Here is a 72089-nt window from a genome sequence, read left to right on the forward strand (position 1 = left end):
CCTCCTGCACCATCCCCTCAGCCATGAATTCAAACCTTCCCTCTCCCTATTCCTCTCTAAACTATCCCGTGGTACAGGCAAGAGTCCAGAGATAACCACTCTGTCAGTCTTGGCCTTTAGTTTCCACCCCAACTCCATAAATCCCTGCCTAATATCCCCTTCCCCTATCCTCCCTATGTCGTGTGTCCCCACATGTACAATAACTTGTGGTTTATCTCCCTCCCCCCTAAGAGTCCTGAATACCCTGTCAGACACATCCCGGACCCCAGCCCCTGGTAGGCAACACACCAACCCTGAGTCCCTACCTTTAGTTCCGACCCTCCTATCTGTCCCCTTAATTGTGGAGTCCCCAATCACAAGGCCCAGTCTTTTACAACCCCTAACCACCTGAGCTTTCTCACTCGGCTCACCCCCAGAGATCTGCTCTCTATGCTCAGTTGATTCCTCCTCAACTGTAGCCTCCAGCACCGAAAACCTATTATGGAGGGGAACCGCCCCAGGGGATTGTCTTCCCGATTGCTTCTTACCCCTCCTCCTGGCATTGACCCAAGCCTCATTTCTAGGAGTTACTATTTCTCTATAACTCCTATCAACTTCCACCTCCGCCTCCCGAATTATGCGGAGTTCCTCTACCTCCCCCTCCAGCTCCTTTACACGCTCCTCCAGAAGCTGCAATCTAATGCACTTCTTACAACTAAAATCTCCTGAAACACTACTGGATTTCCTCACCACATACATCCCACAGGAGATGCAGCATACTGCCTGAACTGCCATCTCTGAAGCCATTACCAGCAAGAAAAAAAAGAAAACAAAAAAAAAACTTCCCCACACTTATAATTAGGTTAGAGGAGGATGGAAGGGTGGGATCCTCTACCAGTGTAGAGGATCGGGTATCTCCTCTGCACCAATTTATAGGGCTAGGGGCCCGAGAGAAAAAAAAAAACTACTACTGAGGGGGAACCACCCAGGTAACTGACTTTTAAAGTTAAAATAAAAACCCTTCCCAGACTCCTTTGCTGCCCACTTCTAGTTTTCACTTTAAACTTGAAAAACTGCTGTTAAAGTAAAGGCCAAAAAAATACACACACTAGCTGACTAATTAAATAAATAAACAATTCAATTAATCCAATTAATCTCTCTTACCAGCACTGCTGCTTTTCAATCACCCCTCTCAGCTTGCTCCAGTGGATCAATGAGCTTTACATGTTGCCTGTATTTTACTTCATGACCAACATGATTTACAAAGCTTAGGTCCCAAGTCTTTCACTTGTCTAAGCAATGTCTGGTTTGATTCCAGGGGAATGGCTGGTCACAAAATCTGTCATAGAATCATAGAATCCCTACAGTGCAGAAGGAGGCCATTCGGCCCATCAAGCCTTCACTGACAACAATCCCACCCAGGCTCTATCCCCACAACCCCACATATTTACCCTGTTTGTCACCCTGATGCTAAGGGCAATTTAGCATGGCCAATCCACCTAACCCGCACATCTTTGGACTGTAGGAGGAAACTGGAGCACTCGGAGGAAACCGACTCAGACATGGGGGAGAACGTGCAGACTCCACACAGAAAGTGATCCAAGGCCAGAATTAAACGTGGGTCCCTGGCGCCGTGAGGCAGCAGTGCTAACTATTGTGCCACCGTGCCACCCATTGTGCTACCGTGTCGCCCCCATATGAGCCATATTTATTGCCCTTCCCTGTTTCCTGTTTTTACACTACTTCTTGGTACAGAATTTTGATACTGTTGATAAGGTAATCCATACACTTTGAAGATGTGCCATACCAAATTTTCATCAGCTCTAGGTCAATTAAATTCAGCATCCACTGACTTACTGCTACTCTTTGCTTTGCTCAATGATATTATGAAAAGTAAATATCTGGTTAATGCAAGATCTGTTCTGGTGAAAATCAGCTTGCTCTTCTAAAAGTCTGTCATCAATGTTGCCTCAAATTCTGATCCTATCTGGTCGATTGCGGACGTCATATTAGTGTTCTGTTCACCTTCTCCCTACACAGTTTGTTGACAAGGAAAGAATGTTTGTTTTTGATGGGATCTTTCCTGTGGCGTTTAAACAATTGGTACTTTCTTAGTGACCTGATAAGAGGGTTCACATTCCTTTTACTAGCTGCAGCAAATTTCTGTCTTGAGATTGTTTATCAACATCATTTCTTGTATCTTAGCTAACATCCCATGGATGACTTTAAAAAATTGTTTAAGTGTGGCCTTATTACAAACAGCAGTTGCACGCCCAAGTATTTGCGCTCAAGCACTTCTCATTTGTGCCTCATTTCATCCAGTAACAAATCAATGCTCTCAATTGAAATGTTCTAAATAGCAGTCCATGCACCTTCCACAGTGTCAAAGATGAAATTATCAGACGATCTGCCTCTATATTGAATTTGTTTGATAGTTTCAGTTTAAATTCTGCCTTGAAAGTGAAGCCTTTCAACCCAGCACTGTTTATTCTCGGGTGTTGCCTTCTTCATTATTCGTCACGTCTTCAGTATAATTCCCACAGTAATAATATACAATTGCTGATCACTGGCATTAGTGTCACGAAAAGCTCAAATATTGCATAACGGGGATATGAACTTTTACCAAGCTTGACGTTTGTGTCTCCCGTCACAATCAAGAGCCGTGGAAATGGACCAATTATGGAATGCAGTGTAGAAACTGTCTTTAACTTCATTACTACAGATTTCTATAGGGGCAGAGCACTGCACAGCAGTCAAATGTGAAGTGTATGGAACCTTGCACATAGTAGCCTGCTGGCGATGGGTTCCTAAAGCAGAAGGGCAAGTTGACCTGCCTCACTGAATGTAAGTGCAATATCTTTCTTGCTGCCTTCTGGCACTCCTGAACACAACATACATCTCTTTTCCTTGACAATCCTCATGGAGCTGGCTCCCCATCAACGATATGAATTGCAACCCAAAGTGTTGATAGAGTAGTTGTCCATCTTGTTGTTAATTGTCTTTCGAGTTGGTAAACTGGCACAAGATTGTGCATTCCGCTAACCAATCTGTAGTCTTAAGGAACCATGAGCAGAGGGTTCTTCACAGCACCAACTTATTGCTGTTGCAGGGTTTGGCTGTTATCCATCATATGATTCTTTAGGGAACTGTCAGCAACTCTGTTTATAATATTAACATCTTCTGATGTCTGTATCTATATCAAACAGGGGATGTATGGCAGGGTTGCTAATCTTGCACACGGTCCTCCTCTCTAGGTTTGGGGTGAGCACTATGGATCAGTGATGGTAGCACACGAGTATAGTTCTGTAACCCACATTCGGGTACATCGCACTTCCAGCATAAATGCAGTCCATCTGTAGCCAATCGAACAGTATGCTAGCATTATAACTGTGGCTGTTTGTCTTTCCTTTTACTGTAGTGTGTCTGTTATATGTTGTTGCTATATAATGGGCAGGATTTTCTCTCCTGCTCACCACGGGAATTGTAGTGGGTGGGACACGGACCATGCAAAGGTTCGTTGACCTTGGGTGGGATTTGCCGGCCTGGGGCGAGGGCAGCCGGAAAATCCCGCTTGTTCATCCGGAAACCATAAAATCCCACCTGAGGTCAATGGACCTTTCCACGGTCCGCCCCTCGCCCGCTTCAATTCCCATGGCAGGCGGGATTGTAAAATTCCAGCCTATGTGTTTGAATGTATGAGAATTAATTAATGGCAGCTTGGTCCAGCGGTAGCACCCTGAATCAAAAGATTGTGGGTTTAAAACTCTGGTCCAGGGATTTGAGCATATCTTCTAAGTTTCCAATACTGCAGGAGTATTGTATTTCATATGAGGTGTTAAACTCAGATGAACATTAAAGATCACATCCCACAATTCAAGGAAGAGCTGAAGTTTTTTAGTTGCCATGGGCAACATTCTCCTTAGAGAGTGTGTAACAATGCACTTCCACAGGATTCATTAGTGAACACAAAAGGTATTTATTAATAAGAATTGTACAGCAGCCTCATGGCTGTAGCTAGCTCCCAAATGTTTCTTTGCCTCAGAGCCTCTCTCGCTATGGGGTGAATCTGATTCCCAATTGGTCACACAGGCCATGTGAGCCTTACTCTGCTGTGTTGCCCTTCAAGGGACAACCACCACAGAATGGCAGTCTCCTCACACGCTGCTTCTAAGAGGAGTGCAAGTATGTTGACCTCAGCCTGTACACACTTTGAGGAAGGTAAGGATCCCTGCAAAACCATCTCTGCTTATTTGTTCTCCCAGGCCTGCAGCTCTGTCTGTTACTTCTACCCATTCTTCTCCACTTGCCCGATTGGACTTGCCCCAGTGATTCCCATGGAACACATTGCTAGAATCCCATTAATTGGTCAAAATATACTATAACCACTGAAAACCATTTTGAAATAGTCTAAAGGAAAACAAATGCATCGTGTAATACAAAAAGAAGTCTTCAGAATTTTCCAGTTTTCCACTTGAGAGCGACGGAGGACCACATTCCATATTACTGGAAATGGCTGCTTCTCAAATTGGATTGAGTCCATGGATTGTGGGTGGGATCAATAATAGTAATAACAATAATAATAGTAATAATAATGCAGGTGGAAATGAAAAATGGCTTCGGTCTTCTAATATTTTAGCTTGGTCTGAATAGAATATAGTCAATAGGCCCCTATCTGTCTGCAGTAGGAGTTCAGGCTTCTGAAATTGAGATTTGTTTGATAAGTAGAAAGGGCAGACAGTTGATACCGGCTGCATTCAGGACAGCCTAATTTTTGCAATGGGTCCTCAAACAGACCTTAGTCTCCCGGTTTGCAAATACAAAATTCCTAAGGCTTGATTTTCAATGGCTCGGGTTAAAGTGTGGCTGCACCAATTTGAACATAGTGCTCCCAGACAGCATGTCAGTTATCCAATGCCTCAGCACTGCTATTTTCAAAGTGAGGGCAGGGGGTGAGGGGAGTCGGCAGCCCGCTCGTCTCCAATTAGCTGCCTGTTAAGCTTCTTAAAGAGCTTGTTAACAGATTTGGGAGGGCCAGAAGGTGATTTTCAAATTGCAGATTGGGAAAAATGAACAGTCTGGTATACATTAGTGTACAGCTGCCAGGAGTAATGCGGACAGCCATTAAATGATGTTTCTGCTGAAATAGAATGGTTGGGAAATAAAAGAGCTATTCACACAGATCAAGTGTAGTATGTTATCATTGACCATTTGGTCACTCACTGTGCCAAGTTGCTGGTCGCTTCAGCTTCTGCCTGCTCTACTCATTAAAATAGTATTCACACCAGGACACACACTCCTGTCGCTTATTGAGTGTGTGTGTCCTACCTGCCATGTTAGACACTTTGGCACCTGTTTTGCACCTGAAAATGAAGACAGAGTCATTCAATTTTGAGTTCTCAGTGTTGGGGCTATGTTGCCCAATTGATTTAACAGGCCTAAATAAAGAAGTGAGGGACTAGGAAATTGCTTAGATCATGGAATCATGAGGCTTTTTCAAATAGGCAGTCAGCATTATCTAGACTGATTGTCATATTGTGCATTAAGATACCTTCTCCCACAGAGAGCCCTAATATAATTTCAATAATTTAATGTACTGTAACTCAGATAAGCTCCATCTCTCCTATAACAGCACAACCCACAATCATGCTGACCTTATGACTGATGGAATACACTAAAGATCCACTGGGATCTTCAAGGCAGGTTAACAAATTGCAAAATCTACTTTGACTTTAAATTTAAGTTTTTGCAACATCATCACAATTAGATTTTTTTAAGTTCAACTTGATTTACTATAAGCTGCATTCATGAAGTCAGTGGTCCATTACACATTGCATGGTGATGAAGAACTGTTCATTTCCCCTTAATTGTTCAGTAAGTAAATGCAATGCTGAGTTAACTGAACTCATGGTTGGGCTGCTACAATTATCTTCATCACCCCTAAGCTAGACAAGAACGATTTAATCAGGCTTCCTGGTGCAGGTTATCATCCAGTGGCTCCTGCGTGAAGTGATGTGGAGTAAAGGGTTAATTTTGATGGTAGCTACTGAGCATGTGCGTAAGAAGCTATGTCACAGGGAGGTCACTCACTGAGAGGAGATGAGTGTGAAGCATCTGTGAAAACAGTTCCACTATGTCTTGGTTTTAATTCATCTTTGTAAATAGTTAGCATGTAAATAAATGTTCATGAACAAAAGACCATCGTCTCCAGCACGATTGCTTCTGGAGTAAGAAGCCAACCAATTCCAAAATAAACCCACAATAACAGATGAGGACGGTAGTGATTGCACCCACAGAGAAATGGTAGAAAATGGAGGGAAAAGCCTCAAGTGAACTCCAGCAAGAGTATGGAGCAGCAGGTGAAGCCAGCTTCAGGGATAAACCCAGTAACCACACCAGGGATGATCAAGTAATGAGGGCAACTCAGCAACTGGCATGACAAGCAGGGTGGGAAAACACAACCTTGAACCAGGGTGAGAAATGGTTACTACGTTGCCCATACCAAAATCATTTCAAAATATAGACGGGCTGATCAATGGCAACATTGTAAAGATGTTTCAACCTGTACTGTAGCACCTCAGGTCTTGCCAGTAAATAGAACAAAATCAAGTTAACACTTTGTTATATTCTGTTGAGAAAATAGCAAATGAAATGCTGGCCAGACAGGGGATGATGAGGAGATAGCCTCCTACCAAGATATCATTAGAACCTTTGACTCATACTTCAGTCTTTGTAAAAATATTGTCATTAAGAAGGTGAAATTTAATCGACACAGTCAAAAACAGGGTGAAGAGATTGGCACATTCATCAATGAATTGTACCACCTAGCTGAAAATTGTGAGTATGGAACACTAAAAGCCAACCTAACCAGAGATAAGATAGGCTTTGGCTTTTTTAGATGAGAATCCCTCTGACTTCTTACAATCTTGGGTAGATTTAAATTTAAGCAAAGCTGTACAATGGCCATACAGGCTGAAGAATTAAGCTTTTGTCAGAGATATAAAGGAAATTTCCTAAGAACAACCTGATGTAGTTGTTTAATTTGTGCGTTATAAAACCGAAAGCATGGCCAGGCAACAACCAGGGAAATGGCCTAAAAAAAAATCACCATTTTCCAATGTTCTTGTGATGTGAAGCATGTCCACAAGTGGGAAAAATGTCCAGCCCAATTGTGCGATGCCATGGCAGTGGCAAGTTAGACCATTTTAAAGTAGTCTGTCATTCCAGGAGATCTATATTTACAAGATAGAAGGAGAAGTCTGCGACAGGAACCTCCATTCAAGTTGACTCAGGATGTTGCAAATCAGTCTTCATATACAAAACTCCATCCCTCCGGCTACAGGAAAACATTATAGATCTTTCATTTCTCTTCAAGGATAGGCTAGATGCAATAGGAGACAGGTGCACCGAAGATAAAGGTGACCGACCACAAGATGACATTCTAGATGTTCATTTACATTTCAGGAAAGAGTGGAAGAGGATGATAATTAAGATGTCTCTGGTATCGACAATTTGCTGCAGGAGAAAGTCATGAATTCTTTACTTTATGCAGACATCATAAATCCTAATGAAGTTCCAGAGATGTCCAGGTCCACTGAAGAGCAAACTCACACCAAAAAGAATGTGCAAGCTGATCCATTGCCTGCAGAAAAAGAAATTCCTGCAGTATTAGCTGGACAATCATCTTCTTTTTCTTCGGAATATACTTCATCCTTCTTTTGGTCTACCTGATTCATTCATAGATGAGGCATCATATAATAATTCTTTTGTTGCAGAACTAAGGAGGTTAATGAGTTCCTGCAGTGCATCTTGCAAATGGTCACACTGCTGCCACTGTTGATCGGTGATGGAGAAGGTGCATTTTTGTGGATGGGATAAGGAAGGAAGGTAGCTGACTTCAACTATATTTATGTATTTACGAAAGAGTGAGGTTTGTATCCTTGACCTTTAGAATATGAGAAAAATTGATGACGGATTGCTCTCTCGTGGAGAAAGAGTACATAAATATAGTTGAAGTCAGCTACCTTCCTGACGGCTGATGTGACCAATACAGTAAATGTCCTAAATTAGCAACTGGAATTTTAAGATAATTTACATCAGATATACTTTTAATGGGTGTGCATTACATTTTCATGTAATGGCAGTATGGGGATAAAGACCTGGGGGAGATGTAAAGAGTTAACTTTAATGATAGCTGCTGAACATGTGCATAAGGAGCTTTGTCACAGTAATGCCACTCACTGAGAGGAGATGAGAGTGAAGCATCCCATAGAGTAACTCCAGCTATGTCTTGGTCTTATTTAACCTTTGAAAATAGTTAGCATGTAAATAAAGGTTTGTAGACACTTACAGCTATACAGACCTTCACAGGAGCTGAATGATCTTCGTTCTTTCAAGCAAGAGTGGCCAGCAGTCTGACCTTTCCCCAAAGTACTAAGAAGAAGGCAAAGAAAAAAAAGAGAAGAAAAAGAAAATCTCCGTTCATCATCTTTAATGTGGACCCAGAAGCAGAAATCACTGTTTGAGAAGGTTGGTGCATTCCAAGGAGAAGATTCTGGACAGCATGGGCGGGATTTTCCAGCTACGCTCACTTCAAAACCAGAAAATCCCACCCGAGGTCAACGGACCTTTCCATGGTTTGCCCTTCGCCCGCTCCGATTCCTGTGGCGGGTGGAACAGTAAAGTTCACCCCCATAAGTCCGATATCTTCTCAAAGAGAGTCAAAGACACAGTCAGTGGTTAATGCCAGAGGCTGTGAGGGGAAGGTACAGGAAAATGTGTGTATAATAGTATGGGGACAACGACTTGGGGGAGATGTAAAGAGTTAACTTTAATGATAGCTGCTGAATATGTGCATAAGGAGCTTTGTCACAGCAATGCCACTCACTGAGAGGAGATGAGAGTGAAGCATCCCATAGAGTAACTCCAGCTGCGTCTTGGTCTTATTTAACCTTTGAAAATAGTTAGCATGTAAATAAATGTTTTTGAACAAACGACTCAGACCTCCCTCAAGATCTCTCCTGGAGTAAGAAGCCACTGAATCCTGAGATAAACCCATGATAACGGAAATGAGAGGTATGAGAATGACAGGGAGCGATCAATCACGATCTGATTTAATGGTGGAGCAAGCTGGAAGGGCTGAATGTGCCTACTTCTGCCTACACTGGTTCAACAGTGCCAATCTTTATTATTTAGACTCATGTATAAACAATGTCCGTCTGGACCCAGCATAGAAAGAGTCAGTGGGATAGATTGTGACTATATGATAAAATTGTAAATCGACAGCCCGTTTTACATCTCTTACCATTTTTATTTCTATTGACTTCAGTGAAAATAAAAATCGAGAGATGTGAAATAGGCTGTTGACTTGCTATTACCCATTTTACACTATTGGACAAAGTCTAAATGCATCCCAATGACTACAGGACGGCAAATTGTTAAAAAATGGTTTCTGATGCAATTAGTTATTACACAATATCTCTCCACCGTGTATATATAACACGTGCAAATACAGAATCTGTAAAGCTTTTGTTTTTGAAAATGTAATGCACACCCATCAAAAGTATATCTGATGTAAATTATCTTAAAATTCCAGTTGCTAATTTAGGACATTTACTGTATTGGTCACATTAGCTGTAAGGAAGGTAGCTGACTTCAACTATATTTATGTACTCTTTCTCCACGAGAGAGCAATCCGTCATCAATTTTTCTCATATTCTAAAAGGTCAAGGATACAAACCTCACAGAAATGCAACAACCCTGTAAGTGTCTTTTCCTATTGTGATTGATGAAGAAGCTTCCATTCGGTTTCAGTTCCGAGTAATTTCATATGAGAGGAAATTTAAAATGGAGCCATAAAATAACAAATGATTTGTTGACCCTGGCAGAAAATGGAATCCTGGGGCCGCATTTTTAAATCCCCGATTGTGTTGGGTGTCTGGTAGCCTGCAGGAAAACCAGAAGTAAGTGTTGTCAGTTACTTTTTCATTCAGTCATTGCATCAGCACATCATTTCCAGCCATAGGAACATTGGAATTAGGAGCAGAAGTAGGCACATTCAGCCCTTCCAGCCTGCTCCACCATTAAATCAGATCATGATTGATCTCTCCCTGGTCTCAAATCCATCTCCCTACCTGTTCCCCATATCCCTTTATCCTGATTTTTGTTATCAGAAATAGATCTACCTCCTTCGTGAAATCTGAGTTCTGAGTTCAGTGAGTGGGCATTATGTGAGTTGAATTCAATGCCAGTTGAAGGGATTTACAGGGACACTCCAAAGAATACAATTTGATGGAATTTGGATTTGGGTGAATCATAGAAACCCTACAGTACAGAAAGAGGCCATTCGGCCCATCGAGTCTACACCGACCACAATCCCACCCAAGCCCTACCCCCATATCCTACCCACTAATCCCTCTAACCTAAACATCTCAGGACACTAAGGGGCAATTTTAGCATGGCCAATCAACCTAACCTGCACATCTTTGGACTGTGGGAGGAAACCGGAGCACTCGGAGGAAACCCACGCAGACACGAGGAGAATGTGCAAACTCCACACAGGCAGTGACCCAAGCCGGAATCGAACCCAGGTCCCTGGAGCTGTGAAGCAGCAGTGCTAACCACTGTGCTACCGTGCCGCCCCGGGTGGACAATAGAAAGAATGGAGTCCTGACCTTCAAAGGTTGCATCTTGTTTTAGTGACATCACATGGCTGTGATGCTAGTGCTGCAAGTGTCGGCAGGGAGATACTTCATCCTATTGAAGGAAGGAAGAAACATAGAACATAGAACATTACAGCGCAGAACAGGCCCTTCGGCCCACGATGTTGCACCGACCAGTTAAAAAAAAAAACTGTGACCCTCCAACCTAAACCAATTTCTTTTCGTCCATGAACCTATCTACGGATCTCTTAAACGCCCCCAAACTAGGCGCATTTACTACTGATGCTGGCAGGGCATTCCAATCCCTCACCACCCTCTGGGTAAAGAACCTACCCCTGACATCGGTTCTATAACTACCCCCCCTCAATTTAAAGCCATGCCCCCTCGTGCTGGATTTCTCCATCAGAGGAAAAAGGCTATCACTATCCACCCTATCTAAACCTCTAATCATCTTATATGTTTCAATAAGATCCCCTCTTAGCCGCCGCCTTTCCAGCGAAAACAATCCCAAATCCCTCAGCCTCTCCTCATAGGATCTCCCCTCCATACCAGGCAACATCCTGGTAAACCTCCTCTGCACCCTCTCCAAAGCCTCCACATCCTTCCTGTAATGTGGGGACCAGAACTGCACACAGTACTCCAAGTGCGGCCGCACCAGAGTTGTGTACAGTTGTAACATAACGCTACGACTCCTAAATTCAATCCCCCTACCAATAAACGCCAAGACACCATATGCCTTCTTAACAACCTTATCTACTTGATTCCCAACTTTCAGGGATCTATGCACACATATACCTAGATCCCTCTGCTCCTCCACACTATTCAAAGTCCTCCCGTTAGCCCTATACTCAACACATCTGTTATTCCTACCAAAGTGAATTACCTCACACTTCTCCGCATTAAACTCCATCCGCCACCTCTCGGCCCAACTTTGCAACCTGTCTAAGTCTTCCTGCAAACTACGACACCCTTCCTCACTGTCTACCACACCACCGACTTTGGTGTCATCAGCAAATTTGCTAATCCACCCAACTATACCCTCATCCAGATCATTAATAAATATTACAAACAGCAGTGGCCCCAAAACAGATCCCTGAGGTACACCACTTGTAACCGCACTCCATGATGAATATTTACTATCAACCACCACCCTCTGTTTCCTATCCGCTAGCCAATTCCTGATCCAATTTCCTAGATCACCCCCAATCCCATACATCTGCATTTTCTGCAGAAGCCTACCATGGTGAACCTTATCAAACGCCTTACTAAAATCCATATATACCACGTCCACTGCCCTGCCCCCATCCACCTCCTTGGTCACTTTCTCAAAAAACTCAATAAGGTTAGTAAGGCACGACCTACCTGCCACAAAACCATGCTGACTATCACCTATCAATTCATTACTCTCCAAATAACTATAAATCCTATCCCTTATAATTTTTTCCAACATCTTGCCGACAACAGAAGTGAGACTCACCGGTCTATAATTCCCGGGGAAGTCTCTGTTCCCCTTCTTAAACAATGGGACAACATTCGCTAACCTCCAATCTTCTGGTACTATACCAGAGGCCAACGACGACCTGAAGATCAGAAACCTGCTTATAAAACAAAGAAGGCATGACTGGAGTTTTCCCGTAAAGGTAGTAGCAGGAGTGCAGTGCACACTCATGGTTCCAATGCTAAAAGCAGTTCTATGTCCTAAACAGGACAGGAAAAGGTAAGTATGGTGACACATTCAAACACATCCTGATGGGCACATCATCTGAACACCCAAAATCTGAGTTCTTAAACCTACTGTAGCACATAACTCCTCACATCAACCTGCTTTGCAGGATCACCCATCCCTCTCTCTATGAAGTCCATGTGATGTAGGTACACCCACAGAGCTGTTAGGGAGGGAGTTCCAGGATTTTGACCCAGTGACAGTGAAGGAACGTCGATATATTTCCGAGTCAGGATGGTGGGTGACTTGAAGGGGAACTTCATGTGTTTGCTGACCTTATCCTTCTAGATGGTAGCAGTCATGGGATTGTAAGGTTCTGTCTAAGGAGGTTAATGAGTTCCTGCAGTGCATCTTGCAAATGGTCACACTGCTGCCACTGTGCATCGGTGGTGGAGAAGGCGCATTTTTGTGGATAGGGTGGCAATCAAGCAGGCTGCTTTGTCTTGAATGATGTTGAGCTTCTTGAGTGTTGTGGAGCTGCACTCATCCAGGCAAGTGTAGAATATTCTATCTCACTCTTTAAGAACATAAAAACAGAAGAACTAGGAGCAGGAATAGACCATCTGACCCCTTGAGCCTGCTCCGCCATTTAATAAGATCATGGCTGATCTTTTTGTGAACTCAGCTCCACTTACCCGCCCGCTCACCATAACCCTTAATTCCTTTCCTGTTCAAAAATTTATCTATCCTTGCCTTAAAAACATTCAATGAGGTAGCCTCAACTGCTTCACTGGGCAGGGAATGCCACAGATTCACAACCTTTTGTGTGAAGAAGTTCCTCCTCAACTTAGTCCTAAATCTGCTTCCCCTTATTTTGAGGCTATGCCCCCTAGTTCTAGTTTCACCCGCCAGTGGAAACAACTTCCCTGCTTCTATCTTATCTATTCCCTTCATAATCTTATATGTTTCTATAAGATCTCCCCTCATTCTTCTGAATTCCAATGAGTATAGCCCCAGACGACTCAGTCTCTCAACTCCGGAATCAACCTAGTGAATCTCCTCTGCACCCTCTTCAGTGCCAGTATATCCTTTCTCAAGTAAGGAGACCAAAACTGTACACAGTACTCCAGGTGTAGCCTCACCAGCACCTTATACAGCTGCAACATAACCTCACTGTTTTTAAACTCCATCCCTCTAGCAATGAAGGACAAAATTCCATTTGCCTTCTTAATTACCTGCAAACCAACTCCTTGAGGTTCCTGCACAAGGACACCCAGGTCCCTCTGCACAGCAGCATGCTGTAATTTTTTACCATTTAAATAATAGTCCATTTTGCTGTTATTCCTACCAAAATGGATGATCTCACATTTACCAACATTGTACTCCATTTGCCAGACCCTCGCCCATTCATTTAGACTATCTATATCCCTTTGCAGACTTTCAGCATCCTCTGCACACTTTGCTTTGCCACCCATCTTAGTGTCATCTGCGAATTTTGACACACTATACTTGGTCCCCAACTCCAAATCATCTATGTAAATCGTAAACAATTGCGGTCCCAACACTGATCCCTGAGGCACACCACTAGTCACTGATCGCCAACCAGAAAAACTCACATTTACCCCCACTCTTTGCTTTCTGTTAGTTAACCAATCCTCTATCCATGCTAATACATTACCTGTAACACCGTGCACCTTTATCTTATGTCACAGTCTTTGGTGAGGCACCTTGCCAAATGCCTTCTGGAAATCCAGATACACCACATCCACAGGTTCCCCATTGTCCACTGCACATGTAATGTTCTCAAAGAATTCCACCAAATTAGTCAAACAGGATCTTCCCTTCATGAATCCATGCTGGTCTTACCAATGGGACAATTTGTATCCAGGTGTCTCGCTATTTCTTCCTTGATGATAGATTCAAGCATTTTCCCTATTACAGAAGTTAAGCTAACTGGCCTATAGTTACCTGCCTTTTGTCAACCTCCTTTTTTAAACAGTGGCGTCACATTTGCTGTGGGCCTTGTAGATGGTGGACAGGCTTTGGGGAGTCAGGAAGTGAGCTACTCGCCAGAGGATTCCTAGCCTCTGACCTGCTCTTCATAGAATCCCTACAGTGCGGAAGGAGGCCATTCGGCCCAAAGAGTCTGCACAAGCTCTCTAGACAAAGCATCAGGCTCCATCCCCATAACCCCACGTATTTACCCTGCTAATCCTCCTAACCCAGACATCTTTGGACACTAAGGGGAAATTTACCATGGCCAATCCACCTAATCTGTGCATCTTTGGACTGTGGGAGGAAGCTGGAACACTCGGAGGAAACCTACATGGACACAGGAAGAATGTGCAAACTCCACACAGCGAGTCACCCACGCCTGGAATCAAACCCGAGTCTCTGGCACTGTGAGGCAGCAATGCTAACCACTGTGCCACTATGCTGCCTATAGCCACAGTATTTACATGGCTGTGCTAGTTGAGTTTCTGGTCAATGGTAACCCCAAGGATGTTGATAGTGGGGGATCCAGCAATAGTAATGCCATTGAATGTCAAGGGACGATGTTAGATCCTCTTTTTTTAGAGATTGTCATTGCCTGGCACTTGTGAGCCGTGGATGTTAGTTACCACTTGTCAGCCTAAGATTGGATATTATCCAGGTCTTACTGCATTTGGACATGGACTGCTTCAGTATCTGAGGAGACGTGAATGGTGCTGAACATTGTGCAATCATCAGCGAACATCCTCACTATGGTGAAGGAAGATCATTGGTAAGGCAGCTAAAGATGGTTGGGCCTGGGGCACTATCCTGAGGACTCCTGCAGCTCCGCACATCCCAGTTGTCTATCCACTACTGTTAAAATGTTAAGGTTTATTATATTTTTGGAATGAAGCTTTAACCCGATGTAAGCTGGGAGCAACAGCGGATTGTTTGCTATAAGGACTACAATTTCTTGGAGAGTGTGATGTGTGATAAGTGTAAAAGGGGAATGTTCTTCTCTAGTTTGAAGTATAAGTCGCTCGCAAAATGAAAATAATGTTAAATCTGTACAGGAGTGCTTTTAGTCATTTGCTACAGTAAAAAGTTTTAAAACATGAAATCTTAAAGTGTCATTCTTTCAGCTGGAAGCTCAAATCTCTTTTTAAAAGTCATAGGTCTCTACAGGGATCATAACACTACTGACAATCACCCTCATAGAATCATAGAATCCCAACAGTGCAGAAGGAGGCCATTCGGCCCATCGAGTCTGCGTGACCACAATCCCACCCAGGCCCTATCCCCATGGATTTACCCTAGCTAATCCCTCTGACACTAAGGTGCAATTTAGCATGACCAATCCACCCAACTGTGGGAGGAACCAGAACACCCGGAGGAAACCCACGCAGACACAGGGAGAACATGCAAACTTCACACAGATAGTGACCCGAGGCCGGAATTGAACCCGGATCCCTGGAGCTGTAAGGCAGCAGTGCTAACCACTGTGCCACCCTGATCAAACAAATGCTCACCATCCATCCATTCAACAAATGACATTATTCTCATTAATTAGTCCCCATGCATGCACACACACATGCTGACCCCAGGAGATGTTCGCCAAGAGCATCTCAGCAGTCAGAGCAGGGATCTGACCAGCCTGCCTCTATTGTGTTCGGTGCAGACTCGATGGGCCGAATGGCCTCTTTCTGTACTGTAGGGTTTCTATGATTTCTATGATTTCTATGATATCTGCTGAAGGCACACTAGTTAAACAAGGGCATATACATGGGTGTGTAGCACAAAGATGATTGTTAAGATTGTTTGATTTTGAAGACACATAGTAATGAATTGATTCCAGCATTTTTCAGTCTTGTTCAGCTTTGATTGTGGCCTTTTTTTTTCCACTCGAGATGAATGGTAAGACAAGAGTTGAAGCCAAGCATTGTGCTGTGTGTAAGGAATTCTTAGTTGTCTTCAGGATTGCTTTTTGTTGGTGATAGGGGACTTTTACTTATGGTTGTCAGATGAGTGATTGATGGAATATAACTGAATCTCAGCCCTGAGGGTCTCCCAGGCATCCAAAACAGCAATGTGCCACTGGTGCATTGGCTGCATTAGGTTCCACCATCTGCTCCCACGATTCCTCCTGCTTCTGTTTCGAATTGTGCTCTGCACCTCGTTTGTCCAGCTTTGCTCCATGGTGTTCCTGGTTGCAGCATTTCCCTTATTGTAAACGCATTGTCCATTTTGTGCTCAGATGATGGAAAGGAATCAAGAGCCAAGTGTCAAGACAGCCCTTGTCATCAAGCAGCCACCCTCTGGCCCATTACATTGGCTCAAGTGTGGCAACTGGTGGAGCATGGAAGCATTGTGGCTGCTGACAGAATAGTGGGCATTTGCCAACATGAACTTTTGTGGATAGTAAGTTTTGTGGACAAATGCATGCTGAGGAAGTGGTGCCTCTTGTGGTTTCGGTACTACGCCCCATTGAGATGTAGCACCTCCAGAGTACATCATTCAGAATTGCATTAGACTGGCAAAGCCATGTGCCAACTCCTCCTGCTTCACTCTGGTTCAAAAGAAAACTATGAAGTCCCTTCTCCTGGTGAACAGGCCTCTGTCACTATGCCGATACAGTAATAGAACATAGAACATAGAACATAGAAAGCCACAGCACAAACAGGCCCTTCGGCCCACAAGTTGCGCCGATCACATCCCCACCTCTAGGCCTATCTATAGCCCTCAATCCCATTAAATCCCATGTACTCATCCAGAAGTCTCTTAAAAGACCCCAACGAGTTTGCCTCCACCACCACCGACGTCAGCCGATTCCACTCACCCACCACCCTCTGAGTGAAAAACTTACCCCTGACATCTCCTCTGTACCTACCCCCCAGCACCTTAAACCTGTGTCCTCTCATAGCAACCATTTCAGCCCTTGGAAATAGCCTCTGAGAGTCTACCCTATCCAGACCTCTCAACATCTTGTAAACCTCTATCAGGTCACCTCTCATCCTTCGTCTCTCCAGGGAGAAGAGACCAAGCTCCCTCAACCGATCCTCATAAGGCATGCCCCCCAATCCAGGCAACATCCTTGTAAATCTCCTCTGCACCCTTTCAATGGCTTCAACATCTTTCCTGTAATGAGGTGACCAGAACTGCGCGCAGTACTCCAAGTGGGGTCTAACCAGGGTCCTATAAAGCTGCAGCATTATCTCCCGACTCCTAAACTCAATCCCTCGATGAATGAAGGCCAGTACGCCGTACGCCTTCTTGACCGCATCCTCCACCTGCGAGGCCGATTTAAGAGTCCTATGGACCCGGACCCCAAGGTCCTTCTGATCCTCTACACTGCTAAGAATGGTACCCTTCATATTATACTGCTGCTTCATCTCATTGGATCTGCCAAAATGGATCACCACACACTTATCCGGGTTGAAGTCCATCTGCCACTTCTCCGCCCAGTCTTGCATTCTATCTATGTCTCGCTACAACTTCTGACATCCCTCCAAACTATCCACAACACCACCTACCTTGGTGTCGTCAGCAAACTTACCAACCCATCCCTCCACTTCCTCATCCAGGTCATTTATGAAAATGACAAACAGCAAGGGTCCCAGAACAGATCCCTGGGGCACTCCACTGGTCACTGACCTCCATGCAGAGAAAGACCCCTCCACAGCCACTCTCTGCCTTCTGCAGGCAAGCCAGTTCTGGATCCACAAGGCAACAGCCCCTTGGATCCCATGCCCTCTCACTTTCTCAAGAAGTCTTGCATGGGGGACCTTATCGAACGCCTTGCTGAAGTCCATATAGACCACATCCACCGCTCTTCCTTCGTCAATGTGTTTGGTCACATTTTCAAAGAACTCAACCAGGCTCGTAAGGCACGACCTGCCCTTGACAAAGCCGTGCTGACTACTTTTGATCATACTAAACTTCTCTAGATGATCATAAATCCTGTCTCTCAGGATCCTCTCCATCAACTTACCAACCACTGAGGTTAGACTCACCGGTCGGTAATTTCCCGGGCTGTCCCTGTTCCCTTTCTTGAATATAGGGACCACATCTGCAATCCTCCAATCCTCCGGAACCTCTCCCGTCTCCATCGACGATGCAAAGATCATCGCCAAAGGCTCCGCAATCTCCTCCCTCGCCTCCCACAGTAACCTGGGGTACATCCCATCCGGTCCCGGCGACTTACCAACCTTGATGCCATTCAATAGTTCCAACACATCCTCTTTCTTTATGTCCACATGCTCGATCCTTTCTGTCCACCGCAAACCAGCAGTACAGCCACCCAGATCCCTTTCCACCGTGAATACCGAGGTAAAGTATTCATTAAGCAGCTCCGCCATTTCTAACGGTTCCGCACAAACCTTTCCCCCTTCACCTTTTAAGGGTCCTATGCCTTCACATCTCATCCTTTTACTCTTGACATATTTGTAGAAAGCCTTGGGATTCTCCTTAATCTTACCCGCCAAGGCCTTCTCATGACCCCTTCTCGCTCTCCTAATTTCCTTCTTAAGCTCCTTCCTACATCCCGTATACTCCTCTAAATCCTTAACACCTCCTAGCTCTCTGAACCTTCTGTACGCCTCTCTTTTCTTATTCACCAGGTTCATCACAACCTTCGTGCACCACGGTTCCCGTGCCCTACCAACACCCCCCTGTCTCATCGGAACGTTGTCATGCAGAGCTCCAGACAAACATTCCTTGAAAATCCTCCACTTTCCTTCGGTACTTTTCCCCAAGAATGCCTCCTTCCAATTTACCCGTCTAATTTCCTCCCTGATGACACTGTATTTCCCTTTACTCCAGAGAAACACTTTCCTAGCCTGCCTGATCCTGTCTCTTTCCAATGCTATCGTGAAGGAGATAGAATTATGATCGCTATCCCCAAGATGCTCACCCACCGAGAGATCCTCCACCTGTCCAGGTTCATTAGCCAGCACCAGATCAAGTACAGCCTCTCCTCTAGTAGGCTTATCCACATACTGTGTCAGGAAACTCTCCTGGACACACCTAACAAACTCCTCTCCATCCAAACCCCTAGCCCTAGGGATATTCCAATCTATGTTTGGGAAATTAAAATCTCCCATCACGACAACTCTGTTATTCCTACATCTCTCCAGGATCTGTTTCCCCATCTGCTCCTCAACATCTCTGTTACTATTGGACGGCCTATAGAAAACACCCAGCAACGTTACCGACCCCTTCCTGTTCCTAACCTCCACCCACAGAGACTCCGTAGTCAATCCCTCCATGGCGTCCACCTTCTCTACAGCCGTGACACTATCCCTGATCAACAGTGCCACTCCCCCCCCTCTCTTGCCTCCCTCCCTGTCCTTCCTGAAACATCTAAAACCCGGCACCTGAAGCACCCAGTCCTGTCCCTGAGACATCCAAGTCTCCGTAATGGCCACCACATCACAATTCGAAGCAGCAATCCACGCTCTAAGCTCATCCACTTTATTCACTACACTCCTGGCATTAAAATAGACACATCTCAGACCTTCAGCCTGAGCACTTCCCTTCTCCATCACTCGTCTAACCTCCCTCTTACCCTGTTTACATTCCTTATCTATTTGCGAGCTAACCTCCTCGCTCTCAGTCCCCTCATTTCGATTCCCTCCCCCCAACCTTTCTAGTTTAAAGTCTCTCCAGTAGCCTTAGCCAACCTTCCCGCCAGGATATTGGTCCCCCTGGGATTCAAGTGCCACCCGTCTTTTTTAAACAGGTCACACCTGCCCCTAAAGAGGTCCCAATGATCCAAGTACCCAAATCCTTGTCCCTTGCTCCAGTCCCTCAGCCACGCATTCATTCTCCACCGATTCCTGTTCTCACTCTCCCGCGGCACAGGCAGCAATCCCAAGATTACTACCTTTGCATTCCTCTTTCTCAGCTGTCTACCTAACTCCCTATATTCTCTTTTCATGACCCCTTCCCTCTTCCTACCTATGTCAGCAGTACCTATGTGCATCACGACCTTCGGCTCCTCTCCCTCCCCCTTCAGGATTTCTGGGACTCGACCAGAGACATCCCGGACCCCTGCACCAGGGAGGCAAACCACCATCCGAGAGTCCCGTCTGTGTCCGCAAAAACGCCTATCTGACCCCCTCACCGTAGAGTCCCCAATTAGCACTACCCTCCTTTCCTTACCCTTTTGCACTACTGGGCCAGGCTCAGCTCCAGAGACACTGCCAATAGATTGTGAACTGAAATATTGGAAATGTTGCTAGCTCTAGCCAGTCAGAATCCACTGGCATAGAAATTGAGGATGAAGGAGATCTTCACAGCCACTGGCAACACCACTCTCATGCTACTGTGTAACTGCAGTTCAGTGATCACCTCCTCATAATGAATCGTTGCTGTCTAGGACATTTCTTCTGTTTGAGGTGAAGGTTAGGTAAGGGCTCTCTGGAGACCCGAGGTGGATCAGGGTTTCTATTCAGAGCTCTCCTACTTCACCCTCTGCTCACAGCTTCTTCTCTCTGCTGCCCATGCTCTGCTATCCTATTGTACTTCAGCCTAAGAGGGGCTGCAAACATTGCTGCCATGATTGACAACAGGCTTTCGGCTGATAGGCCTTCAATCTCCATTGATCTTGCTTGGAAAAGTCAGTTAACACTCCCTCCAACTCCAAGCAACTTTTCAGAACTCCCCAGGCCACACTACACAATACCTACATTAACCCTCCAGCAACAAAAGAAACTCAAAAACATCTCACCTCAAAATCCTGTGCTGATCCCTTTAAATTGCATTAGTAGAGGTTTCCTCCTGCATTAAACAGGATCTGTGAGGTCCAAAATGACAGGCTGATTGCCAAATCAGCACTAGATGCTGAGTGGTGTCATGCTGTGCCCACACTGCATGCTTCCAGTGCATGCAAGGCATGTCTGCACTTGCACCCTGACAAGCATTGCATTCTACTCACTCTGTCATATGTAATAGGAAGCATATTGACACAGTTTTTGGGATGCCAGGCTCCCTTTTCACTACAGAGGCCAATTTTACAGTCAGAATGTGTAATTAAGAGAACACAGGGGGAAGTATATTAAAAGTGCACATCAGACAGAGAAACAATTCCAGCTTCATTCCAGTTTAGAAAAATCTTGCCGCATTTATGTGCTATTAATATACTGAACACAGCTGAGGAAATTCATTTCCTTCACGTAAATGCCCCAAAAGTTAATTCCAGATGTTGAGTTTGAGTTATGAGGAAACTGGAAGAGTATACTTGGTTTCTAAAGTGAATTAAATGCATTTTTAGATGGGGGAATATTTGGAGGGGGACATGGCAAATAGGGTTAGAACATAGAACATAGAACAGTACAGCACAGAACAGGCCCTTCGGCCCACGATGTTGTGCCGAGCTTTATCTGAAACCAAGATCAAGCTATCCCACTCCCTATCATCCTGGTGTGCTCCATGTGCCTATCCAATAACCGCTTAAATGTTCCTAAAGTGTCTGACTCCACTATCACTGCAGGCAGTCCATTCCACACCCCAACCACTCTCTGCGTAAAGAACCTACCTCTGATATCCTTCCTATATCTCCCACCATGAACCCTATAGTTATGCCCCCTTGTAATAGCTCCATCCACCCGAGGAAATAGTCTTTGAACGCTCACTCTATCTAACCCCTTCATCATTTTATAAACCTCTATTAAGTCTCCCCTCGGCCTCCTCCGCTCCAGAGAGAACAGCCCTAGCTCCCTCAACCTTTCCTCATAAGACCTACCCTCCAAACCAGGCAGCATCCTGGTAAATCTCCTCTGCACTCTTTCCAGCGCTTCCACATCCTTCTTATAGTGAGAATATAGTTAATCTAGTAGTAAGGGGCAGGTATGTGTCCTGCTCCTAAAAATCTTTTTGTTCTTACAGAACCTGTCTAGTGATTAGTCAATATCTGCTTGGAAGACAATCCTAAATTAGTGACTTCTGCAATAAAGCCACAACTGTTTTAGCATATCAGCTCAGACATCATTCCTATTGAAATTCGAATTGTTATCAACAAATGTACAAAATTGACTACAATTGAAATATAGCTAACAAAAATCAAAGTATAAAAAATGGATTTAACAGCTGACTAATGCAGTTGTGATGTTACACTAAACTGTGTCGTGGAAAATTTTGTTGGCAATAGGGTTGTCATGGGAACCTTTGGAGGGCAGTTTGCAATTTTTCACCAACTGGACACGGGTTGAAAATGCTATTTTGATTTTTTTTTGAGTTTACATGATGTTCTTACAGACTCACAGAGGAAAAGACAAATAGTTCAAGGAAAAAAATATCTCATGAGAACAATTTGATGCATTGTTCAGCCAGCCTATCAAATTTTGGAAATTCCACTCAAGCTGATAGCCTACGATCTCTGTCTGAGTTTGTCTTGTCAAAAATTAACATATGCAAGTTGAATGTAGTATGATGAAATTTCCTTCCCTGCTATGTTAACAGAGGTACTAATCATTTTATAATAAATAAGCTAATTCACCTGATAATTTAGCAAAGGGGTTTGAATTTGGGCATGCTCAGTATTTGTACATTAATATTCAAAGAGTCTGATTTCAGATGAAAGGGAGAGATAAAATATTGAAACTATTTATTTCTTGAATAGCTTTTATAGCATACAATAGTATAATGTGGCATGATGTTCTTCTGTGAGAAGTTAGTCTTCACATTTTCATGCTGTAACATAAAATATTTTGCCTCATCATATCAGAAATATATCTAAAATATTCTTTAAACATCGATGTAAATGTTTTCAAATTAAAGGTTTCAAAGACAATTGACAAATTTCAACGCGGTTTATTCTTATTGCTATGAGATATGTTGTCGCTCATTTCAAGAAGGTACAATGGAAGTAAAATGCAATGTTATTTTCTGCAGATGTTCTGACCTTTCAAACCAGAGTTTAAATGATATATATCGGGGTAATTTTGAGCCCGCACTCTCCGTCTGCAGGAGTGGCAGTGCATGCTCAAAATCCAGAGGGTTGTAGTCATCCCTTCCTGAGCTTGCAGCTCTGCCTGTGCAGCTCCAGCAGCTTTGGGATGATCAGGCCTAGAGGCATATCAGTGGCAAGGGGCTCAGCAGAGTCCTGGGCTCTGGCATCCCTCCGAGTGCCGGTTCCCTGGGACATCCCTGCCCCTGCCTGCTGTGGATCATCATTTGTGAGCTGCTCACCACTGAGTGACCTAGAGGCCTGCTTACTTACTGCACCCACTGAGGTGTGAGTACCTGTACTGGTGCCGGGTACGGGTGACAGCTGTCACGCATCTTCTACAGTGGGGTCAGTGTCCTCTGTGCTGCTGGAGTCCATTCGTTCCAGGGGCCACAAGAATGGTCTGGCCTGTTCTGGTGGTCGGCCTGCAAAAGAAGGCACATGGCATCAGTGTGTTACAGGGGACACAGAGGAACATTGTTTACTCACTTGAGACTTGAGGAATGACAACATTTGTGTTGAGGATTCTCATGTTTCTTTGCTGCCTCCCCTTCATCAGCAGCGCAGACAAACTCTTCCTCCTCCCCAGCCAGCTCGAGGGCCCACTCCTCGAAGTGTGAGGGTTCTAAGCTCGGGCATGACTCCAGCTGGTTGCACCCACTGATGCCTGTTGTACTTCAGTTTGTACTGCAATGACATGGACAGGGAAAGTGTAGGTGGGAGTGTGGACATTGAAGATGGTGATGAGGTGGGACTTGGGTAGGAGCTGTGTGTGGAGCATGGCAGCTACTGGGGGAACATGGTGATTGTGGGGAGGAGGGAGGGACTTGGTGTCTGGTGTTGGCCAAGGTAGCTAAGTGAGAGAAAGGGTTGGGGGTGCGAGGTGTGTGAGGGGGGTCTAATGGGAGACTGGGGGGGTGGTTCGCTTACTGTGGCTGAGTGAAGAAGATTGTTCAGCTTCTTCCAACACTGCTGCCCTGCCCTTTTCTGGATTGCACTTGTACTGACCAGGGCTGCCACTGCATCCCAGGTGGGGGTAGTCACCCTGGTGGACGGCCGTCTCCTGGAGCATGGGCATTAGGTGCCCTCTGCTCCATTCCATCCAGCAGTCCGCTGAGGGCCCCCTCTATAAAGTGCAGTGCTGGCTTGGTGGCCCCCATTCCCTGCAATTATTGTGAAACAAGTGCTGAGGAGCTGTTTGTATGGAGCTCAGTAAGAAGCCTCACAACACCAGGTTAAAGTCCAACAGGTTTATTTGGTAGCAAATACCATAAGCATTCTAATCAGTATTCTGTAATTTGATTTCTGTGTCTGTTTGCACTGTTTGAGAACAGATATCCACTCCATCTGACGAAGGAGCTGTGCTCTGAAAGCTTATGGTATTTGCTACCAAATAAACCTGTTGGACTTTAACCTGGTGTTGTGAGACTTCTTACTGTGCTTACCCCAGTCCAACGCCGGCATCTCCACATCATGTATGGAGCTCCCCAGTGATTGGAGAAGTAAAGTCATTATGCGGCAGGCGAATCAGAGGGAATGCACCGTAGGGGTGGTGTGAAAGTCATAGGAATAGAAATTAATATTACTGAGCCATAAGATTCAGCCCAAAAACACACTGGCACTGTTGGCATGAAACACTTTGTGTTTCACACCAGAACCAACACTCTGCCATTTTTTAGTAAGATTTTGCCCATATAGCCAATGGAATGTGAGTATTCATCTTCATTTTGTATTCCTTTGACTAATGTATGCGTTATCAAACTTTATCTCCATGTTTGTTTTAGAAGCTGAGCATCGCAGTGAATTCTAATTAAAATGTGTATGGATTTATCAGGGGCTTTGTTCACAGAGTTCTACTTAATCAAACCTGGCATCAATGCACAACATAGTTCTAGACAAGAAATAACTATTGGAGTGAACCTCTCTCATCCATAAAGTGCAACTTCTGTTGGAGGTGAGGAGCAGTACCAACACCACTCATTATAAAATACTGGCTGAACGAGGGTTTGATGGCTGGACTTGCACACAACCAGGAATGTAAAGGTGCCAGGATGATAAGCATTTACCCTTTCAAATAACGTAATCCCTACTGTGAGGTGTTTTTGATCAGGCAAATAGGATAGAATCATTTCCACTGCCTCATGAATTACCAAAAAACAAAGGCAGAGATTGGGAGAGCATTTTTTAACGAGTGAGTTGTTCAAACATGGAATCTCCTCCAAGAAAGAATGAAGGAAGGATGATCTAGAATAAAGGGAAACAGATAAATACTTGAATAGAGTATCAGAAAAGGTTTCCGGGACAATGGACCTATTCGTTTGGAATGCCATCTGGGGAATAAGTTTCAGGTCAGCTTGGAACCCGGAAATGCAACTGAACTTTCATAGCATTCCATAGATTATACAGCACAGCATCAGGCCATTCAGGTCAATTCGTCCATGTTGCCATTTATGTTCCATCCAAACCTCCTCCCATCCTCCCACAGCTAACTCTATCAGCATAAGCCTCTATTCCCTTTCACTTCGTGTGCTTATCTGGTTTCTTCTTCTGGTTGCAAAATCTAAGCAGAAAGGATAATTGTCAGGGAAAGGATGGTGCCTGTAGTTGTGACCTGTAGTTTACTCAAGAGTAAGAGCAGACAGCTTCTCCTGGTGCATTAGAACGAGGTGAGAGAAGGTCTCAAATCATCTATTTACATCATAATGGCACATTGTTTCCTTCTACACAAAAGTTTACCTGTTAAGAATGATTAAGTTAAGTGACGATTAAGTAGCTTATTGGAGAGTAAGTCAACTGCAGTTACTGCATCGTGGAGGCTAGGCAGGAACACATTGCAATGAACAAGATATTTTGAAGCAGCATTCTAAAGTTTCAAAAGGTGTTTACATCAAAATAATACACTAAGACATCGAACAAGCCAATTTGTCAACAACATTGTTCCTTCTCACGCTGAGAGACACCTGCACAATCCTGTGTTTGTTCTTTGGCTAATGTGTAGAATACAATTGGAAACATATGCAAACAAATTATCTTTTACATCTGTCAAACTACGTGGCGGTGTATTATTTTGAAATAGCGTTAAAATGCTGCCATAGACCTCAGGGGTTAAAGCTTCTGAAATAAACTGCCTATTCAACAGGGTCAGAAATGAAAAGATGAAGATGAGGGATTGCTGCCACCAAGCAGAAAATTTGCACATTTTATGTGTGCCAGTTAATTACAGCACTTCAGAGCTGCTCCTGAAAGGATAAGGGAGCTGCATAAATTTAGCTGTAATCCAGGCAGGCAAAACTAATTTGCAGGGGACGGCCTTATCTAGCTGCTGCAGCTTTCTGAGAAAATTAACCTTGGATATTTGGGCCCAATTCAAAAAAGGTTTGATTTTTTTTTCTCTTTACCCTTCTCAGCATATGAGAATTTCTAACTCAATATAATATCTGACTTCTAAGAGGCACTCCTAACACTCCAGGCAGTTTAGAGTTATTACTGGCAAAGCACAAAATGTTGGCCTCCGTGTCTGTACTCGCAGCTCTTTCTATATGCATCAGAAGGCATATCTGGAATGCATTTTGTAACGGGATTTAAGAAGGATGCAAGTCAGTTAATGTACTTCAAAAAAAAATCATCAATGTTCATTATGGAATCAGCCATCCGTACTGACGTGTTCTTTTCATTTAAGAAGAAAAATCACCATCATAAAAATCTGTGAGTTTAATGAAGTGTCATAGTTAACTTCTGTCTGTCACTACAATTACAATTTACACAGAGTGTTCCTTTTTAAATCATTATTAATCGGTTCTACACAACAATTAAAACTTCGTCTTTGATTCACAGCAGTGTCAAATGCTTTGCAAAGTGCACATTACATCTCTTCTGCTGCCACTACAGCTCATTTTGGTTTGGACTCAATTATCCCTTCAGTACATCCAAAGCTTCAAGGCTAAGATACAATGCTGTTTCTAGAACACTGGACTACGACCTAGGAATTAATTTGCACCTATTTGTTTTTCTGGTGAAAAACAGGAATTGAATTGTCAACAAACAACAACTAGTATTTACAGTGTGCAGTGTACACACACTCACGACCTGTGCCACTTGTTGTAATGTTTAGTGCAACGTTTCTGAACCGAGGGTTTGCAGTGCTCCAGGGAATCACAAGAGGTTTTCAACACGTCTATCAAAAATAGATAAGATTGACATGATAATAAACCACTCTGAATTGGAGTCAGGACAAATAGCAACCATGTTAATCAAGGGATGGCCTCCAGTGAAGGTGAATCAGAACTGGTGTCTCACTGTGCTTCGGTTGACCTGTGATGAGAGAGAAAGACAAGGGAGAAAAAAAAGTCAAGCTTGTGTAAGGTAGCCTGGTGTTTGGACACAGCGCTCAGTGATCTTCAGAGGGATACTATACTTTATTGGATAAGGCCTGGTGTATGGTGGAACAGTTTAAAAGTCTAGTCCTACCACAGCAAGGATGTTATGCAGTTTTGGTCACTGTATTACAGGTACAATGTGATCACAGTACAGAGGAGATATATGAGGCTGTTGTCAGGAATGGAATATTTTCGCTAAGAGGAAAGATTGGACAGGTTGAGAACTGCTGGGGTTATTTACATTTGAAATGAAGGAAGCTGGGGGGAGATTTAATTGGAAGTATATAAAGAATGCATAGGAGGGACTTATTGGTCATGACGCCAGCCAGTGGAGAGCTTTTAAGCCAATCTCATTTACTTTAATTTCATGTCATATTTTCCAAATGCTGACAATGCCAAAGGAAGTCCCTCATGTCTCACCTCTGGAAATCAGCACTTTTGTCTATGTTTGGACAAAGGCTATAATGAGGTCAGGGAGTCAAGTGGTTGTTGTGGATCCCAAACTGAGCAACCCTGAGTTGGTTAAGGGTGAGTAAGTGTCACTAATAGCACTGTCGATAACGTCTGTGAAATTTTTGCAACATGGGAAGGAGCTGCATATAAAAAAATAGTTGTGAACCACTGGATTAGAAGATCTGAATATGATCTCAAATTGGGCTGGATCCAATTTCTAGGCCGTAAATACTAGTTGTTGTTGCTTCTTGATAATTCAACGCCTGCTTTTTACCAGAAAAGCAAATGGGTGCAAATTAATTTTTTGACCCTAGTCCAGTGTTCTAGAAATTGCAGCAATTATGTTTTGCATCTTAGCTTTGAAGCTTCGGATGTACTGAAGAGATAATAACTGAGCCCAAATTAAAATTTCAGGCAATTGAGGGGCACTCTTCTTGATCCCCTTCCCTCCCGATGTGGAGACTAAAGATTTTTTTTGAAGTTTATTTATTAGTGTCACAAGTAGGCTTACATTAACACTGCAATGAAGTTACTGTGAAAATCCTCTAGTCGCCACACTCTGGCGCCTGTTCGGGTATACTGAGGGAGAATTTAATACGGCCAGTGCACCTAACCAGCACGTCTTTCAGACTGTGACAGGAAACCGGAGCACCCGGAGGAAACTCACGCAGACACAAGGACAATGTGCAGACTCCGCACCGACAGTGATCCAAACTGGGAATCGAAACCAGATCCCTGGCGCTGTGAGGTAGCAGTGCTAAGCACATGCCACCATGCTGCCCACATCACATGACAGCAAAATCATCAGATGACAGCAAAATAAATTATGTATCTTAAGTTTATCCAAGTCCTAGCCATTGGTTTTCAGTGGCCTGTACGTTTATCCATGTGCTACTTCCAAATGGGGTTACAAATTGTTCTCAACAAGAACAAAAAATGTTGGAAAATCCCAGCAGGTCTGACAGCATCTGTGGAGAGAGAATAGAGCCAATGTTTCAAGTTTGGATGACCCTTCGTCCGAGCTAAGAGTAAAGAGAATTCGAACAGATTTATACTGTGGAGGGTTGTAATGGGACAAAAGGAATATAAATGAGGATGAAGGAGGCCAGGAGAGGTGCTAAAAGTGTCCATCAAGTGATCAGAATGTGTGAATGGCAGAACAGAGGTACAGATGGTAACAGAGGTACAGGTGGTTAGGGCAGTTGCCCTGAAGGAGAGGAGGGGGTTGGGAGAGCAGGAATGGAGAAGTGGAAAAATGGAAGTGAGAAAGAAGGATGATGAAAATGGATGAATGTCACAGATGCTGTCAGACCTGCTCAGATTTTCCAGCATTTTCTGTTTTTTCTTGCAGATTCCAGCATCTGCAGTATTTTGCTTTTATTTTACAAATTGTTCAACTGATTAAAATGGGTCAAAATTAACCAATATTACATGCAAGGCAACAAATGTCCAAAGATGTCAAATTCAAAATTGATCTTGGTGTCAAAATTTATCAGTGGATTAATATTAGAGTAAGGTCCTCCTGACTTTGTGAAGATTTTTTTTGATCAATCAGTTGCTCAACCTGTCCACAAGCCCCACAAATACAGGGATTCCCATGAGAAAACCCAGTGGGGCAAGCAGTAATGCTGGGAGCAGAAAAGAGAAACAATTGTTGCAAAACCTGTAAGGACCAGCAGAAATGGTCCAAAAATAGTTGAAAAAATAATTTTGCTGCCCCTTTAAAATTGCAATATCGTCTTTACTACCCAACAACTCTGTGCCGCTTTAAATAGGTGGCCACTGGAAGTAGAGTACACCTAGCATAAAGAGGAAGACATATTATTACTTTAAATCTGCATCGTTATATATTATCCAACTTCTCCCATCCTCTCGCCCTGACTGCTCCTAGATATGTGCTGCATTGTAGATCTCTGCTGTTTTTTCCTTGCTATTATGCTTCGTGAACTGGTGCACATGGTTCATTAATGACTGGAATGCCATTCCTCCAGGATATCTGAAATATTGATTTTCTTTAATTCCACCACTTGCCTTCTGTTAAAATGAAAGGGATGATGTCTGTGTTATGCTTTTATTTTTCTGTGATGCAGTGATAAGCATCATTATTCAAGATTACTTGACAAAGAAATGTAATGCCTGCTGGCTAGAAATACTGAGTGTTTGGTAATTGTTGTCTTCACATTTATTGAAAACTATCCAAGAGTTTAGAAGGCGTCTGATGCTGTTAGCCTTTCATCTACCTTGGACAATAGAACTGTTGGTCTGTCTCCACCCTTCACCTTAGTGAAAAGAGATTGGATTTTGAAAATCATTGACATTAATTTGTGCATTTATAAACTGGGTAATCTTAGCTCATTGCCATTTGTAGTTTTTGTGGGAATTATTCTTGGCTTGTCTCCCCCTATAAGGCTAGCAGCATTCTGAGCATTGAATGAAAACTGGTGACTGTCGTTATGTGTTGGAAAGCACCTAGGATGCTCAATGATTTTGACAAACTTTCATTGAGAATGCTACTCATTGTTTTGCCTCCTCCATAGAGGTGACGTATTGAACTAAATAGAAACAAACAAGAAACCAATAGTTGATAGAATCTTTGCAATAAATACAGGGATTACTGAGAGTGGAGGGTTGGGAATTTAAATAAGGCTCAAAAGTATGACTTACTTGTTCAGCCTAGTCTTTACCAAATTTTGAGATGCAGTTTTGTAATATACATTTAGTTCCCTTTCAATTAACCAAGACAGGGTAACTATAATGAGTCACGATAGTCGTCACTACTGCTAATCTAATTTTCAAAATAAATCGTAACAAAGTCACGGGGGGCAATTTTGGCTAAGACCAAGAATAAACACAGGGATCGTGAGGCATAATTAATCTGTGCCCATTCATAGAGTGACAGGCAGCACATTAACTTTGCATTCCCTGCAAATTTAAATGTGAGTGGTTAGCAGTCCAGTGCTCAGCACACTGGCTAGAATCAGAGAATCCCTGCAGTGCAGAAGGACGCCATTTGGCCCATCGAGTCTGCACCGACCACAATCCCACACAGGCTGTGGGAGAAAACCAGAGGATCCAGAGGAAACCCACGCAGACACGGGGAGAATGTGCAAACTCCACACCGACAGTGACCCAAGGCCGGAATTGAACCCGGTTCCCTGGTGCTATGAGGCAGCAGTGCTAATCACTGTGCCACCGTGCCTCAGCAACATGCTCAAGTATGTGTGAAACTAGCAGCATTTAAACACAGCCTGCACCTTTTAAAGGTGAGGCAGACAGAGGCTCAGCAGATGTTGGAACAGGTTACAGGAGATTCTCTGAGCTGAAAGAAGAGTGGAAATGATGCAGCAGGACAGAGAGTGTGCTTCCAGGTTCTCCAATGTTAAACTGGAGGCCTAGGTGCAGGACGTTAATAGGGGGAGAGACTTCCCTTTCCATCAGGGCACCAGGAACCCTTCCAGACAGACACCAAGAATGAGCAGTGGCGTACAATAATTATGACCAGTCATAAGTTCAGCTGGTGTCTCTCTGGCCATTTGCAATGTAGATCTTGAACAACAAGCCAACAAATGTAGATTCCTAGGGGCTGCTTGCACATCTCCAAAAATATCAACTTGGCGCTCTTGCCACAGTGTTGTTGATTATCGGGTTGGTTGCAGAGGTGCAGCTCGTGGTTTAACATATTTTTCACTGATACAAGCCACACAGTTTCAAACTCTTCTGTACAATGTATGTGCTGGTCACTAGACTGCTTCACGGGGTTGTTGTTTCATCTGAACAACACCTGATCTCCTTCATGGACAAGATGCGATACCCATTGCTCCAGCATTTTTGGGATAACTGCTCGAGTTCTGTGTGCGCCGTAACTTCTGAGCTCCAGGTCAGTGTATTTATGCACTGGGGATACAGTCCCCACAGCGACCACCCCCTCTCAGGAGGTTCCGAGGTAAGGATTGCATAGCAATCGCCTGGTAAGTTCAAACTTCCTTTGGGCAATTGCCCTGCACTGAGAAACATCTGAAATTGGGATATAAAACTTCGGATGGTTCCAATTCTCTTAAAGCAATAGTTACCCAGAAAATATTTGAAGAATTAAAACCACCTCTAGCTTCCAGGTAGCTATTGTAATGACCTCTACGTCCCCCTCATAATACTTTCCCCAACTCCCACTACCCCTCCAACAATCTGCCTTTGGGACTCCCCCCACTACCCTGCGGTCCCAACTAACCAATCCCCTCCACCAAATCCATTGGACCAACCTTACCCCTCACTCACCGGACTGTGAACTATCCTTCCGCCTGGCCCGACCCAACATGACCAGACCTGATGCATCATTCACTTCCTTCAATGTACTGTCAGACAATGACTCCAACTGCATTTCCGTACACATCTGTTGTGACATATATTTCCACATTTGAGTTGAAATGCAAGAGGACTGGTAGAGATGCTATCTTCACCTTTAACGTATCAGACACTGTTTGCTGTATGACTGTCCATTCCCATTCTGCATCTTTGTGCAGTAGATTCTGAAGAGGTTCCACAAACTCTGCACATTTCGGAACAAATCTGTGATTAAAATTGTTAGTACCAAGAAATGATGTCAAACTTTTCATGTCAAAGGGAGTCAGAAGCGCAAGAATAGCTTTGATGTTGACATGTGTAGGTTTTACCCCAGTTGCTGTCACTCTGTACCCTAAAAAGTCAATTTCAGGTGCCACGAATGTACGTTTGTCATTGTTTAGTGTCAAATTGTGTAATCCCAGTTGAATGAGCCCACTGATAGCCCCCAATCACATTCTGCTTTGTTCTTCCATTAACGATAATGTAATCAAATAAATTTAACATCCCCTCAAAGTCCGACAAGAGTGAAGAAATGATCTCCTGGAATGTGCTGTTGTATTTGTTGTTCAATGATCACACTTCTTTTTGACCCAAAGTATTTTTCGAGAGCACTTACTGCCGTATCAAACGTAGACGGTGAACTGCTCAAATATTTGTTGACCTTCTGTTCCGAGACAATATATTAGCATCGCCTTCTTGCAGATCATGGCTACATGCAGACTGTCCATCCATGTAGTGAGCAAGTAGGCCTTGAACTTTGAAATCTATTCATCCCACAGCATGATTTCTTGCTAAAGAAAAGGTGCGGAAGTTGGTAAAATTAAACTCTTCTTCCATCAGACTTATTGCCAATTTGTATCTTTTATGTCTCAGAGCTAGGTGTGATGACACCAGTAGGTGGTAATCAAAGGACAAAGAACATCAGAATAGCACAGATACAGGCCCTTCAGTCCACCAGGTCTATGCAGACACAGATGCCTCTCGAATCCAATATTTTCTTGCCTCCACGTGGTCCATGTCACTCGATTCCCTGCCTATTCATGTATCTATCCAGATGCCTCTTGAACGTTGTTACAGAAACTGCTTCCACCACCTCCACCGGCAGCACGTTCCACCCTCTGTGTCAAAAATCTGCCCCTTCCATCTCTTTTAAACTTTCCCCCTCTCACTTTCAACCTATGCCCCTGAGTAATTGACCCTTCGACCCTGGGAAAAAGACACTGACTATCCATTCTATCCAAGCCTGTCATAATCTTGTAAACTTCTATCTTGTAAATCCTTATCTTCCGATGCTCCAATGAAAATAATCCAAGCTTGTTCAAACTTTCTTCACAGTCGTTACCCTCCAAACCAGGCAACATCCTGGTAAATTTCGTCTGCACCCTTTCCAATGCATCAATACCCTTTCAGTAGTGTGGCGACCAGAATTGTACACAATACTTCAAATACAGCCTAACCGAAGTCTTATACAGCTGCAACATGATTTTCCAATTCCTATACTCAATGCCCTGACCGATGAAGGCCAGCATGCCATGGGCCTCTTGACAACCTTGTCCACCTGAGTTGCCACCGTCAGGGTACTGTGGATCTGCACGCTAGATCCCTCTCTATGCTAATATTTTGAAGGGCTCTACCATTTACTGTATACTTTCCTTCTGCAGTAGGCCTTCCAAATCGCATCACCTCACATTTGTCCAAGTTAAATTCCATCTGCCATCTTCTGGCCCCGGACTCCAGCTGATTTATATCCTGCTATATACTCTGGCAACCCTCCTCACTATCCGCGACTCCCCCATTTTTGTATCATCTGCAAATTTACTAATCAGACTATCTCCAAATCACGTGTATATATTATAAACAACAGAGGCTCCAGCACTGATCCTTGTGGAACACCACTTGTCACAGACCTCCAGTTAGAAAAGTGCCCTTTCACTGCTACTCTCTGCTTCCTATGCCCAAGCCAGTTTTGTATCCATTTTACCAGCTTACCTCGGATCCCATATGACTTCACTTTCTGTATCAGCCTGCCATGAGGAACCTTATCAAAGACTTTACTAAAGTCCATGTATACAACATCCACTGCGCTGCCCTGGTCAATTTTTCTTGTCACTTCCTCAAAGATCTCAATCAAGTTTGTGAGACACGACCTTCCTTCACAAAGTGATGCTGCCTATCGCCAATAAGCCCACTCTCTTCCAGATGTGAGTACATCCTGTCCCTAAGAATCTTCTCCAATAATTTCCCCCCACTGATGCAAGGCTCATAGGCCTGTAATTTCCTGGATTGTCTCTTCTGTCCTTCTTAAACAGAGAAACAATGTTAGCTACTTTCCAATCCTTTGGTACCTCGCCCGTGGCTAAAGAGGATACAAAGATTTTGGCCAAGGCCTCAGCAATTTCTTCCTTCGCCTCTCTTAGTATACTGGGATAGGCCCTGGGATTTGTCCACCTTAATGTTTTTTAAAACCTCCAATACCTCCTCCCTTTTTATCTCAACATGTCCTAGAATGTCAACATTCTCCTTTCTACACTCACCATCCAACATATCCTTCTCCTTTGTGAATACTGATGCAAAGCATTCATTAATGACCTCACCCACCTCATCTGGCTCCACACACAAATTCCCTCCGCTGTCCTTGAGAGGACCTACTCTTTCCTCAGCTACCCTCTTCCTCCTTATATACGCATAAAAAGCCTTGGGATTCTCCTTAATCCTGCCTGCCAAGGACATTTCATGGCCTTTTTTTGTCCTCCTAAGTCCCTGTTTAAGCTCTTTCCTGCTATCTTTGTATTCCTCAAGAGTCTTATTTTTTCAATTTTCTGAAATTTAAGTATGTGTCCTTCTTCTTTTACACTAAGCTCACAATTTCCCTTGCCATCCAGGTTCCCGAATCTTGCCACCTTTATCCTTCATTTTTACAGGGACATACTTGTCCCGAATTGTTAATAACTGATTTTTAAAAGACTCCCACACATCAGATGTGGATTTACCCTCAAACAGCCGCCCCCAGTCTATATTTCCTAGCTCCTGCCTAATACAGTCATAGTTAGCTTTCCCCAGTTTAGTACTTTCACTCTGAGACTACTTCTATCCTTTTCTATAAGTATTTTGAAGCTTATAGAATTGTGATCACTGTTCCCAAAATGGTCTCCCACTGAGACATCAATCACCCGTCTGGGCTCATTTCCCAGAACCAGGTGAAGAAACCCCCTCCCCGAGTTGGACTATCTACATATTGCCTCACGAAGCACTCTTGGTCATATTGAACAAACTTTGCCCATCCAAACCACTGGCACTAAAGGAATCCCAGTCTATGTTGTGGAAGTTAAAATTGCCCATCATAACAGCCCTGTTGTTTTTACATCTTCCCATAATCTGCTGACATATCAGTTCCTCCACTTCACGCTGACTGTTGGAAGGTCTGCAGTACAAACCCAACAGTGTGATTGCACTGCTCCTGTTCCTGAGTTCCAGCCATATGGCCTCACTGTATGATCCCACCAAGGTGTCCTCCCTCTGTATAGCTGTGACATTCTCCCTAATCAGTAAAGCAACACCCCCATCTCTTTTGTCATCCTCTCTGTCTCACCTGAAGCATCTAAATCCTGGAATGCTAAGCTGCCAGTCCTGCCCTTCTTTCATCCAAGTCTTTGTAATTGCCACAACATCATAATTCCATATAGTAATCCAAGCTTTAAATTCATCCGCTTTACCCGTCATGCTCCTTGCATTAAAGCAAACAGACCTCAAACCATCTGTCCTGTCATGTTTTGTACACTCTCCCTGTGTTTTATTTCTCTTAGCTTTACTGGATCCATTCACTGAGTTCTTTACCGTCTCTGTACTGTGGCTCTTTTTGATTTTTGTCTTTGGTTTCCCTGCCTTCCACTTTTCCCCTTACTGCCTTTTGTTTCTGTCTCATTTTACTTCCCTCTGACTTCCTGCATCGGTTCCCTGCCACATTAGTTTAAAATCCTCCCAACAGCACTAGCAAACTCTTGCCCTAGGACTTTGGTTCCAGTCCTACCCAGATACAGACCGTCCGATTTGTCCTGGTCCACTTCCCCCAGAACCGGTTTCAATGTCCTCGGAATTTGAATCACTTCCTCTTGCACCATTCCTCAAGCCACATATTCATCTTAGCTATCCTAACATTCCTACTCTGACTAGCATGTGGCACTGGTAGCAATCCTGAGATTACTACCTTTGAGATCCTACTTTTTAGTTTGACTCCTAACTCCCTAAATTAAGCTTGTCGGACCTCATCCTGTTTTTTTACCTATATCGTTGGTGCCTATATGCACAATGACAGCTGGCTCTTCACCCTCCCCCTCCAGAATGTCCTGCAGCCTCTCAGACATCCTTAACCCTTGCACCAGGGAGGCAACACACCATCCTTCAGTCTCACTTGCGTCTGCAGAAATGCCTGTCTATTCCCCTTACAATTGAATCCCCTATCACTATAGCTCTGCCACTGTTTTCCCTAACCTCCTGTGCATCAGAGCCAGCCATGGTGCCATTAACTTGGCTGCTGCCACCTTCTGCTGGTGAGCCATCTCCTCCAACAGTATCCAAAACAGTTATATCTGTTTTGGAGGGTGATAACTGCAGGGGCCCCCCTGCACTGCCTTCCTACTCTTCCTCTGTCTGGTGGTCACCCATTCCCTACCTCCCTCAGTAATTGTTATCTGTGGTGTGACCAACTCACTGAATGTGCTGTCCACAACTTCCTCAGCATCGTGGATGCTCCAAAGTGAATTCATCTGCAGCTCCAGAGCCATCAAGTGATCTAACAGGAGCTGCAGTTGGACACACTTCCTGCACGTGAAGAAGCCAGGGACACCGGAAGGGTCCCTGAATTCCCACATCGCACAAGAGGAGCATGACACGGGTCTGGGATCTCAGGCCATGACTTAACCCTTAAGTTAACTTACAACAACTACTACAATGCCAAGACAAGAAAAAAGTGAAAAAGGAAAAGAAGAACTACTTACCAGCCACCAGCCAATCACTCATCCATTGGCTGTGACGTCATGGTTCAATTTCTTTCTACCTCTCATCCGTGTGTCTCCCTCGCTGGTCTGCCTCTCTGCTCGTTCCAAAGGTGAACACCTCTTCTCCCTCAGCACTGAATTCCTACTCAGCTCCAAAATTCCAATATCACCAACCAGCTGCGTCCATTTGTCTCACGTCACTTTGACCTCTAATGTCTTTTTTTTTGTCAGAGGATTTGATTTGGTTTATTATTGTCACATGTATTAGCATACAGTGAAAAGTATTGTTTCTTGCGCGCTATACAGACAAAGCACACTGTTCATAGAGAAGGAAATGAGAGAGTGCAGATTGTAGTGTTATAGTCATAGCTAGGGTGTAGAGAAAGATCAACTTAATGCAAGGTAAGTCCATTCAAAAGTCTGACAGCAGCAGGGAAGAAGCTGTTCTTGAGTCGGTTGGTACATGACCTCAGACTTTTGTATTTTTTTCCCGATTGGAAAAAGGTGAAAGAGAGAATGTCCAGGGTGCGTGGGGTCCTTAAATATGCTGGCTGCTTTGCCGAGGTAGCGGGAAGTGTAGACAGAGTCAATGGATGGGAGGCTGGTTTGCGTGATGGATTGGGCTACATTCATGACCTTTTGTGGTTCCTTGCGGTCTTGGGCAGAGCAGGAGCCATATCAAGCTGTGATACAACCAGAAAGAATGCTTTCTATGGTGCATCTGTAAAAGTTGGTGAGAGTCGTAGCTGGACTGGAGGAGGAAGGGAGGGAAACACTAATGTAGAGTTTTGGGCTTAGTTGCTCCTTGACACCAGTTCTTCCTTTTCCCACTTTTCAGTAAATGTGACTGTGCCAACTTCTCCCAAAATGCACCTCAGTGAAGTCTCTCTGCCGTCGCTGCTGGATCAACTAATCAGTAGTTCCCTTGCCCATGTTTGACCTGATGCCATGAGACTTCATGGGGTCTGGAGTCAATGTTGAAGATTCCCAGGGCCACTCCACATCCTGTATACCCCCATACCGACACTTCTAGTCAGTTTACATTTACTATTCCAAAACATTTCTTGGTGGCCTTCTATTTCCCATTCTAAATAGGCCTAAGCTATTCCAATAACACTGCTGTGCACATCTTAAATGGCAGCAAGTCCTTCCATCAACCCTGCACTCTGTCTACACTTCTCGCTGCCTTGGAAAGACAGCCAGCATAATCAAGGACACTACGCACTCTGGACATTCTCTCTTTCATCTTCTTCCATCAGCAAAAAAGATACCATCCGACTCAAGAACAGTTTCTTCGCTGCTGCCATCAGACTTTTGAATGGACTTACCTTCCACTAAGTTGATCTTTTTCTATACTCTAGCTATGACTATAACACTACATTCTGCACTCTCTAATTTCCTTCTCCCCTGTGTGCTCTATGAATGGTATGCTTTGTCTATATCGTGCGCAAGAAACAATTCTTTTCACTGGATACCACTACATGTGACATTAATAAAACAAATCATACTGCACTCCCAGAGGTACATTGGTTCCTCTTTAAGCAATATTTTGATTTTAGCATTTGCATCCTTGCATCCAAATTCCTTCATGGGTTTACTTCCCTCCATCTGTGTAACTTCCTACAACCCTCTGCAATATCTCTGTTCCTCCAATTCTGTCCTCTTCTGCATTCCCAATATAAATCATTCTGCCATTGGCGATTGTGCTTCAGTCGCCTTGGCCTTTGGTTCTGCAATACCCCTTTTAAACCTCTCTGCCTCTCTAACTCCTTTTCCTCTTTTAAGACACTCTTTAAAAGCTATAGCTTTGAATAAGCTCTTGGTCAGTGCCCTAATAGACACTTACATGGGTGTGTCAAATTTTCTTTGATAGTGCCTCTCAGCTTAAGTTATGTTTATTTATTAGTGTCACAAGTTGGCTTACATTAACACCGCAATGAAATTACTGTGAAAATCCCTTAGTCGCTAAACTCTGGCACCTGTTTGAGTACACTGAGGGAGAATTTAGCATGGCCAATTCACATAACTAGCATGTCTTTGAGACGGAAACTGGAAGCACCATTAGAAATTTCCGTTATATTATAGGGGTTATACAAATACAAATGTTGTTCTGTTCCATTTAAAGTGATGACTGGGTCCAACTCAATATTCCTACAACTGTTGCCTACCTGAAATCAGCTAACTCAGAACACATCCAGGGATGATATCGGAACTCTTCCTGATCCATTTGGCTTTGTTATTCACCAGTTAAACTCGCTGACTCATACAGAGAGGAGAACCACTTTTTCATCACCGTGACGTTTTCATTCCTTATTATAAGCATGGAAATGTTGCTGGCGATATTATTGAATGAACACTCAATGCACAATAAGATGCTTCTCTCTCTGTCCTTTTAGCCAAAGGCACCAGCCCATTAATCTAATGCTTCCATTAAAATACTGGCCAATGGAATGTCATACAAATTTGTATTTGTATAAAATTGGCTGTTAATGTTAACAACTGTAATTTCTAGGCTTTATTACTTAAATGATGTTTGTTGTTACTGGGAATAACTTTGGGTTCACTCACTTCCCAAAATAAACAAGGTTACCCACTGTACAGAGGAGGTTTACCAGGATGTTGCCTGGTATGGAGGGGCTTGGTTATGAGGAGAGATTGGGGAAACTGGGGTTGTTCTCCTTGGAAAGACGGAGGATGAGGGGAGACTTAATAGAGGTGTATAAAATTATGAAAGGCATAGATAGGGTGAACGGTGGGAAGCTTTTCCCCGGGTCGGTGGTGACGTTCACGAGGGGTCATAGGTTCAAGGTGAAGGGGGGGAGGTTTAACACAGATATCAGAAGGACATATTTCACACAGAGGGTCGTGGGGGCCTGGAATGTGTTGCCGGGCAAGGTGGTGGAGGCGGACACACTGGGAACGTTTAAGACTTATCTAGACAGTTATATGAACGGAGTGGGAATGGAGGGATACAAAAGAGTGGTCTAGTTTGGACCAGGGAGCGGCGCGGGCTAATTGTTCCTGGTTTCTCGTTTCAAGGCTTCATTCTACGATCATCTTGCTGGTGCCAGTACAGAGTGAGACTGCGGATAGTTGGGAACCTGTCTCGGGGGCAGGGAATTCATATGGTGTTCGTGGAAGTGGAAATGACTAGGGTTGGGAAGCATTTTCCGATCGGGGCCATTGTGATCTCCTGGACTCGTTTCGATCGCCTCAGGGGGTCGGAGAGGAATTTCCCAGATTTTTTTTTCCCCATATTGGCCCTGGGGTTTTTCACTCTGGGTTTTCGCCTCTCCCTGGAGATCACATGGTCTGGAATGGGGGGGTGGGGGTAAGTTAATAGGTTGTAATGAACAAAGCATCGTAGCTGTGAGGGACAGCTCGGTGGATAGGATATTGGTATGTAGATAGGCTGGAAAATTGGGCGGGGATCCTGGATTCAGGATTCAATCCTGGACCAGGGAGCGGCGCGGGCTTGGAGGGCCGAAGGGCCTGTTCCTGTGCTGTATTGTTCTTTGTTCTTTGTTCTTTGTACATCGAAAACTACATCAGTGCCCAAGTGCTTGAAGCACACAGTTGGCTGATCAGTATTTGAGAAGGAAGGGTGAGAATTTCCGGAGTGGCCATCAAAGCAATTATCCAACACTGTCAGACCAAGGACAATAAAAGGCAAATGGCAAAGGCAAATAATGTTGCCATATCCCAGATGACCATAGACTGTTCTCAGAGCTGACTGGTGGTGATTTAACCTGAGAATTACCACACTTCAGGCACGGGGCAAGGCTGGGCCTTCATGAATAACCTCAGCGGGTACAGGAATTGAATCCAACGCTCGCTGTTGGTGTCACTCTGCATCACTAACCAGCCATTCAGCCAACTGAGCTAAGGGTGGATGAATTTTGTGCAAAATTGAGAGACTGCTCAGAGGAATGTCAAATATCACAAATATATTGGTACGTGGTGAAGAAAGGAAGAACTTGCAGTTGGAATTTACCAAGGTTAAGTTAAGAAACTAACCGACTTTCCAGCTCACAATAGCAAACAGGAAAGTAAAGGGACAACTCTAGTGGTGAACAGAATGAAAGAGACAATGTAAATCACAATGAAAAGAGGAACAGAATTTTCTCATGGCTTGAATACACCGGAGAACAGTTAATTAGAGGGTAGAGATGAGAGGAAACTGTGCATTGTCTGTTTTTGTAAGCTCAAACTGCAGGTGATATATCCGTGGGTTATATTTTATTCTCTGTTCAAAGAAAGTTAATAATCCATTTTTGTAGTTATTTATGACCCACTGACAAAATGTCAAGTGTACTCAAGTTTTAAATGGGTGATTTTGTGCAATATAATTTTGTTAGTGCAAATGGAAAAAAATCAGCCACTTCTAAAGCACCTGTAAGATGTTCCTGCTTAAACAGCTAATGAGTCACTTGACTTGTAAATGACGACATGCGTGTGAATCCAGCTGTGTGACAAACAGAAGTGTTGAGAAGGTTATGCAAGTACATTTCAGTGACTTGGCCCTGACTGTCAAACTGCAGTGTATAATTAAATAAAATGGCAAGGCATTTTTGTGGGAACGGATGGTACCTCCCCAACAGGACATGGAGGCACGAAGCATGTAATTGAACACGTGGACTACGGCAGCAAGCACTCGGAGCACCTGGTAGGAGGTCAGGAAAAACTTTCACTAGTTGACAAAGAACAGGAAAGCAATGATGTTACTCCAGCAGTAACATGACTTTCAAGGCATCAACAGAAATGTAATTGTTAAAAAAGATCAAAAATGCTGTGCTCACAAAAGGAGAAGTGGTAAGTAGGATAGACCAAGGAAGATAATGTATATGGAAATAACAGGCATATTTAAATTGCACTACTGCATGTTGAAAGAGAGTGTGCTGGTAGAAATATGAACCACATCATTCTGTTTTAGTCCACACTGCTATTATGTTTAAAACTACTGGAAGGCTTGGAATATCTGCCGATGTTTCAATGTGAACCTCAGGTACATTGTGTAGAATTGGGACAGAAAACTGGGCTAGTAGCCTGGGCCCTGAATATGCCAGATCACAGCCTTCGGATAGAGTTTCTGTGAGGTATTGTCTAAGGGATAGGACTCTTGCACCAGGAGTTTCCACAATGCTAGCCCGGAATCCACAAAGCACTGTGAGAAATTCTGATCTGCTCCTGTGGAAGTACAGCCCAGTAGAAGCTGCAGGCTTAAGTCTGCAGCAATCAGAAAATGTCTGCTCATTCTAAAGCCTTCCTTTCTATTTAGTCATAGAGTCATAGACTAATACAGCACAGAAACAGGGCCCAATCGGTTCATGCCGACCATGGTGCCCTCCCAGCTAGTCTCTATTGCCTGCTTTTGGCCCATATCCCTCTAATCCTTTCCCATCCATGTACTTTTCCAAATGCTTTTTAAATGTTGCTATCATACCTGCCTCAACCACTTTCTCTGGCAGCTCATTCTATATACGCACCACCCTCTGTGTGAGGAAGTTGCCGTTCAGGTTCCTTTTGAAGTTTTCCCCTCTCACCTTAAACCGATGCTCTCTAGTTTTCAATTCCCCTTCCCTGGGAAAAAGACGCTCATTCTACCTATTCCCCTCATGATTTTATGCACCTCAATAAAGTCACCCCTCATTCTCCTACATTCCAAGGGATAAAGTCCTAACCTGGCCAACCTTTCCCGATAACTCCAGCCCACTAGCCCTGGTAACATCCTCGTATATCTTCTTTGCACTTCTGCTGCTGCAACAGTTGCCACATCATTGTTTTTCTCTCGTCGTGTTCTCACTCTTAGCAAGAGTCAGCGTGGCATCCTTAATGAGATCCAGAGTGGGAACTGGGCAGGGAGTACAGAGTGGCAGATGGGTTTGCTGCCCTGATGTACTTGGGTTGAGCTGTAGAAAATCCAGCTCAGAATATTCTTTGCGTATACATCACATCCATTTGAATTGTTATGAAAATCAAGTTGTTCTTTGTAAAAAAAATTTGTACTGTGTTTCCCGTGCATGTGAATTGAAAATCAATACTATATTATTTTTGTTTGGTCTAATCTGATGCTGAATTTCATCACATTAGAAACTGTGATAATAGAGACCACAGAATGACAGAACTCACCTTTGTTGTTGGTTTTCACCTTTATATTAAGTTGTCACTACTAATAACTTGACAATTCATTGTTATCCCAATGTGATATAAAATATTACAGCGCATGAGTTAACAGACAAGCTTCATCATTTAGAAACATCACAGAGTAGGAAAGCAACATTTGTCAGGCCTACTATTCCATCCTTTGCTGAATTTTTATGCCTCGCTAACATGCGCATGTTTTAATTTGACATATATTCTACAGCAAAGATTTCTCTCTCCTTTTGGCATATCAAATTGTTTTTCTCTTTTTCAGAGCAAGGGTCTGGCAATTTTGAGAGGCATGTCCCTCAGAAAAATAACCCTTCGTAATTCACTTCTTCAACATCAGACAGTGAAAGGCATTTCTAACCTGTCATTCGGTAGTGGCTAGGTTGGCCAGGTTTCATTCCCAATGGTAACTATGTTTCACCTACAAGCAAATTAACCATGTCCAACATAAACTCTCTTGGACAATGAGTTACCAGGAGATAAGTCTAATTTATTCCCCTTTCATGAATTACAATGCCCAAGATTTTCACCTCCAAGTATTCAATATCTGAAATTTTTTCATGGATTTGTGGTCTGAACCAATGGAGGTGTTTCACGGGCTCAAACATATGTTTTTATTGATACTTTTCTATTATTTGATATTCTTTTAGGTCCTTTCTCTGACCAAACTCTTCAGATGTATTAATGGGACAGTCTGGATCAAGGACCATCAGCACTGCACCAGTAAATAATATATTCTATTATCGTGTTTGTTAGGTTTAAACAAGATTGAATTTTTCATTTTGGAAGATGGCATCAGGAAGTAATCTACAACTGAAATGTCAGTTGCTGCATGTTATGTCCAGTTGGCCCCAGCATTTCACTTGAGAAATATTGCAGTCCTTGTAGTGATGGTACTCCTATAAAACCTGGCAACATAATGAAGCATCATCATTATATTCCACGTCAAGGTGACTGGGCTGAGTATGCCTCTCTGAGGACCCCTGCAGTAATGTTCTGGGACTGCTGTAATTGGCCTCATTCACCTGTGATTACCAACCCCTGTGCCAGGTATGACACAAGTGCCTTAATAACTTGTTCGACCAAAACTCCCAGGTGTTGAGTGCTGTCTTGATGTTGAAGGCAACTTCTATCATGAAAACAAAGTATTGCGGATGCTGGAAATCTGAATTAATCCAAGATGGTGCTGGAGTGTGGCAACTTCTTGCAAGCTGTGCCTAGCATATCCTCCAACTCTATCCTTTACTCTCGTTCTATGCTTTTAAAATTTTATACTAACTCTTTTAAACCCTATGGATCTACCTCATATTCAGTTGATCTTTCTCTACACCCTAGCTATGACTGTAACACTACATTTTGCACTCTCTCGCCCAGCTTTCATTTTGAAAGGGAAAGGATTGAGCCCAATCTCCTTTCTAGTATCATTGTTGTAAAACTTCTCAGCACCCTCTCCAATGCTGCTATATCCTGTTTGTAATTTGATATGATGTGGAGATGCCAGCGTTGGACTGGGGTAAACACAGTAAGAAGTCTCACAACACCAGGTTAAAGTCCAACAGGTTTATTTGGTAGCAAAAGCCACTAGCTTTCGGAGCGCTGCTCCTTCATCACAAATTGAGTTTGTGTCTTTATATACCCTGTTTGTGAACAGAACTCCCACTTACCTGACAAAAGAGCAGTGCTCCAAAAGCTAGTGGCTTTTGCTACCAAATAAACCTGTTGGACTTTAACCTGGTGTTGTGAGACGTCTTACTGTGTAATTTGATAACCAGGACTGCATGCAATACTCTTAAGGGTGATTGAAATAACTTGCCTACTTTTCAACTCTATCCTTCTAGAAGTAAAACTTAACTTTTTTATGGCCTTACTAACCCTTGCCGCAACTTTTATTGATTGGTGTATCCATACTCTGAGATCCCTTTGTTCCACGCACCATTTAGACTTGCATCTTCCAAGTAATGAATGACCTTCCTATTCTTCCTGATCTCATATTTATCTGTGCTGAATTTTATTAGTCAATTAGTTATCCATTCTACAAGGTTATTAATGTCCTCCTGTAACTTTCCGCCGTCCTCCTCAGCCTTGACTATTCACAGACCCCTCCCCCACCCTTCCCCAAAATTGGTGTCATGCGCAAATTTAGGAATTCCAAAGTCTCAATCTTTAATGTAAATTGTGAATAGTAGTGATCGTAGCACTGATCTTATTCTACCACTCTAAATAACTAACCTTTACTCTCATTTTCTGCTTTCTTCTTTGAAGCTAACCAGCCACTTGTCACCTGTCATTTGTTGATTATGGGGCATTTAATCAAGGTCTATTGAAAACACATATCAATTACATCTACTGCATTACTGTTGTCACCCTTCTCTTTTACTTCCTCAAAAAATTCAATGAGGTTGAGTTTTCCCTTGCATTATGCATTATATTTCTCATTCACATGCTGCTGTTTACACCCCACTTGAGCCTCCTCCCATCTTATCTAAATATACTTTCGTAATCATCTATTCTGGTCTCCATTAATTGCTTGTTTAATTTCCCGTTAAATGCATCTCTATGATTTTCTTCAGACACTCCCTGTGGTAGCAAATTCCACTACTACTCTTTCGGTGAAGAAGTTTCTTCTCAATTCCCTCTTGGAAATTTTGGTGACTATTTTATGATGGCCTCTTGTTATGAGTGGGGAGGGTTTTCTGGCCTCCCTGTAGTGTGTTTCTTGTGGTGGGAGATATTTCTATTCTCTCCTTTAGTAGGGGTACCATTATTTTTCCTACCACTGATATCAAGCTGACTGGTCTATAATTCCCCTTTGTTGAATATAGGATTGACATTAGCTATGCAACAAGCTTCTGGCATTAAATCTTTCTCTAATGAATTATGAGATACGAAGAGTAGTGCCTCTGCTTTTTTTCCTTAAATTATTTTAAAATGCATGGATGCAATCCATCGGAACATTCCTTTGTTATTTTAAATGCACTTATCTTATTGCTGTTCTTATCATTCAATGTCACATCTACTTGTTCCATCTCTCCAGTAAATACTAAGGTGAAATAATTATTTAATATTTCTGCAATGTCTCTATAATTACCTGTGATATTATCCTGTCTATCGTTTCATAGTCCTATTCCCACCATAGCCTTCCTTTTTTTATTGATGGGTCCATAAAATATTTTACTGTTTTGTTTTATGTTCCTTGATAATTTAATCTCATTGTTCCTTTTTGCTTGCATAATTTTTTTTACTTCTCTCCTAATCTCTCTGAACATGCACTCCTCTGCTGTCTCCGTACTTAACTGATGTTTCTGCCTAACCCTCAATTGTTTCCTTATGTCTTTATTCATCCGTGGAATCCCACTAGAGCTTAGTTTGTTCCTTCTTTTTAGAGCAGTATGTTTCCTGCATTCTGTTGAATGTTGTTTTAAATGTTTCTCATTGTTGTGTGCATGGCTGTTTGCCAATATTGTTGCCCATTTTATTTTCCCAAGTTTTATTATCAGCCACTCAAAATACGCTTTTCTCCAGGTTCTTAATTTGTTTTTTTGTCATACGTCTGTCATTCTCTACCACAATTTTAAAGTGATATTGTGATCACTATTGCCCAGATTTTCTGTGACTTTTACTTCTCTTATCTACTCTGGTTCATTTTCCATAACTAGATCCAATAGTGAATCTTCCCTTATTAGGTTAGAATGAAGTCTGTGCATATTCTAAGAACTCCATTATCTTATCTCATTTAGCTACCTCTTCTATCCAGTTAATATTATGGGATATGAAATTTCCCCATGACTATCGTTGTATGTTTCCTATTCAAGTCCCTAATTTATCTGCTTATTTATTTCCCCCACTCTGTTCCACTATTAGGTGGTCTGACTGCAGTAATTTTGAAGGAGCCTCCCTGCTGTTTGTCACAGGGAAGATCATAATGATTCTCCTCAACTGCCTCCTCCCTGTGGCCAAAAAGCTCCTTCCAGAGTAACAGTGCAGTTTCTGTCCAGAGAGCGCTACCCCAGACATGATCTTCATTGCATGACAAAATGCACGAAACACCGCTGGCCCTGTTCATGGCTTTTTTGACCTTATAATAGAGGGCGAGATTTTCTAGCAGTGCTTGCCCCAAGACCAAAAGATCCCACTGGAGGTCAATGGATCTTTGTATGGTCTGCACCCCCGCCCGCCAGGATTCCCATGGTGGGCGGGATGGGAAAATGTCATCCTTTGACTCTGTCAATTGTGAAGGCGTATAGAGTATCCCCTTCAAATTCAGCTGCCCTCAGATATGTCACCACCCTCTGCCTACTCCACTGTGATCTGCAAGATGTGATCCTCACCAGCAGATCCTATTTCTGAGAAGACTGGGGGTCAAGCAAGTTATGGAATTCTTCAAACCCTCTTCTCCATTTTCCTCACTGCGACACTGTACTTCATCTACACAGGCATGGAGATAATCTACAGAACAAACAAGAAACTGTTCGAGCTACTCCACTTCAAGCCAACACCAAAATCACTCCAGCCTGAGTAATTGAACTTCAGTATGCAGACGGTTCTTGTGTGTATGCTCACGCAAACTGAAGTCCAGGTTACTGTTGACTTCTTCTCTGAAGCATTTGAGAAATTAGTCTTTATCTTAACTAGACAACTAAGATCTTCTTCCAACCAATTCCTACAACACAACCACTCCCCCTGTCGATCAAGATCAATTGCGAGATTCTGAAAAATGTGGACCATTTTCTGTTTCTTGGGAGCCTTTGTTTCACGAAGACACATATAGACAATATAATTCATTATTTCCTCCATTGTGCCAGCTCAGTCTTTTACTGACTGCAGGAAAGAGTGTCTGAGGACCCAATATCTCAAACTCAAGACTTTAAACTTTAAAGTCCTGGTTTACCAGATAGGAGTGATCCCATCTCAGAACCAATTAAACCAGAGTAAAAACAAGTCATTCTTGTCTGGAAGGACTGCCTGAGATAGGAGAAGAAAGTCTGTAGACTACACCTATTTGTGCCATTGATCTTTTATTATCTTTTATCTGAATCCATAAGGATATTGTCTTGTGGATAGTTGCATCCCTTTTTTCTACTGTCATTATGTTAAACTAAACAAGTACAGCTACTCCACGTTCCACTTTACTCCTCCATCTTTTCTAAATATATTATACCCAGCAATGTTTAATTCCCTGTCCTGATTTTTCTGTAGCCAGATCTCAGTAATTCCTACTATGCCTGCTTCCTTCCAATGCATGATAGTATGATTGGGCAGTATGGTGGCACAGTGGTTAGCACTGCTGCCTCACAGCAGAAGGGACCCAGGTTTGATTCTCGGCTTGGGTCACTGTCTGTGTGGAGTTTGCACATTCTTCCTGTGTCTGCGTGGGTTTGCTCCTGTTTCCTCCCACAGTCCAAAGAGATGCAGGTTAGGTTGATTGGCCTTGCTAAACTGCCCCTTAGTGTCAGGGGGACTAGCAGGGTAAATACATGGGGCTACGGGGATAGGGGCTGGGTGGGAATGTGGTCGGTACAGACTCAATGGGCCAAATGGCCTCCTTCTGCACTGTAGGGATTCTATGGTATCCAGCTCTCCTGTTTTATTACAGACATTAGATCAGCTATTTAAATTTCCCACCATAGTGTGCCCCACTCCCTGCTCTGGGACATTACCAGCAGCAGTTAAAGCCTCAGTCTCAGTGAATGACCTGATCACCAATGCCATCAGCCATGATCACACGGAGATCACTCAGCAGCATACTGGACAGTCAGTCATCAGATGACTTGGGGATCATGAAAGTCATCATTTGTTGAGTCCACTGGGTCTCAGTCAAGTATGGATGGTGGACATGAGAAGCAGCATTTCCCACAGAGCCATGCAGGAGCAGCAGCAAAATGGTGGCGTGTGGGAGAGAGAGGAGTCATCCAGAAGAGAGTGAATGCCAGAGACTATGGGTAAAGAGGGAAGGCTTTTGACATTGGTGGGCAAATGGAGAACTTGGGAATGGAAAACAAGAACTTGCAGTTGGAGAAACAAGGAAAAAGCAAGAAAGTTCTTGAACTGAGGACCCTTAGATTGTGGCCATTTCACCACAAGTAGCGATTGAGGTACAGAGTAAAACTAAACTTTAAAGGGAATGGGATATTTACTTGAAAATAGAAATATAAAATAACTCTTTGGAGAAGGGAAATGAGGTTTCAGGGAAAAGCATCTCTACTTGGAGGACAAATGGCCTCATTCTGTGCTCTAATTTCCAAAAATCTATGAAAGCTTGATTTTAGCAAGTCCGAGCTTAGGGAATGTTTTAAAAATCTCAGTGCTGAGCTGCGTTTACGCCCTGTAAGAAGTGTGATGAGTCCCTTTTGGCACGCCAGATATTACCTTGGAATCTTGTATCCAAGTGTCAATATGGCCATTTTGTGTTTCTTCACATGGGACTAGCTGCCTTTACTCCATATAAAATCAAGCATAAAAATGTGTTTGTCAAACGTTTATCAATTCCCTCTCAGTTGATCCCTCAGATTCCTTCTCCTTTGTTTCCTCATCACCCCACTCCCATTCTCAATCCCAGGGAATTCAGCCCAGCTTTCCAAATTCACACTTGGTGGACTCACCAAATGATGACATTCTTGATCCCCAAGTCATCTGATGACTGACTCTCCAGTACGCTGCTGACTGATCTTCCTATAATCCTGGTTTACTGCGTTGGTGATCTGGTCATTCTGCTATTAAATATGGTGCATTGGGCAGCAGTTTGGGATGGCAGCAGGGATTGTGATTTTGTAACTTTTAATGAACCAACAGTGTAAACGCAGCAACCAGTCATAGAGCACCTGTAACTATGACCTTTGCACACTCCTAAAACAGCTGGCATGCCTCTTATCTTCAATAAATGTTGACAGGGCCAAGAACCCACTTGTTGAATAACTAAGAAAAATGTCTCATTGACAGTAACACAACGCTAGTTACAGCAAGCAGGCTCTGTAAGTGTTGATGTACATAATTTTAAGACATGGACATATGGGAAAGACAAAGGAGGTGTACGGAGCAATACATTCACTGATACAACCAAAACTGTTCCCTCCATTCAAGGACTTGCCAAATGCTCTGAAAAATGGTGTATAATTTAAAGAGAAACTGAGATGTAAATTTTTCTACAAAGGAGATATCTTTGCATGTGGGCTAATTATCGTGGAAAATGATATATGATCTTTGCCAAGAATGCACATTGTGAATGCAGGCAATGCCCCCATGATTTTTCTATTATTAAAACTAATGAATTGGAAACCCTGATTTCCCCAATTTGTGGATGAGGCTCATGTTATGCATGTGATTTTGTAAAATTATCCTGTTTGTGTTAACTCCAAAAAAATGCCATGACAGAAGAATTTGTTTCATTAGAAATATGAAGACCATGTTGTGGTATCATGTGCTTCTTCCCACACAGTATTGGAAGGTGGTCTCAGCTTGGAGGAGCCCAATAACAGGTACGTCTATCATTGCTGAAATACAAAAATAACTTACACTTGTTATGTCCTAAATATTTGCACAAAGGTGACCAGGAACTCTAGGGAAAAAGATTTGAGGTGGTCACTGAAGATTGATAAGGATGAACATATTCATTTTTTTGTGTAGGCAAAAGCTAAGTTTAAGTATTAGTGTCACAGGTAGGCTTACATTAACACAGCAATGAAGTTACTGTGAAATTCCCCTCGTCGCCACACTCCAGCACCTGTTCTGGTACACCGAGGGAGAATTTAGCATGGCCAATGCATCTAATCAGCACGTCTTTCAGACTGTGGAAGGAAACCAGTGTGCCCGGAGGAAACCCATGCAGACACGAGGAGAACGTGCAGACTCTGCACAGACAGTGACCCAAGCTGGGAATCGAACCCGGGTCCCTGATGCTGTGAGGCGGGGGGGGGGGGGGGGATAAGGCATATTGCAGACAGGATTCAGGCCATGGAATGACTTGCAACTTTGAGACTGCAGTCTGCCATTGCACTGCTGCTAGGCACCCATGTCACAAATAACTTTCTGTGCAATTGAACAACAATGTACGAGCAACAGTGGACAGAGTCTCAAAGTGTTGACCAAGAAATTAGAGCGCACTCAAACATGGGAGTTCAGGGTGTACAGGGAATGAATCCCACGCCTGAATGTGTAAACCAAACAGCAGCTCGCAAGGCTTGCATGTAGCGTGCTGCGAAGTGGCCCTTCTCCCCCTGAATACACATTCAGTTCAGTATAATGACTTGCGTCAAACTGTGGTCTACAGTGGTCCCTTTGAGGACCATCTGCTAGGCCGCATGTGGCCCTGGACTTCCAGCAAGAGCTACAGGGGTTTCAAACAGGTGTTGGAACTTTATTTAAATATGAACACCAACCATCACCTTATCCAGACGTGAGCTCTATTCACAAGGAGGCAGACAATACATCTCTGGCTCATAATTAGCATATGCTTCCTGTCTGCCATATTGAAGGTCAAGGGAATTCGGTGCATGGAAAATGGGCGCTGCAGAATTGTATTTTAATGCGCTGAGTCTACAGCGATGAAATGTTCTCTTACACTCTCAGGCTGCAGATCAGGGAAGATTGCTGCAACTCATTGGTCTAAAGTACTATTGACCTTTTAAAACAATTTCTGCAACATTTCTACCCTCTGTTTATTGAAGGATTGGAATGTTTAAAGTGAGGAACATTTATCCATTGACACTGTTTCCCAACATTCCATCAATCTTTACAAGCGTCAATGTTTTTTTATAAAGCTCATGAAAAAAGAGCACGTTGACTGTGATTTTAATGTCATCACCATCCCTTAATTTCATGAATTATTTCACTGAAATGTCTAAATTGTGCACTACACCTATAATAGTGTTCTGGATGACATTTTCTTTTTGTAACGATCAACTGAAATAAAATCTGGCTCATTAAGAAAGGTCAAGTGGTTCATTTCCTGTTGTTAGGATGACTAATCTGCATGATTACACCTTTTGTCTGATTGGTTGGTTTAACTTAATACCAGCAGAAAGTTAAGATTTTTTAAAAAAACATTAAGTCGCAGTTGCTGGTTGGTTAATTGGCTGTTAATATGCTCCAATTACACCTCAAATAATTTAATGGCTGGACATGTGATAATACCACTCATTATTTTGACATATCTCTAAAATTAAGCCGAAATGTGGATTGAAGATAAAGCATTTAACTTGAAATGAGCAGGAGTGCTCTAGCTGTTGGTGTTTATCATGCACCAATTTATAATGACTGCCAAAATGTTAAATTGGCTTCAAAATCAATGCTCTGTTCTACTTCCAATCTCATCTGTGTCTTGGCTTGTGTTGGCAAACACGTTGTGTCCAACTCTTGTTTGCAACTGTGCTTGACAAAGTCCAAACTTTCATTCTTGGCAGGTCCGAATGTTCAGCTCTCATCATTCACACTTGCGAGGAAGGAAAATTCACAATTTGTGATATATTGTCCCTTGAAAGAAACTTTCCTATTACTGCAAAATTGAGCTCCAATTTGCACCCCCATATGGTATGAAAATGTGTTGTGATCACTGAAAGGACCTTGCATTACAGAATGGCATGAGATCGTGTAAATGTACTTTCTCTTTAACATTTTACCTGTTTGTAATTAGGGATGAACCAACGTTTCCAGCTTTGGGTGTTGGCTCTATTTGACTAACCCAAAACTCACGCAATCTTTAATGCAACCATGTCTGTGGAGGGGATTTTCTCCAATGTTGGCAAAGGCTGGCAAGGGCGAGACCCCTACAGCTTGCCTCCTGGACTTGCAGAATCTCACTGGTTGTACTGTCTGGAGACAATACACATCTCTTTAACCTGTGCTTAATGCTCCCTCCACTCACATTGTCTATATCTTTAAGACCTGGTTGGCTGTAGAGATTTGCATTCTAATCAGTATTCTGTAACTTGATTTTGTGTCTCTGTGCCCTGTTTGAGAGCAGATTTCCACTCCATCTGACGAAGGAGCAGCGCTCCGAAAGCTAATGGTGTTTGCTACCAAATAAACCTGTTGGACTTTAACCTGGTGTTGTTAAAACTCTTACTAAGGGCGAGAAGAGCAGAGTTGAAGCTGTTGATAGCAATGGCGGCTTTCTCTGCTACATAGTGCAGAGCTTTGACAAAAAACTGGAAGTCACGGGTTCCACGACATGTATCGGTGGCACGGTGGCACAATGGTTAGCACTGCTGCCTCACAGCTCCAGGGACCCGGGTTCGGTTCCCAGCTTGGGTCACTGTCTGTGTGGAGTTTGCAGATTCTCCCCGTGTCTGTGTGGGTTTCCTCCGGGTGCTCCGTTTTCCTCCCACAGTCCAAAGATGTGCATGTTAGGTGCATTAGCCATGCTAAATTGCTCCTTAGTGTCCCGGGATGCGCAGTTAAGAGGGATTAGCGGGATAAATGTGTGGCGTTATGGGGATGGGGCCTGGTTGGGATTGTTGTCAGTGCCGACTCAATGGGGTGAATGGCCTCCTTCTGCGCTGTGGGGTTTCTATGATTTGTCTGATTTTTTTGATTTCTATCTCACTGATGGGGCGGCCTCTGATTCGATCACCCCACCGGCAACTCAGGCACTCGATAATCTGGGGCACCATTTTTAAAGACTGCCCCAGAATACAGCAAGCAAACAAGTTTACCCAAGTGCACCCACGGCAAACCCCCCGGCACCCCTCCAACCCTAGCCTGGCATTCCGCCACTACTACCCTTGCAGCAGCCTGGCACTACCTTGGCACTAACTGGGCATGATCCTCTTCCCCCATGAGCACTGCACTCACCTCCAAGCTCCCCCAGAGTACTGCTCACCAGGTGCACACTAACGGAGACCATTCGTGCTTCACGCTGTGCTACTATCACGCCACCATGGATGGAGTTTTTGATGGGGGGATTGATTCCAGCTTATGGGCCTCATGATTTTATGATAATTTATTATAATGAGCTCCCTGACACTCAATGTCAGGAAATGTGGTCCATCACTGACGGGGGGAAGAGGACAATCATGTCAGGCTTTCATGTCATTGTGAAATATGACTTTGGCCTTCTTGCGATACTTTCCCCTCCTGTCGCCAATCCTGCCCTACATGAACAGAATTGGAAAATCCCAGTGTTTTGTGATGGTCAAACACTTAGCCACAAAAGGAAGTGGTATTAATTCAACTGAAGTGTTACAGATTAAGCTGACACTTGTTACAAATACATATTGCAGCAATGGCTGAGGGACAGGGTTATTTTCAAGCCAAGCTCAAAGGGCTAGTTTGTGGAAAGATGAGGCAATGGCAGTCCATCCAGACTCATTGTATTGAGGCAGCCCTATTCATTTCAAATAGATGAGGGGTCATTTTCTAGGTATCATGCAAAGAGACAGTAACCATTTTAATTTGCAGTTATGTTGGCCAATTCCCAGTCAGGAAGATGGGTGAGAGGTTAAATAGCTAAATTTCCATATTGTTACTTGGTGGAAGACTGGAGATCTTGTAGCGCAGTGGGTAGCGTACCTGCCTCTCAGTCAGAAGCTCCGGGCTTGAGTCCTGCCCCAGGACTTGATACGTTGGACTTTAACCTGGTGTTGTTAGACTCTTTACTGTGTTTACCCCAGTCCAACGCCGGCATATCCACACCAGGACTTGATGGTCAGGAAAGATAAGTTCACCTTATGTGGCTAAACAGGTTGAGTATCATCTTGAAAATCCCTCTAACACACCCCAGTGGCAGTGGCTAAAGAGTGGGAGAGATCCCTGGTCATCCGTTTGATGCAGAGAAAGTTGGAGCCTCGTGAGATCTCCAAACTGTAACATGCTTGTAAAAATGCATGTTGCCATGGTAACCTGGACTCTCTGCGTGATCTATAACACAACCATTACATGGTGAAGGAGCAACACAAGGTGCAGGTTAAATTATAAAAGCTGGCAAAGTGAGATAATTAAGGGCTGGAGCCAGCTCATCTCAACAAGAGAGTTAAGCAGGCTCAGAGAAAGCCTTGTTTGAATTGGTGAACAGCTTAACCGAACAGCAGTGTATTACTTTGTTCACTAGCAGAGGGCAGTGTGGTGTTCTTTGTCATGAGGAATGACTGAAATGAAGTGAGATTTTCTGCAGTAGTCAGTCTACATATTTGCAAGCTGACTGTGAGAGAAAGCAGCTTAATAACTCGGCTGTCCGCAATTCACTGTTATCATATGTGCCAGTATGAGCGAGGTCCTGGTCAGAAGGACATAGTGTTGCTGTTGGGAGTAATCACTGAAACTGAATCCAGGAAACTATCCACAATACAACTGAAATTAGTAGCACCAAGTGACCTAAGCAGCCTTTAAAATAATTGAATGTGCAGAATGAATAAATCCTAACCAACCAGCACAATTGTCATTTTAGAAAATTCGGATTTTTTGTCATCCATTACACCTGAAGAGTTGCAATCTAATGGGTGGGATTTTCCAGTCGCTCGCCCCAAAACCAGAAAATCCCGCTTGGGGTCAACGGACCTTTGCATGGTCCGCCCCTCACCTGCTACAATTCCCGTCGCGGGTGGAACAGGAAAATTCACCCCAAATTTAACTCTAATCCCAAGAGTATCCATATGTGGGAATGGAAATCAGTGTTAGCCTGGTATATAGCTCCTATTCAATTTCTTCAGCCAACCACATTGAAAATAGAAATAATCTGGCATCTTTTAACATTTCTCAATTGTTAAGGCTATTCTAAAAGCTTGCATAAATACATATGTTAATGCAACATGCTGATTTCTTTATAGCTTTTCATTATTCAGATTCAAAATGCCAGTGCGAAATCAAGGTCCCCTCAATCAATAATCAAGCTATCCTTGGGCCAATCAACTCAATTAAAAGGCAAGTGATTGAATCAAGTGACAAAGCTGTCACCCAAAGTGATATGATTTGAGATTGTTTTAATTTTGCATTCATCCACCCGTTTAAAAAAAGTACTGAGATTTGGAAGTGGCGACAAAATGTGAGAAAGATCGAACCAGTGATCTCAAAAATGCAACATTATTTAAATAAAAAGATGCTGGTAGGGCGAAAGTATTGTGACAATGTGAAAAGGTGGTATGATAACAGTAATTGTTATAGTTAATAGTTATATTAAATAGCATCTACTACGTGTTCCTAAGTAACCAAAATGTAGGGTTGCACCTTGGAATTGTTCCAGAAACGTAATTTGCACTTCATCAAAATATCTACATGAAACCTGATTTGTTTTTGCTGCAATTATGTAAAATTCCTACAAAATCAAACGTAGAAGCCAGGTCTTCATCTCTCTTGTTTTGTTATAAATAATATTATGGCAACTAACACACCAACGTAACTTTAGACAAACAAGCTGCCGTACCAGGGGATAAGTGTTGCTTGCCATTTATAATCTGAATTTTAATTTCTAAAAGTTTAATTTATGGGATCTGGGTGTTGCTGGCCAGGCCAGCATTTATCGCCCATCCCTAATTGCACTTGAGATGGTGGTGGTGAGCTGCATTCTTGAACCGTTGCAGTCCAGGTGGTGTAGGAACACCCCTGGTGCTATTAAGGAGGGTGTTCCCGGATTCTATTAATATTTTAAATGACTGGGAAATATTGGAAGTTATATACCTAGCTTAATTATTCAGCCCGATATGTCTTTTCCCTGGATGCACCCCATAGTGTTGAACAAATAAACATTTTTAAGCTATCTGCAAACATCATGTAGATTTCTTCACAGGTTTAATTCTGCACGTGGTAGTTTCCCTCCATCCAACCTCAAGTGATATTTCCAACTAATCATATGGTGTAGGTGTTCAGATATGAATTTTGAACTTTCCAGTAGTAAAGCTAAATGCCTAAGGAACTTAAGCACTTACTCCTTTCACACATGTGTGCTGCCTTCCTAAATGGTCAGTTAGTTAGAGGATTTAGTCTTACAGGCCAGTAGCACATCTATCATTACCCTCGATTCCTTTTTTAAATGTTTCTTAACTTATTACCTGGAAGACCCTTTAGGCAAAATGCTGGATGAGAATGAGTTAATCCACACTTTGAACTTTCTATAACCGCAACACATTTTGTTGAGTGAAAGCTCAGTTGGTATGCAGGGTGAGCTCCCAGTGGGATTCCTGCCACTAAGAGGGAGCTTGCCACAGCAAAGGCCGACAATTCTGTTGGTGCTGAAGAGAGTGAATGAAAACAATATTTTCTTTTTACAAGGTCCATACACAGCTAAGGCTTAGGGAAAGGGAGTAGGGGCTAACATCAAACATTATGGACTGATCTCCACAATCCAAGAGGCTACTGCACCTCCCTGCTGTGGTCTTCACTAGAGTCAATGGAAGTTGTTGCAATGATGTTGGTTACAGAGTGTCTGTTCAGGAAGTCTTTGTAGTTTTCTGCATATTAACAGTAAGTGTTTATTAACTACTTGTAACCATAAATGGACGTACAATAAAGGGAGCAGACGTGGAGCAGTCTCCATCAATAGGTTTTAACACATCCCTGACCAACACCACACTGATTATGGTCCAGGTCATGTGCCTTCTTACATCACTGTACTCCATTCCGCATTAACCCTGTGTATACCAGACCCTAATACTACTGACACAACAAGGAAACAGGACATTTTTAAAGTTTATTTGTTAGTGTTACAAGTAGGCTTACATTAACACTGCAATGAAGTTACTGTGAAAAACCCCTAGTCGCCACACTCCAGCATGTGTTCAGGTACACTGAGGGAGAATTTAGCATGGCCAATGCACCTAGTCTGCACATCTTTTGGACTGTGGGAAGAAGCCGGAGCACCCGCAGGAAACCCATGCAGGCACAGGGAGAATTTGCAAACTCCACATAGACAGTGACCCAAGTCGGGAATCAAACCCGGTCCCTGGCGGTGTGAGGCAGCAGTGCTAACCTCTGTGCCACCATGCTCTATTATTATTTGCTCTAACCTGCGTCTCTCTGGGTGAAACTGTGCAGTTAATATCCATCCTAGTAGTGGGTGGGTAGGAGAATAGGGGTTGGGACAAATGCAAAGCAGTTCTCTAATTCTTTTGCCACTACTATGTTGTATTTTGGGCCAGATTATGGAAAAATTACAGCTTTCAGCAACAAGTTATTCAATTCAGTATTCAGAAAAATAAGCTAAGAGCTGATGCAGTTGCAGTGTGTTGGCTTATCAGTGATAATGCTTGGGGAGGATTTATGTGCAACCGTGTGTTTCATGATGATGGGAGGCGGCCACCATTGGCTGGATGCCACCATTGTCAATGGGGTTTCCCATTGAACGCACCCCTCGCCACCGAGAAGCCCACGGCGGGGGTGTGCTATCGGCAAGACCAGAAGATCCAACCGGCGTGAGCGGCGTAAAAGTTCTAGCCCTGTTTGCGTAACCAAGTTCGATGATGCAAATCATCACCAGCATCGACAATAATGGAAAGAACATGGAATCAACCAAGAGAAAATGTTGCGTATGAACCCAATTCTAAAAGACTGCAAAGTGTTCTCTAGCACGTTCCAAGTTTGATCATATCACTGGGAGGAGTAACGACTACAGGTCTTTCATAGTCAAAAAGAACTAACAACAGTGCAGGGGCCACATTGCCAGTTGTAGACCGAGTGGTCACGTGAGAATGTGATGTCATAGCTACAAAAGAGGCCACAAGGCGGGAGTGCGGGATTATCCCTGGGAGTGCAGGCAGAGCACAAGTGCTGTATATAGCTGTTGAGCTCAGTACTAATACCATGAGTGATTCATCATCTCCACTGCCTTCTGGAGATATTACGCACAATACACCAAGGGAAACCCAAGTTGGTTGCAACCAGATACAGAGCTAAGGAATCACTGTACTGATCTTTCATGTGACCACGGCATCACACAACCCTACCACAGCAACCGCTGCAAGACGTGCCGGATCATCGACACGGATGCCATCATCTCACGCGAGAACACCATCTACCAGGTACACGGTACATACACTTGCAACTCGGCCAACGTTGTCTACCTGTTACGCTGCAGGAAAGGATGTCCCGAGGCATGGTACATTGGGGAAACCATGCAGACGCTACGACAACAGATGAATGAACACCGCTCGACAATCACCAGGCAGGAGTGTTCCCTTCCAGTCGGGGAACACTTCAGCGGTCACAGGCATTCAGCCTCTAATCTCCGGGTAAGTGTTCTCCAAGGCGGCCTTCACAACACACGACAGCGCAGAGTCGCTGAGCAGAGACTGATAGCCAGGTTCTGCACACATGAGGACGGCCTCAACCGGGATATTGGGTTCATGTCACACTATCTGTAACCCCCACAACTTGCCTGGATGTGCAAAATCTCACCAGCTGTCCTGTCTGGAGACAATACACATCTCTTTAACCTGTGCTTAATGCTCCCTCCACTCACATTGTCTGTACCTTTAAGACTTGATTAGTTGTAAAGACTCACGTTCCAATTATTATTCATGTAAATTGAGTTTGTGTCTTTGTGCCCTGTTTGTGATCAGAACTCCCACCCACCTGATGAAGGAACAACCTGTTCCGAAAGCTAGTGGCTTTTGCTACCAAATAAACCTGTTGGACTTTAACCTGGTGTTGTTAGAGATACAGAGCTAAGGAATCACTCTACTGACCTTTCATGTACAGAGAGAAAGGGAAATTTCCAGATCTACAACATGAAATGCATTCAAGCATACCTGGCACCCCTCAGAGACTCATGACACACAATGCTTGCCAATTCAATTCCACTGAATTTTGCAACTTTGTATACACGTGACTTTCAGCATATCACGAGTAGCCCCCAATGTGCACAAACAGTTCGACGGAACAGACGGTTCGCTCAGCCAAGTATCTGGTAGAGAAATGTGCATGGGATCATACAGACTACTATGCTGTACTCAGCCTGTGAAATCGACCATGATAGGCCTTGCCCTTGCCAGCAAATGACTTTGTTCTAGGCGCACCATGACCATGATACCATCTGCTCTGGCTCTGCAGAAGCCCAAACTTAAAAAACAATGAGAATGATGCCCCCTTGCAATGCAGATTGTGAAGCAAAATGCACTATGTTTGAGATACCCACAGACTCGGCCCTCTAATACCAGGTCAAATGGTCAGGATTCAAACCGCATGTGAACGTGATCAGTTGGCAGTGGTACACAGCAATGCTCCACAACTAAACAGTTACATGGTAACCTCAGACGGTGCCCATTATGTATGTAATCACTATCACCTTCTGTGAGTAACAGAAACAGCACCGACAATAACACAGCACTTCATTCACCTGTGTATGACACCAGCCCTCTGCACCAGTGGACATGCAGACTCTTACACAGGCCAATGCAGCAAATCCTACACCTGATGAATACACAGGTGAGATGTCCTGTGTTGCTAACAGTGAGGGCACTGGCCACAGAAAGACTGCAACACCACCAAGCCGTGTAATTATGCACTCAGGGCGCCTGTGCAGGCCAAACACCAGATTCAATGACTTTATTACCACTTAGCATAGAATTGACTTTTGAATTTCGGTATTTTTTTTTCAACAGAAAAGGGATGGGGGATGGAGAAGGAGACGCGATGGGCTCTGCATTAATTGCTGTAGCTTAATCCATATCTCTATATATATGTAAATAGTTTTGCATTGTCAGTTTGTTTAATTGTATGTCTCACAATGAGCTGTACACAGTTTCGTATTGCACACACGGTTACAACTCATGCCACTGGGTGCCGCAACTAAGCGGGGAAAATGTAGACAGAGTAGTCACCTGAGAAGGCGATGACGTGGCTTCAAAAGAGATCATGGAGTTATCCCCGGGAGCACAGGCAGAGTACAAGTGTTGTACATAGCCATTGAGCTATGGTAAACTACCTTTGTTGAAAATCCTATGTGATTTAGGGAACCCACAACTCTCTATACCAAAGAGAACAAAGAACAAAGAACAGTACAGCACAGGAAACAGGCCCTTCGGCCCTCCAAGCCTGTGCCGCTCCTTGGTCCAACTAGACCAATCGTTTGTAGCCCTCCATTCCCAGGCTGCTCATGTGACTATCCAGGTAAGTCTTAAATGATGTCAGCGTGCCTGCCTCCACCACCCTACTTGGCAGCACATTCCAGGCCCCCACCACCCTCTGTGTAAAAAAGTCCCTCTGATGTCTGAGTTATACTTCGCCCCTCTCACCTTGAGCCCGTGACCCCTCGTGATCGTCACCTCCGACCTGGGAAAAAGCTTCCCACTGTTCACCCTATCTATACCCTTCATAATCTTGTATACCTCTATTAGATCTCCCCTCATTCTCCGTCTTTCCAAGGAGAACAACCCCAGTCTACCCAATCTCTCCTCATAGCTAAGACCCTCCATACCAGGCAACATCCTGGTAAACCTTCTCTGCACTCTCTCCAACGCCTCCACGTCCTTCTGGTAGTGCGGCGACCAGAACTGGACGCAGTACTCCAAATGTGGCCTAACCAGCGTTCTATACAGCTGCATCATCAGACTCCAGCTTTTATACTCTATACCCCGTCCTATAAAGGCAAGCATACCATATGCCTTCTTCACCACCTTCTCCACCTGTGTTGCCACCTTCAAGGATTTGTGGACTTGCACACCTAGGTCCCTCTGTGTTTCTATACTCCTGATGACTCTGCCATTTATTGTATAACTCCTCCCTACATTATTTCTTCCAAAATGCATCACTTCGCATTTATCCGGATTAAACTCCATCTGCCACCTCTCCGCCCAATTTTCCAGCCTATCTATATCCTGCTGTATTGCCCGACAATGCTCTTCGCTATCCGCAATTCCAGCCATCTTCGTGTCATCCGCAAACTTGCTGATTACACCAGTTACACCTTCTTCCAAATCATTTATATATATCACAAATAGCAGAGGTCCTAGTACAGAGCCCTGCGGAACACCACTGGTCACAGACCTCCAGCCGGAAAAAGACCCTTCGACCACTACCCTCTGTCTCCTATGGCCAAGCCAGTTCTCCACCCATCTAGCCACTTCTCCTTGTATCCCATGAGCCTTAACCTTCTTAACCAACCTGCCATGTGGGACTTTGTCAAATGCCTTACTGAAATCCATATAGACGACATCCACGGCCCTTCCTTCATCAACCGTTTTTGCCACTTCCTCAAAAAACTCCACCAAATTTGTAAGGCACGACCTCCCTCTTACAAAACCATGCTGTCTGTCACTAATGAGATTGTTCCGTTCTAAATGCACATACATCCTGTCTCTAAGAATCCTCTCCAACAACTTCCCTACCACGGACGTCAAGCTCACCGGCCTATAATTTCCTGGGTTATCCCTGCTACCCTTCTTAAACAACGGGACCACATTCGCTATCCTCCAATCCTCAGGGACCTCACCCATGTCCAAAGAAGCGACAAAGATTTCCGTCAGAGGCCCAGCAATTTCACCTCTCGTCTCCCTGAGCAGTCGAGGATAGATGCCATCAGGCCCTGGGGCTTTGTCAGTTTTAATGTTCCCTAAAAAACCTAACACTTCCTCTCTTGTAATGGAGATTTTCTCTAACGGGTCAACACCTCCCTCCGAGACACTCCCGGTTAACACGCCCCTCTCCTTCGTGAATACCGATGCAAAGTATTCATTTAGGATCTCCCCTATTCCCTTGGGTTCTAAGCATAATTCCCCTCCTTTGTCCCTGAGAGGTCCGATTTTCTCCCTGACAACTCTTTTGTTCCTAACGTATGAATAGAATGCCTTAGGATTCTCCTTAATCCTGCCTGCCAAGAACATCTCGTGCCCTCTTTTTGCCCTTCTAACTCCCCGTTTGAGATCTTTCCTACTCTCTCTGTATTCCTCCAGAGCTCCATCTGTTTTCAGTTGCCTGGACTTAACGTACGCCTCCCTTTTCATTTTAATCAGATCCTCAATTTCCCTGGTTATCCACGGCTCTCGAATCCTACCTTTCCTATCTTTCCTTTTTACAGGCACATGCCTATCCTGCAGCCTTATCAATAGTTCCTTAAAAGACTCCCACATGCCAGACGCGGACTTACCCTCGAACATCCTCTCCCAATCAACATCCACCAATTCCTGCCTAATCCGGCTATAGTCAGCCTTCCCCCAATTTAGCACCCTGCCCGTAGGACAGCACTCATCCTTGTCCATTACTATCCTAAAGTTAACAGAGTTGTGGTCACTATTTGCCACATGTTCCCCTACCGAAACTTTGACGACCTGACCGGGCTCATTTCCCAGAACTAGGTCCAGTATAGCCCCCTCTCTAGTCGGGCTATCTACATACTGTTCCAAAGAACCTTCCAGTACGCATTTTACAAATTCCTCCCCATCCGGTCCCCCAGCTCTAAGCACTTTCCAGTCTGTGCCAGGGAAATTAAAGTCCCCCACTACAACAACCCTATGTTTTCTGCACCTATCCAGAATCTCCTGACATATCCTTTCCTCCACTTCCCGTGGGCTGTTGGGTGGTCTGTAGTACACCCCCAGCATAGTGACTGCACCCTTCCTGTTTCTGAGTTCCACCCACAGCGACTCAGTACATGACCCCTCTAAGTTGTCTACCCTCTGCACCGCGGTAATATGCTCCTTAACTAATATCGCTACTCCCCCACCTTTTTTAGCCCCTCCTCTGTCTCGCCTAAAACACTTATACCCCGGAATATTCAGCTGCCAGTCCTGTCCTTCTTTTAACCAAGTTTCCGTCACCGCAACCACATCCAAATTCCGCACAAGCATTAAGGCCCTAAGTTCGTCTGTTTTACCCGTTACACTCCTCGCATTGAAGCAGATGCACTCCAGACCTCCAGGCCCAGTCAGGTCCTCCTCCTCCAGAGTGCTCCTCTTCTTAGCTAGCCTTGCCCTGGCCCCCAGCTCGACCCCAGCCTCAGTATTTACTGACCTCCTGTTTTGTTCCCCACCCCCCTGCCACACTAGTTTAAATCCTGCCGAAACACTCTAGCAAAATTCCCAGCCAGGATATTTGCTCCCTTCCAGTTAAGGTGTAACCCATCCTTTCTGTACAGTTGCCATCCTGACTTGAAGATTTCCCAGTTATCTATGAATTTAAAACCCTCCCTCTTGCACCAGTCCTTTAGCCACGCGTTCAACTGTAGAATCTCCCTGTTCCGAGCCTCACTTGCACTAGGCACCGGGAACAGTCCAGATATTGCTACCCTGGAGGTCTTACTTTTTAGCCTAGCACCCAACTCCCTGAATTTCTCTCGTATGACCCCCCTGCTCTTCCTACCTACATCATTTCCCCCAATGTGTACAATCACATCCGTTTGACTACCTTCCTTTTTAAATATGCTTCCTACCCTCTCGGAGACATCCAGTACCCCGGCACCAGGGAGGCAGACTACCATCCTGGATTCTCGTTCAGTCCCACAGAAGCGCCTGTCCGTGCCTCTAACCATTGCGTCCCCCACAACTATCGCTCTCCTAAACCCCTTCTTTCCCTTCTGGACCCCTGAGCCTGTCTCCGTGGAGGCGATCTGGTCCTCGTGGCTTACCCCTGGAGGGTCATCCCCCTCCACAGAATCCAAAACAAGATACCTATTTTGGAGGGGGACAACCACAGGGGATCCCTCCACAGACTGCTCACTCCCTTCCCTTCTCCCATCTGTTGCCCATTCCTTTCTTTTATGGGAGACTGCCACTGGGGTACTTTCTGGCACATCACCCTTCTGACTATTACCCCTCCTAACTGTGACCCACGTATCTTCCTTCCGAGACCCTGGTGTCACTACCTGACTATAACCAGTGAAAGTAATTGTGGCTAAGAACATTTATGCATTGGGCTCATTTTGATTGATGCAGACATTATTTTCAATGTCTTTCAGTTTACCATCCACAGTTCCATAAGCGAGGTGCTTTCGTGCAGTGAGAAGAAGGCAGGGGAACATATGACTATGAGGATTGTAGGTTTTCCCCATGGTGCAGAGTGCTATTGATTGTGCAAATGTCACTTTGCGGGCACAGCATGTCGTTTCTGAAATGGACCACAGCCAGAAAGGATTCTATTCCTTCAATATCAGCATTCCCAACTGGTATTAACCATGCACAGTGTATTCATCAGATCAATGACCGGTATCCTCACAGCAGTCGCAATACCTTCATTTGGCAATATCTGTATTTGAGCTGTCATGAGAAACTGCAGGGTGGTTATTGGGGAACAAGGACTGTCCCCTAACATAATTCATGACTCCAAAGCAAAGCTCAAGCACACATTCACATCATGTATACAGTGAAAGCCATTTTGTCACACAAAATGTAATCAAGCAGAAGATTTGCACGCTGAAACATTGCTTCCACTGCCTGGACCACTCTGAGGAGCTGCACAGTCTCTTTCTTCTTCTGAGGCAGTTCTTCAGAGCCGAGGGTGATGTGCTTCCACACTAAAAATGAGTTTTCAGGTGACTGTGGAGTCCAATGTGTAACCTACAGTCTGTGTCACAGGCGGGGTAGATGGTGGTGGGTTGCCAGGGTTGCCAGGCGCTCCTTTTACTGTCAATGCTTGGCTTCCACTTGTTCTCAGTGATGAAGCTCAGGCCAGAATTCTACCATCCCGCCCGCCATGGGAATCGGAGCGGGCGAGGGGCAGGCCATGAAAAGGTCCGTTGACCTTAGTTTCGGGACAAGTGGGGCCATAAAATCCCGCCCAAGGTCTCCAACTGCTTTCTGGATATTTTTCCTGCACTTCAGATGGTCTTGTGTCAGGGATTCCCAGGCGTCTGTGAGAATATTGCATTTTTTAAAGAAGGTTTTGATGGTGTCCTTGAAGCATTTTCTTTGCCCTTCTGGGGCTCGCATGCCATGTCAAAACTTTGAGTAGAGTGCTTGTTTTGGTGTTACATCTGCCACGTTTGCATAGAAAGGTGACATGGAAGGGGGTGGGGTGTTGAGTGCGCCTGAGGAGTGGACCAATGTATCACGGTTGGAATGATCTCTTCAAAAAGCTGAAAGGGGAGGAGAGGGGAAGACGTGTTAGTGGTGACATCATGTTAATAGTGGAGGAAATGCTTGAAAATGAGTTGTTGAATAAGACGGCTGGTGGAGTGGAAAGCGAGGACAAGAGGAGCCCTGTTGTAGCACTGGGAAGGCGGTGAAGAGGTGAGAGTAGAGGTATGGGAAATGTAGCAGACTCCATCAACCACAACAAGAGCGAATGCCCGGGTTGGGGAGAAGAGATCTCAGAAGCACCATTGTGGAGGCTTGCAACATCAGAACAGATAGGACGGAGAGCGAGGAACTGGGAGAATGGAACGGAATCCTTACAGGCTGTAGGGTGTGAGGAAGTATGATCAAAGTAGCTCTGGGAATCAGTGGGATTATAATATTTTAAAAACAGAATGACTTTTTACTATTCCTGCACACTTGTTATAGCTCACTCTCACACAAACCCTCAAGAAAAGGATCACAGACAAGGGGGTGAAGTAATATCTTTATTACTATTACCTGGAACTCATCTGTTAGAATTTGTTTTTTATTATTATAAAACACCCCAGCATACACTGCCATTGATTAACAATATGAGCATGAGAGCACTGGAAAATTGCATCTTGCAGATCACTCAGACAAAACTAATTTACAGGAGGAATCCAATTGTAAAAGCACACACTGGATGACATTCACACTCACGTTCGCATTTTTCAATGGGAAAAGAAGGTTCTCACATGAACCACCTCTGTGATTTAAATCATTTGAAAAATAAAATATGTCCTGCTGAGTACCAAAAATCCGAACCCACTGTTCAAAAGCAATGTCTTATTCGATAACCTATTAATGTAAGACGTTACGAAAAATGAATAATGGTAGTAATAAACATGCAATTTTACAGCACTGTATTGGGTGGGATGTTGTTAATATTCTATGGGGGTATTTGAATCAATAGCTGTTAGCAATCATGGCCAGGATTTTGCCCCTCCAAAAGGCATGGCTATGAAGTTTGGTGGAGGTGGGAGGAGGGGATGGAGTGGGGGGGGGGGGTCGGGGAATGCAGTGGTCCTGAAATCATATAGTTTAAAAGAAGAGGATTATAATGTGACAAAGAATAGTCGTAAGCCTGAGGATTGGGAAAGTTTTAGGAACCGGCAAAGGATGAACAAAAAATTGATAAAAAGGGAGAAAATAAAATGGGAGTAAATGAACACAGAGTATCAAAGCAGATTGTAAGAGCTTTACAAGTATATGAGAAAGGAAAAGAGTAGCTAAAGTAAATGTTGGTTCCTTAAAGGTAGAGTCGGGTAAAGTTATCACGGAGAATAAGGAAATGGCAGTGACGCTGAATTAATATTTTGTGCCTGTCTTTGCAGTAAATATAGCAGAAATTACATACCAGAAATAGAGACCAAACAAAGGGTTAATAAAAGTAAGGAAGTTAAAGTAATTAGTATCAACAAGGAACGACAATCCGAGCAACTTGAAGGACTAAAAGCTGACAAATTCTCAGAATCTAATGGTCTGTATCCTAAAGTTCTGAAAGAGGCTGCTAAGATAGAGACCAAAATCTTCGGTCCTTGTTCATGGCTGACATTTTCCAGTGCTGCTGAAAGTTAGTGGAGTTTCGGCAGAAACTCCAAGAGTGCGATTTTCCGGCCATGCTCACCCCAAGACCGGAAAATCCGGCATGGTCAGTGTCCCAGCCGTTACATCCATGTACTTATCCAAATGCTTTTCAAATGTTGCTGTTGTACCTGCCTTAACCATTATGGATGATTATCTACCTCAGTGCCATTCTCCCTTTTACTATCGCCTTGATATTTTTAATATGTAGAAATCCATTGATTTCTGTCTTGAACATACTCAATAATACAGCCTTTCCCTCTGGGGTGGAGAATTCAGATGGTTTAACGTCCTCTGAGTAAAGTCATTCCTCCATGTCTCAGTCTAGTTCCTTATCCAATGTGCCCTGGTTTAAATTGTCACCTGTGCCCACATCCTCTTTGCTACTTTTGCATTTTGCCTCTGTTTTGATGACAGATGTTTATGATTCTGTTCCTAACCTGTTATTCATCTCCTCATACCTTGTTTTTCTGCTGCAATCACGGATCTCTCCCTCCCTTCTTGAAACGTGGTGTAACATTTTCCAACTTCCAATTTCATGGGGCCATTCCTGAATCGAAGGAATTTTGGAAAAGCATAGCCATTGCGTCCACTATCTCTGGAGATATCTCTTCTAGACTCCTGAGGTGTAGGGTATCAAGTTTTGAAGATTTGTCAGATTATAGTCTGACAAAGGGAGAGTTCCTGTTAGGAAGAGAGAAAAAATGTGAAAGACCTTGTTGAGGAGGTGAAGAGAGGAAATAATTCACAGAGAGAGAGATATAGAGGAGACAGAAATACTGTTGGTAGATAATGGGAGAAAGCTGGTGAAAAAGAGAGGGAATCCTTAATTACTGAAGAGGGCCAATCAGAGAAGGAGATTGCCTGGTGACATTGTGTGATCAGTTTAAATTTTCAAGTTTAATTTATTAGTGTCACAAAGTAGGTTTACATTAACACTGCAATGGAGTTACTGTGAAAATCCCCAGTCGCCACACTGGTGTTGTTCAGGTACACTGAGGGAGAATTTAGCATGGCCAATGCATCTAACCAGCACGTCTTTCGGATTGTGGGAGGAAACCGGAGCATCCGGAGGAAACCCACATGGACACAGGGAGAACGTGCAGACTCCGCACAGATAGACGCACAACAGGAGTCGAACCTGGGTCCCTGGCGCTGTGAGGCAGCAGTGCTAACCACTGTGCCACCAGAAGTATGAAAGAAGAAAGAGGCAATTTTAATGCTGTCCTCACGGACCAATCGTTTTTCTAGTTATTTCAATCTCCTAAGAAAGCTGAGATGCTACGGGGTTATTTCTCAGTAGCTATTCTAATGCTTCCAGCAGTTAACTTCTTAGCATGTTGTCTTTGTTCTGTATGTAGCATCTCACACACAGTGAAATATGTACAAACCAGACCAGGCATAAGATGCTTCTCATGCAGCTAAAAATCTATCTGTGTAGTCATGTTTAGCGTAATTGTTTATTGCTCAGATCCACTCAGAATGTGGCACTTTTATTGCCTCTGTGACTTTTTAAGCAAAATTGCACCACTCAGGCAGTAAATGGCACCAGATGCAGTAAATGTAGAAATTTGCACGATTTGTCGCAGGTTGTCACGCCTTGCCAAATTCTTTACCAATAAATACCTTTGAGGAACCGTCACCATTGACAATTCCATCTGTAGAGATTTGCCGGATTGAAAACTGTAAAAGCTTTTGTGAAACATATGTTAAAAAAAACAGAAACACACACAAAGTACAAAGAAAAATGAAAAGCAAAAATTAGATAGGGAAAGGAGATTCAAGTGGTTGAAATTCCTCCTGTTGCTAATTTTGGGAAAAGCTGTAAAACAATGGAAAATCTGAAATTCGTGCTATCAACACAAGGAATACCCTCACAAACAATAGGGTGTAAAGGAAAGGAATCGAGGTAGCAGTGGGTAGAGAGATAGACATAGATAGACAAACATGGATACTCAAACCGGCAAGCATTTATACCACAGACAGAAACAAAATTGTTTTAAATATGAAGCCATCAATTCTAATGTTTAACATAATGTGAACACTATGCATACTGATCAATCTTCACTTCAGTGTTAATGTATTGCGTAATGTATTGTTTAAACACACATACGCACTCATTCATTTGTTTTTTGCTTACATGATAGAATTATTAAAAGTATTTAATTTTCATACAATCACAACTTATGTTATATTGTGTAATTTATTTTAGAATTCAGGACACATATTTTTATGTGCACGGTGTATTGATTAGAATTATATTTTTGTATTTTGAAAATTAAATGTAGTTCCTGACACGAAGCAATAGATCCGCAATTTAATAAGCAATATACATGCAGTGCAGCTCAAATACAAATTTAAATTACACATTGTGCTGAGAGGGAACTGCAATTGCCACAACATTTAGTTAGATTCAAAATCAGGAAGAAATCAAGACAAATCCAATCAGCCCTTGACATTGCATCCGCAGCCCTGATTGTGAATGCTGTAAGGAGCTCAATCTACTAGGGAAGATTAAGCCTGTACTCCTCAAGTCTCAGTGGAAACATGAGCTTTAATACTTAACCTTCACCTATTGGCGAAAGGCAGTACAACAGAGACTATTAAATAAAGACCAATCAATGACACGCGCATACTTATGTGACAGGTACAAGCAGTAAGAAAAGGCAAAGGCTGATTCATTCACTGTTACATTTAAAAGGGATAGATAATCATTAATATATTTCCTTGCCTGATAATTTACCAGATTACAAAAAAAATCCACAATGATGAGATCAGTGATGCATCACCAGTTCCACTTGCTGTTAATATATCTTTTACACTTACATAATCTGTAAACTCGAAGCAGGTATAAAAGCCTACGGCATTGCAAAATTTCACACTGCAGCAGTCACCAACATGACAGAGTTTTAGGGTGTCTCTACTACAAAAGTATTGCTGGTCTGAGACGGTTTCAGCTTTGCATTGATGCTAAGTGCTAATTGCGCAGCACAGATCCAGTGTTAATGTCTCACTCCAGGAAGTCACACTTTGTGCAATGTTCGGGTGGATTGGATTTTCTAATACAAAGGACTGTGGTGCTAACAGTGATCACTGTAAATCAGATAGCAGCTTTCATCAAACGCACATGCAGAGTTAGGTATAAATTATGAAGTTATTGTCCGAGATTTCCTCTCTCCCTCAGAAATTGTATCAAAAAAACTCACCGTCGAAATAGATGGAACAGTGTGAAGCTGCTGTACTTACTTGACATATGAAGAAAGTTAGGGCTTGTCCATTCCAGTGTAAGTAAACTTTTAACTTCATGATAAGTAGTAGTTGATGCCAGACCACCTGACTGGCACTGAAAATCAACTTTAAGAACTAGGTGGAATTCTCCCATCCGGCCTGCAGCCAGTTTGGTGATGGTGGGAATGAGGAACCCAACAGGAGCCAAAAATCGGAAATTTACCAGTGTAATTATCCAATGACTGGTTAATGGCGGGTCAATCTTCCTGCTGGCTCGTGGCGTGAATGCTATTTGCATTTATCTGCATTTCATTTGCATATTAAAACTGCTGCTTGTTGGAATCCATTCTTACATCACGTCAGCGTGAAACTACGGTGGTCTAAAACCCGATTGATAAAGTATGGTGTGCACAAGGCAGTCCTCAGCTCGCCACTGACTTTCTGTTGAGTGGGACAAAGCCTTTCTGCCATAGTGCTGCGCTGTTCACCATTCTACCGGGGCAGACCAGTTCCTGCCTCCATCTCCACGCTGAGCTGGCCTTCATGGACTGTATGGTGCTGCTGGATCCATGGACCCTCCTGTGTCACCGAATCAGATCAGTACAGCGCCTGGAGTTGGGTAATTCAGGACTTTCCTTCCCCCGGTGCCACACACCAGTGTCTATCTGGACTAGACAGTGTCCCTGCGGCGAGGCTCATGCAGTCACCAACACAAAGGTCCAGAGTTCAACTGAGGGTGGAGTGTGAAATGAGACTGGGGGAGGGGGGAGAGGGGGTGGGCTGATGAAGACAAGGGGGCAAT

This window comes from Mustelus asterias, chromosome 2 (genome assembly GCF_964213995.1).
Source record: "Mustelus asterias chromosome 2, sMusAst1.hap1.1, whole genome shotgun sequence".
Classification (NCBI taxonomy): domain Eukaryota; kingdom Metazoa; phylum Chordata; class Chondrichthyes; order Carcharhiniformes; family Triakidae; genus Mustelus; species Mustelus asterias.